The sequence below is a fragment of the Heptranchias perlo genome, unplaced genomic scaffold, assembly GCF_035084215.1.
Source record: "Heptranchias perlo isolate sHepPer1 unplaced genomic scaffold, sHepPer1.hap1 HAP1_SCAFFOLD_53, whole genome shotgun sequence".
NCBI classification, from domain to species: domain Eukaryota; kingdom Metazoa; phylum Chordata; class Chondrichthyes; order Hexanchiformes; family Hexanchidae; genus Heptranchias; species Heptranchias perlo.
The window spans coordinates 5,156,807-5,228,895 of record NW_027139548.1 but is presented as its reverse complement, the minus strand read 5'-3'; the positions used below and the strand labels follow the sequence as shown (position 1 = coordinate 5,228,895).

General features: G+C 43.5%; 2 protein-coding genes across 2 annotated transcripts; both read left to right on the top strand.

The window, feature by feature from the left end:
• Positions 1–35,874: 35,874 nt before the first annotated feature.
• On the top strand, positions 35,875–53,417 carry LOC137315040 (beta-1,3-galactosyl-O-glycosyl-glycoprotein beta-1,6-N-acetylglucosaminyltransferase 3-like). Its single transcript, XM_067979996.1, has 5 exons — positions 35,875–35,934; positions 47,560–47,614; positions 49,933–49,984; positions 51,327–52,071; positions 52,890–53,417. The coding sequence occupies exons 1-5, from the start codon at positions 35,875–35,877 to the stop codon at positions 53,415–53,417; spliced, it is 1,440 nt and encodes a 479-aa protein (XP_067836097.1).
• A 12,737-nt stretch (positions 53,418–66,154) lies between these two features.
• LOC137315039 (probable G-protein coupled receptor 139) lies at positions 66,155–68,238 on the top strand. The gene is made up of 2 exons (XM_067979995.1): positions 66,155–66,224; positions 67,295–68,238. The coding sequence occupies exons 1-2, from the start codon at positions 66,155–66,157 to the stop codon at positions 68,236–68,238; spliced, it is 1,014 nt and encodes a 337-aa protein (XP_067836096.1).
• Positions 68,239–72,089: the final 3,851 nt, after the last annotated feature.

Here is a 72,089-nt window from a genome sequence, read left to right as displayed (position 1 = left end):
AATCGTGTATGCAAAACTATTGTAGTTTATTGAGGTTGTAACTGGTAGAATAGAGAAGGAAGAACCAGTGGATGTGGTTTATTTGGATCTTCAGAATGCCTTTGATAAATTCCCACATAAGAGGTTAGTGTGCAAAATTGAAGCACATGTGATTGGTGGTAATGTACAGGCATGGATTGAAAATTGGTTAACAGACAGGAAACAGAGAGTAGGGATAAATGGGTATTTTCGGTGTGGCAGGCAGTGACTCGTGGGATACCACGGGGATCAGTGCTTGAGCCCCAGCTATTCACAATATATATCAATAATTTGGATGAGGGAACCAAATGTATTGTTTCCAAGTTTGCTGACGACACAAAACTACGTGGGATCGTGAATTGTGAGGAGGATACAAAGATCCTTCCAAACGATTTAGACAAGTTGAGTGAGTGGACAAATTCATGGCAGATGCATTATAATGTGGATAAATGTAAAGTTATCCATTTCGGAAGGAAAAACGGAAAGGGAGAGCATTATTTAAATGATGATAGATTGGGGAATGTTGATTTACAAAGGGGCTTAGGTATCCTTGCACACCAGTCACTGAAAGCAAACATGCAGGTGTAGCAAGCAGTTCGTAAGGCAAATGGTATGTTGGCCTTGGTTGCAAGAGGGTTTGAGTACAGGAGCAAGGATGTCTTCCTGCAGTTACACAGGGCCTTGGTGAGACCGCACCTGGTGTATTGTGTGAAGTTTTGGTCTCCTTACCGAGGAAAGGATAAACTTGCCATAGAGTGAGTGCAGCGAAGGTTCACCAGACTGATTCTTGGGATGGCAGGAATGTCTTATGGGGAAAAATTGGGTCGATTCGGCCTGTATTCACTCGAGGTTAGAAGAATGAAAGGGGATCTCATTGAAGTATATTAAATTCTGATAGGTCTAGACCGACTTGATTGAGAAAGGATGTTTCCCCTGGCTGGGGGTGGGGGTCCAGAACCATGGATCACAGTCTCCTGGTACGGGTTAACTCATTTAGGACTGAGATTAGGAGAAATGTCTTCACTCACAGGGCGGTGAAGCTGTGGAATTATCTAACATCGAAGGCTGTGGAGGCCAAGTCACTGAATAAACTTAAGAAGGAGCTAGTAATTTTTCTGGACACAAAATGCATCAAGGGGTATGGGGAAAGAGCGGGAGTATGGCATTGAGATAGAGAGTCACCCACGATCATATTGAATGGCGGAGCAGGTTCGAAGGGCCAAATGGCCTGCTCCTGTTCCAATTTTCTATGTTTCTATGTTTCTCATTCAAGAGGAGAGATGAAAGCAGGAGGCAAGCGCGTCCGTTTATGCCTTAAATTGGGCACACCCGGTGTGAGAACATTAAGTTGGACAGAGAGCTAATAACAGACACGCTGATGTGGAAGGGGAGACAGAGTTTAGGAAGACACCTCAGAGCTACAGAGTTCCCAGCGAGAGATGGCGGACCAGCTACACCAGAGCATGAGCTGCACGATAAGGTTTTACAATAAGGAGAAGGGGTTAGGCTGTCGGAAGAGAAAGCTCTCATTTGACACTTCATGTGAATCAAAGATTGTGCGAACCGGAAGGGATAGAGCTGTTGAGAAATGCTGACATTCTCATACCCATCAGGGAAGTGATCATCGAATCAATGAACCTTAGAGCACAGAAGGAGGCCGTTCAGCAAGTCGTTCCTGTGCTGGCTCTTAGAAAGAGCTGTCCAATTCAATCCCACGCCCCAGCTTTTTCCCATAACGCTGCAAATTAGTCCCCTTCAAGTACATGTCCAATTCCCTCTTGAAGTTCCTGTAGAATCTGTTTCCACCACTATTTCAGGGAGTGCCTTCCAGATCTCAACAACCCTCCGTCTGAAAAAATGTTCACTCACTTACGCTCTAGTTCTGTGGCCAATTATTTTAAATCTGTGACCTTTGTTTACCGACCCACTTGTCAGAGGAAAGTTTCTCCCCATTTGCTCTACCAAAACCCCTCATTATTTTGAATACGTCCACGAGGGCTCCTTGGATTCTCAGGTACAAATAAATCTGTTTTTTATCGACTGAGCTATTCGGGCTCTTCCGTTGGCTGTGCACACAGCGACCTTCACTGCAAGGTTACATGCCCAGCCCGCCATATTTTGCATTTCCGACTGCAGTGATCCCGCCTGTGCAGCGCATTTCTCTCGCATACCCAGACTGACTGCCTCCCACAGGGTGCACTTCACAAATACTCACCATCCCACATACGACACGCTCTTTAACAGTGGCGTCAGATGTGATAAGTGATGATCCCCATTGATCTGTAGTGGAGCCTTAATTTTTCACTGTAACAATTAATAATTTGGATCAAGCAATAGAGAGTTGTATATCCAAGTTTCAAGGTGACACACATTTGGGAAGGACAGTAAGTAGTGCAAATAGGAGCAGAAAGTTAAAAGGGGACGTAAGCAGATTAAGTGAATGGGCAAAACTATGACAAATGGAGTGAATTGTGGGCAGTGTGAAGCCATCCACTTTGGAACCAAGAAAGGTAAATCGGCGTATTTTCGAAATGTTGTGAAAGTGGGAGCATTGGAACAGGAGGAGGCCTTCCTGCCACACGAGCCTGCTCTGCCATTTAATTAGATCATTGGCTGACCTGAATCTCACATCCATCTACGAGCTTTAAGTAACCCTTAATATAATTACCGAACAAAAATCTATCAATGGCAGTTTTGAAATTTTCAATTGACCCCGAACCTGAACAACTTTTTAGGGGACAGAGTTCCAGATTTCCGCTATCCATTATGTGCAGAAGTGCTTCCTGATATCACCCCTGAACAGTCTAGCTTAAATTCAAGGTTATGCCCCCTTGTTCTGGACTATCTAATCAGAGGAAAGATTTTTTTTTGTCCCTATCAAATGCTCTAATCATCTTAAACACCTCAACCAAATCTGTCCTTAATCTTCTATTCCCGGGGAAATACAAGCCTAGTCTATGCAACATATCCTCATAATTTAACCCTGGTATCATTCTAATTAATCTGTTCTGCACCTCCTCCAAGGCCTATATATCCTTTGTGAGGTGCGTAGACCAGAACTGAAAATAGTACTACAGATACGAGAAGCTAAGAATTGTGGGCGAGTAAAGCGATTCATTGGTACCAATCTCATGAGCACTGCATGACATGGGTTGTATTAATGGATTTCACAGTATCCTAAGAGCATAACTTTCTTGCTTTCGTACTCTATGCCTCTATTTATAAAGCCAAGGATCCCATATCCTTTTTAACATCCTTCTCAACTTGCTCTGCCACCTTCAAAAATGTGCTTATGTGTACCCAGAGGTCTCCCTGCTCATGCACCCCTTTAAAATTGCACCATTTAATTGATATTGCCTCTCCACATTCTTCCTACCATAATGTATCACTTCACACTTCTCTGCGATAATTTTATCTGACTTGTATCTATCCATTTCACGAGTCTCTCCATGTCAAACTGAATATGTTACTATCCTCCACATTGTTTCCTTCATTTTTGAGATTCATGTCACAGGCAAACTTTGAAATTATAACCTCTATACCCAAGTCCAGGTTATTAACAGATATCATTGAGAGCAGTGGTCCTAATACTGATCCCTTGGGAACACCAGTTTATACTTCCCTCCAGTCTGATAAACAACCGTTCACCACTCTCTACTTTCTGTCCCTCAGCCAATTTTGTATCCTTGCTGCCACTGCCCCTTTAATCCCATGTGGTTTAATTTTGCTAACCAATCTATTATGTGGTACTTTATCAAACCCATTTTGAGAGTCGAGATACATAATATCAAACACACTACCATCATCAACCTTCTCCAGTACTTCATTAAAGAACTCAATCAAGTTAGTCAAACGTGTGTTTCCTTTAACAAGTAAATGCTGACTTTCATTTATTATCCCATACTTTTCCAGGGGTATGGGGAATAGCGCGGGGCGGGGTAGGAGGTGGGCTTGCTGGAGGGTGGCACTAATTTGACAGCTCTTTCAAAGAGCTGGCACGGGCACGATAGACTGAGTGGTCTCGTTCTGTGCAGTATCATTCTATGTTTCCATCTTCCCCGTCCTCTCCAATCTGAACCGTTTTGGTGAATCTGACTCCTTCTTCTCAACCTGACCTCTTCTGGACAATTTGATCCCTTCTCCTCAATGTGATTCCTTCTCTTAAATGTGACCCTTCTTCTCAAGCTGACCACTTCTCCTCAATCTGCCCCATCTTCTCAATTTGACCACTTCTCGCCAACCTGACCCCTTCTCCCCAATCTTATCCCTTCTCCTTAATCTGACTCCTTCTCCCCAATCTTATCTCTTCTCCCCAATCTACTCTCTTCTCCTCAATCTGAACCCTTCTCCTCAATCTGACCCTTCTCGCCAATCTTATCTCTTCTCCCAAACTGACCTCTTCTCCCCAATCATGGTATCATAGTATGTACAGCACAGGAAGATGCCATTAAGCCTATCGTGCCTGCATCTTTGAAAGAGCTATCCAATTCGTCCCATTCTTCTGATCTTTCCCCAAAGCCCTGTATTTTTCCCTTCACGTATTTATCTAATACACTTTTGAAAATTTCTGTTGAATCTGCTTCCACTACCCTTTCAAACAGTGCATTCCTGACCATTGCAACTCGCTGTGTAATAAAATATTTGTTCAAGTCGCCTCTGGCTCTTTTTCCGATCACTTTAAATTGGTGATCTTTGGTTACTGACCCTTCTGCCACTGGAAACAGTTTCTCCTTATTCACTCTATCAAAACCGTTCATGATTTTGAACACCTCTATCAAATCTCCCCATAACCTTCTCTGTTCTAAACACAACAATCACAACTTCTCCAATCTTCACACGTAACTGAAGTCCCTCATCCCTGGTGCTATTCTAGTGAATCTCTTCTGCACCCTCAATAAGGCCTTAACATCCTTCCTGACGTATGGTGCCCAGAATTAAACGCAATACTCCAGCTGAGAACGAACCAGTGTTTCTTAAATGTTTAACACAACTTCCTTGCTTTTGGACTCTATGCCACGATTAATAAAGCCCAGGATTCCACTTGCTTTTGTAACAGCCTTCTCAACTTGTCCTGCCACCTTAAAATATGTGAATGTGTACCCCCAGGTCCCCGATATTCCTGACACCCTTTCAAATTGTACAAATGTAAGGAGTCGCACAACACCAGGTTATAGTCCAACAGCTTTATTTGAAATCACAATTTTTCGGAGCTTTGCTCCTTCGTCAGGTGAGCGTAGGGTTGCATAAAGGCACAGCATATATAGTCAGAGAATAATACCTGGTGATTACAGATAATCTTTCTAACTGCCCTTTATCACACCTCGGCAGAGAGATAATCACAGCAATCAAAGGAGTGAATGGTGTTCAGACAGGTTAGTGAGGGAAACAGTACATCCAAGAATACTGAATAAACAAGGGGTCAAATCACAAAGACAGAGAGAGAGAGAGAGTGTGAGAGAGAGAGAGAGAGAGAGAGAGAGCAGAAAGACTGACAGAGAGAGAGAGAATGACCAGTTGTATTGAAAACAGATATCTTTTTTTGCACCCATGAGGACGGCCTCAACTGGGATCTTGAGTTCATGTCACGCTACATGTAACCCCACCAGGGAAAAAAAGTTATCTGTTTTCAATACAACTGGTCATTCTCTCTCACTGCCTTTCGGGTCTCTCTCTCTCTCTCTCTCTCTCTCTGACCCCTTGTGTATTCAGTTTCTTGGATGTAATGTTTCCCTGACTAACCTGTCTGAACACCATCCACTCCTTTGATTGCTGTGAATATCTATCTGCCGAGGTGTGATAAGGGGCAGTTAGAAAGATTATCTGTAATCACCAGGCATTGTTCTCTGACTATATAGGCTGTGCCTTTATGCAACCCTTCACTCACCTGACGAAGGAGCAAAGCTCCGAAAAATTGTGATTTCAAATAAAGCTGTTGTTGTGCGACTCCTTCCATTAGCCTACCCCATTCCATCACCGGCATCTCCACTTCAAATTGTACGATGTAGTTGATATTGCCTTTTCTCATTATTCCTCCAAAAATGAATCACTTCATCATTCTCTGCATTAAATTTCATCTGCTGTATGTCTGCCCATTTCACCAGTCTGTCAATGCCCTCCTGAAGTCTTTTACTATTCTCCACATTGTTTACTACATTTCGAGTATTGTGTCATCAGCAAACTTAGAAATTATAACTTCCATACCCAAGGTCATTAAAATATATCAAAAAGAGCAGTGGTCCTAATACGGACCCCTGGGAAACACCACTGTGTACAACTCTGAAGTCTGAAAAACAACAGTTCATCTTTTGCTCTGCTTTCTGTCCCTTAGCTAATTTTGAATCCATGCTGCCACTGTCCCCTTATTCGAATGGGCTTTAATTTTATTAACAAGCCTATTATGTGATACTTTATTAAAATACTTTCAGACATTCCATATACAGAACAGCAACTGCAGTATCCTCATCAACCCTTTCCATCACTTCATTAAATAAGTGAATCAAGTTAGTCAAACACGGTTTTCTTTCTCCCCAATCTGCCCCTTTCCCCCAGTCTGACCCTTTTCCACATGTACACTGTTTACTTGTGGATGGATTAGGAGGAGGTGCTGGGCTGAAGTGCAGGCGCTGAAGGAGTTCCTATTCGGCCTTCTCCTTATATTGAACACACATCTTACCAGTTACCTCATCTTATCCGTACTACCTGATGCTGAATCATATTAAATAATTCCTTTCCAATAATAATATCTGTCTATTAATACATTGATAATCTTATAGGCACGTGCACTTACTGTGTACAAAACCTGAATTCCCGCTTTCAAGATTCTTTCACAAATTTATGACGATTATTACTTGCATTTTAAATTACTTGCCCACATTTATATCTGAGACTGCCTGTGTAAAACTATCACGCTGTAATTACACTCTCTCGCAAGCGATGGCGCTGTGTTTATGGATAACTTGGATGAAGCAATGGAGAGTTGAATATCCAAGTTTGAAGAAGACACTAAGTGAAGAGGGACAGTAAGTATTGCAAATAGGAGCGGAAAGTTACAAAGAGACAGAGACAGATTAAGTGAGGGCACAAAACTATGGCAAATCGAGGTCACTGTGGGCAAGTATGACTTAGGAACCAACAAAGATAATTCGGAGCATTTTCCAAATGGTGAGAAGCCAAGAGATAGAGAGGAGCACAGAGATGTGGGAATCCAAGTTCACAATCATTAAAACTAATAGATCGGTGCAAATATCAATCAAAATGTCTGTTGAAATGTTGCACGTTATCTCAAGGGAGTTGGAATACAAAGGGGCGGACGTTGTGCTTCAGTTTTACAGAGCCTTGGTCAAACACATCGGGAGTACTGCGTTCCGTTCTGGGCAACGAATCTCAGGAAGTATTTACTGGCCTTGGAAGGGGTGCAGCACAGATTCACCAGAATGATACTTGGATTTAGAAGGTTAAATTATGATGAAAGGTTGTGTAAACATGGCTTTTGTTCCCTTGAGTGCAAAAGATTGAGTGGTGAACTGATCGTTGTGTTTTAAATATTGAAATGATTTTATAGGGCAGGTAGCGAAAGAATGTTTCCTCTGATGGGTGAATCAAGAACAAGGGGCAATGATCTACAAATTGCTTCTCAGCCGTTCAGTATCGATCTCAGAAAGCACATTTTCACACAAAGGGTAGTCGAAATCTGGAACCCGATCCCTCAAGAGACTTTGAATGCTGGGGGACAATTGGAGCTTTCAAGATGGAGAAAAATAAATCAGGCGTCCTTGCAAAGTTTCGAAACGTATTGATCCATTTTTTTGATGCAAAAGGAAGGATCAGTGAGAAATGTTCCCATTTATGGTGCTGAATGGAGAGCGGGAATTGTGTATCTTGATTTAAAAGTAACGCCTGATCAGGAACTTAAACCCTCGGCTCTTCAGGTTAAAAGTCCGATGTTTTACCAACAGAGCCATCCGTTTACCAAATGAACCACCCGGGCTCTTAAATTGGTTGTTCACAAAGCGCCCTTCACTGGCTGACTTGGAACATTCCACTGCCACATTTTGTATTTCCTCCTGCAGCAATTCCGCCCGTGCAGCGCATTTCTCTCGCACACCCAGACTGACTGCCACCCACTGGCTTCACTTCATAAATAATCTCCCTGCCATTAATTACACAATCTTTTAACACTGGTGTCAGTTGTGACAAGTGATGTTCCCCAGGGATCTGTGGCGGAGCCTCCACTTTTCACCATATTTATGAATGATTTGTATGAAGAAATAGAGAGTTGTATATCGAACTTTGAAGAAGACACTAAGAGGCATAGTAAGTAGTGCAAATGGGAGCAGAAAGTTACAAAGGGCCATAGATAGATTAAGTCAGGTCTCAAAATGATGGCAAGTGGAGGCGATTGTGGGCAAGTGCGAAGTCATCCACTTAGGAACAAAGAAAGATAAATCGGAACATATTCTAAATGGTACGAAGCTCGGAGCTGAAGAGAAGCAAAATGAATTGAGAGTCCAAGTTCACAAGCATTAAAATTTGGTGAGAGTAAAAAAAAACAATCAAAACGGCTAAGGGCATGTTGCACTTTATCTCAAGGCGTTTGTGATACAAAGCGGAATAATATTTTTGCAAAGTTGATAAATGCATTGATCAATTTTTATGAGGCAGAAGGAAAGATCAGTGAAAAACGCTTCAATTTTATGCTGTTAATGAAGATTGGGAATTGTGAACCTTGAATGAAAAGCAACTCCCGAAAAAGGCACTTGACCCCTCGACTCTCAAATTAAAAGGCTGATGCTTTACCAACTGAACGATCAGGGGTCTTGCTAATTTTGTTCACAAAGCGACCTTCACTGGCTGGCATAGAACATTACAATCTCCACATTTTGCATTTGATTCTGTATTAATCCCACAAGTACAGATCATTTCTCTCGCACATCCAGACTGACTGACTCCCACAGGCTTCACTTCACAAATACTCTCCCTCTCACTATCAAGACGCTCTTGAACAATGGATTCAAATGTGACAAGTGATATTCACCACGGATCTGTAATGGGGCTTCAACTCTTCACCATATTTAATATTGATTTGGATGAAGCAATAGATCGTGTATATGCAAGTTTGAACATTACGCTAAGGTCGGACGGGCAGTGTTTAGTGCAAATGGGAGTGGGAAGCTACATCGGCACATAGGTAGATTAAAGAGTGGGCAAAACAATGGCAAATAGCGTTCGTTATGCGGTGGACGCAAAGAGGCTTCAATGGGATACAGAACATCGGAACATGGGAACAGGAGTAGGCCATTCAGCCCCTCGTGCTGCTCCACCATTTGATAAGATCATGGATGATCTGTGATCTAACTCCATAAACCCGCCTTTGGCCCATATCTCTTAATACCTTAATAAGCTAACTATCTCAGATTTAAATTTAGCAATTGAGCTTGTATCAATTGCCGTTTGCGGAAGAGATTTCCAAACTTCCACCACCCTTTGTGTGTAGAAATGTTTTCCAATCTCGCTCCTGAAAGGTCTGGCTCTAATTTTTAGACTGTGCCCCCTACTCCGAGAATCCCCAACCAGCGGAAATAATTTATCTTTATACACCCTATCCGTCCCCCTTAATATCTTATAAATTTCGATCAGATCACCCCTTAACCTGCGAAACTCTGGAGAATACAACCCCAATTTGTGTAATCTCTCCTCGGAACTTAACCCTTGAAGTCCGGGTATTATTCTAGTAAACCTACGCTGCACTACCTCCAAGGCCAATATATCCTTCCGAAGGCACGGTGCACATATAGACAGGCTAAATGAGTGGGCAAGAACATGGTAGATTAAATATAATGTTGATGAATGTGAAGTTATCCACTTTGGTCGGAAAAACAGATAAGCTAAGCTTTTTTTTCAATGCTGAGAGATTGGGAAATGTTCATTTTCAAAGGGACCTGGATGTCTTTGTGCATGAGTCACTGAAAGCTAACATGCAGATGCAGCAAGCAATTAGGAAGGCAAATGGTACGTTGAGCTTTATTACAAGAGGATTTGAGTGCAGGTGTAAAGATGTCTTACTGCAATTACATTGGGCCTTGGTGTAACTGCAGTTGGAGTATTGTGTACAATTTTGCTCTCCTTACCTAATAAAGCATATACTTGCCATAGAGGGAGTGCAACGCAGGTTCACCAGTCTGATTCCTGGGATGGCGGGATTGTCGTATGAGTAGACGAGGCCACTATTCTCTTGAGTTCAGAAGGATGAGAGGTGATCTATTTGAAACATATCAAATTCTTGCAGGACTCGACAGGGTAGATGCAGGGACGATGTATCCCCTGGTTGTGGAGTCTAGAAAAAGGGGTCACAGTCTCAGAAAAAGGAGTCGGCCAATTAGGACTGAGATGAGGAGACATTTCTTAATTCAGAGGGTGGTGAATCTTTGGAATTCTCTACCCCAAAGGACTGTGGATGTTCCGTCATTGAGTACATTCAAGACAGATATCGGTCGATTTCTAGATATTAAATGGATCAAGGGATATGGGGATAGTGAAGGAAAATGGCGTTGAGTTAGAAGATCAGCCATGATCTTGTTGAATAGCGGAGCAGGCTCGAGGGGCCGGAAGGCCTACTTCTGCTCTTATTTCTTATGTTCTTATGTTGTGGATAAATGTGAACCAAGACAGATGAATCCGAGTATTTTCTAAATTGTGAGAAGTTTGGAACTGTAGAGGAGCAAAGAGATTGAAGAGCCCAAGTTCACAACTCATCAAAATCTCATCGATAGGAACAAATAGCCATCAAACAGTCCAATGGAATATCGCCCTTTATCTGAAGGGGACTGGAATACAAAGGGGCGGAAGTTATGCTTCAGTCGTATTGAGCCTTGGTCAGACCCATCGGGAGTACTGCGTTCAGTTCGGGCGCCCTATCTCCGGAAGGATATACTGGCTTTGATGGGGGTGCCGCGCAGATTCACCAGAATGATACCGGGGCTTAGCGGGTTAAATTATGAGGACTGTTTGCATAATCCAAACGAGTATTCCCGTGAGTAGAGAAGATTGAGGAGTGACCTGATCGAGGTGTTTAAAATGTAAAAATGATTTGATGGGGCAGATACTGAGAAACACTGGTGAGGGAATCAAGAACTGGGGAAGTAATCTTATAAATTACAAGGCCATTCATTAACGAAATAATGGAATCATAGATTCAGAGAATGAAACCGCACATCAGGAGGCCATTGTCTCTCGCCATCTCAGTTGTAATATCAATCTCCCACTGAACTTTAAATATTTAACAATTCTGCTCGAGCCGTTTACTCGAGAATAGCGATTCTTGGGCTCAGTGTTCATTACACTTTTCCTTTTACTTTTTTCTTTTGCACAGAAAGCGACTGACAGAGAAAGTGATGTGATCGATATCTTCGATTTTATGAAAATAAGTATTTTTCTCAAACTTGTCCGACCTCATCGTGGTCTCCAAACAATTGATGTTTCCGAATCCATCGATGACTCCCAATCTATTGATAATTCACCAAACCATTATCTTTGCAACACAATTGAGAGTTTGTAATCGATTGATGTTTCTCGATTTATTAACCATTCCCAATCCTTTCCCTGCTCCCAATCCTTTGATGTGTTCTATTCATTGATGTTTCATTTAAAGTGAGAGATCCCGAGCCCATGTCCAATGATTTTACTGCAGCCCCTGTGCCTGGGGCTGCTCACGGTCACTTGATGAGCGGTTGGATATTTCGGTGCTTTAAGCTCAATGCCGGAGTAATTCACGCGTTGGGTTCTCGTCTGTATTCAGTGTCTGTACTACCGGCCTCGCTGTACGACAGGAGTGAATATCTGAAAAAGACGGGCTCGGCCTGATTTGTGCTTGCATCCACACCGGAAACTGGGACTGGAAATGGCTGGGGTTCCGGTTATTTATAATTTTAAATTTATTGATTGGGAAAGTCTCCTGACCATCTGTAATAAATGTAAACAAGGGAATGTTGGATTGAGACTGAAACAGACAGATAAAATGTGGCACATTCTGTTCTTTCGATTTTAAATCTCTGAATATTTTGATGCAGATTCAGTATATATTCGACCAGTAGATGTGAAAGTAATTATGAAACTCATTGTTGGTCAAAGTTACCACGAATGAGGTTGGAACCCACGTGTATTGGATTTTAACCCAACGCCTTAACCACTCGTTGATTCAGGTCGAGGAAAATCTGCTTTGGAAGTGACCCATGGGGCTCAGTATCATTTCCACTGTTCTTCTTTCTATTGCAGAGAGTGGGAAAGAGACAGAGAGACAGGGGAAGAGGGACACACTCATACAGATTAAGAAACAGCCATAAAGAGAAAGAGCAGCAGAGAGAGAGTGAAAGATATAGGCTGAGAAGGAGGCATAAAAGGTACTGAGAGAGACCGATAGCCAGAGATAGAAAGATAAAGAAAAAGAGAGAGACAGAAAATAGAAGAAAATAACAGAATTGGAAAAAAAACGAAGCAGGAACTAATTGTGTGTACCTTTCTCCATCTCTCGGTGGAAATGTAGTTTATAGTATTTTAAACATATTCACCAGGACACGGCAAACACTATTTTAAGGAAACAATTGTTGAACTTCGATTTCAAACGAATAAATATTTCCCCACCAGTAAGTTCCTGAGCAGACAAGCGAGCTGCTTCTCTGGGTGATAAATTGAATGGTCAATTTGCTCTGACAGGCCAGCTGTGTTCTGCACTGTCAGGTTCGGTTGGGAATGACCCAGTTGCAGTGAAATAGATAACAGCCGCCACCAGTAATGTTCGAGTGTGGTCACCACCAGTAACGTTAGAATAGAAACAACATCATTAATGTTAGTGTAGGATCACCATCACTATGTTAGAGTAGGATTTACCATCAATAATGTGAGAGTAGGGTCACCAACAGTAATGTTAGAGTCGGGTCACCACCTGTAATGTTAGAGTAGGGTCTCCGCCAGTAATATTAGAGTAGGATCTCAACCATTAATGTTACTGTAGGATCACCACCATGAGGGTAGGGTCACCATCATCGCGGAGAGGAAGTATAAAGGTGTTCAGCATCTTCAAAAGCAGGTAAATCGCCAGGCCCAGATGAAATGTATCCCATGTTGTTAAGAGAAGCAACGGAGGAAGTAGCGGAGGCTCCAACCATCCCCTCTGGCTGCAAATGTGTTGCTGGAGGACTGTAGGACTGCTAAAGTTATACTGTTGTTTAAAAGGGGGGAAAGTGCCAGTCCGAGAAATTACAGGACAGTCAGCCTAACCTCGGTGGTGGGAAAATTATTGGAAACAATTCTGAGGAGAGTATTAATCGTCATTTAGAATTTATCAAGCAGAGTCAGCGTGGATTTGTTAAGGGAAGGTCGTGTCTGACTAATACAATTGAACTTGAGGCGGTAACAAGGAGCGTCGATCAGGGTAGTGCATTCGATGTAGCCTACGTGGATTTTAGCAATGCTTTTGAAAAGGTCCCAAATGGCAGACTGGTCAGCAAAGTAAAAGCCCATGGAATCCAAGGGAAAGTGGCAGATAAGAACACAACATAAGAACATAAGAAATAGGAGCAGGAGTAGGACAATCGGCCCCTTGAGCCTGCTCCGCCATTCAATAAGATCATGGCTGATCTGATCCTAACCTCAAATCTAAATTCATGTCCAATTTCCTGCCCGTTCCCCGTGACCCCTAATTCCCTTTACTGCCAGGAAACTGTCTATTTCTGTTTAAAATGTATTTAATGATGTAGCTTCCACAGCTTCCTGGGGCAGCAAATTCCACAGACCTACTACCCTCTGAGTGAAGAAATTTCTCCTCATCTCAGTTTTGAAAGAGCAGCCCCTTATTCTAAGATTATGCCCCCTCGTTCCAGTTTCACCCATCCTTGGGAACATCCTTACCGCATCCACCCGATCAAGCCCCGTCACAATCTTATACGTTTCAATAAGATCGCCTCTCATTCTTCTGAACTCCAATGAGTAGAGTCCCAATCCACTCAACCTCCCCACATATGTCCACCCCCTCATCCCCGGGATTAACCGAGTGAACCTTCTTTGTACTGCCTCGAGAGCAAGTATGTCTTTTCTTAAGTATGGACACCAAAACTGTATGCCGTATTCCAGGTGCGGCCTCACCAATACCTTATATAACTGCAGCAATACCTCCCTGTTTTTATATTCTATCCCCCGAGCAATAAAAGCCAACATTCCGTTGGCCTTCTTGATCACCTGCTGCACCTGCACACGAACTGTTTGATTTTCTTGCATTCGGACCCCCAGATCCCTTTGTATTGCAGTACTTTCCAGTTTCTCTCCATTAAGATAATAACTTGCTCTCTGATTTTTCCTGCCAAATTGCATAACCTCACATTTTCCAATATTGTATTTCATCTGACAAATCTCCGCCCACTCACCCAGCCTGTCTATATCCCCTTTTAGGTTTTTTATGTCCTCCTCACTCTCGACTTTCCCTCCCATCTTTGTATCATCTGCAAACTTTGATATGTTACATTCGGTCCCCTCCTCCAAATCGTTAATATAGATTGTAAAGAGTTGGGGACCCAGCACCGACCCCTGCGGAACACCACTGGCTATTGGTTGCCAGTCCGAGAAGGAACCATTTATCCCAACTCTCTGCTTCCTGTTCGATAACCAATCCTCCACCCACGCCAGAATATTACCCCCAATCCAGTGATTCTTTATCTTGAGCAATAATCTTTTATGTGGCACCTTGTCGAATGCCTTCTGGAAGTCTAAATACACTACGTCCACTGGTTCCCCTTTATCCACCCTGTACGTTATGTCCTCAAAGAACTCAAGCAAATTTGTCACGCATGACTTCCCCTTCATAAAGCCATGCTGACTTTGTCCTATTAAATTATGTTTATCCAAATATTCCGCTACTGTCTCCTTAATAATAGACTCCAAAATTTTACCCACCACAGATGTTAGCCTAACTGGTCTATAATTTCCAGCCTTCTGCCTACCACCCTTTTTAAATAAGGGTGTTACCTCAGCAGTTTTCCAATCTACCGGGACCTTTGCCAAGTCCAGAGAATTTTGGAAAATTATTACCAAGCATCCACAATCCCCACTGCCACTTCCCTCAAGACCCTAAGGTGTGAGCCATCAGGTCCAGGGGATTTATCGCCTTGAGTCCCATTAATTTACTGAGTACAAATTCCTTTGTGATTTTATTCGTATTTAGCCCCTCCCCCCTCGAGCCCCCTGTTTGTTCAGTATTGGGATATTCTTAGTGTCCTCTACCATAAAGACTGAAACAAAATATTTGTTCAGCATTTTTGCCATCTCCATGTTTCCCACCATTCATTTCCCGGTCTCATCCTCTAAGCGACCTATGTTTTCCTCAGACACCCTTTTTCTTTTTACATAACTTTTGAAACTCTTGCTATCTGTTTTTATATTTTTTGCTAATTTATTTTCATAATCTATCATCCCTTTTTTAATCAATCCATTCGTTACTTATTGGATTCAGAATTGGTTCAGTGTCAGGAAGCGAAGTGTAATAGTCAACGGGTGCTTTTGTGACTGGAAATATGTTTCCAGTGGCGTTCCACAGGAAGATATCAATGACTTAGATTTAAATGTAGGTGGCATGATTAAGAAATTTGCAGATTATACAAAAATTGGTCGTGCGGATGATAGTGAGGAAGAAAGCTGCAGACTGCAGGAGGAGATCAATCGACTTGTCAGGTTGGCAGAAATGTGGTCAATGGAATTCAATACTAATAAGTGTGAGGTAATGTATTTGGGGATGGCAAACAAGGCAAGGGAATTCGCAGTAAATGGTGGGATACTGAGAAGTGCAGAGGAACAGATGGACCTTGGAGTGAATCTCCACTGATCCCTGAAGATAGCAGGACAGCTAGATAAGAAGGTTAAGAAGGCATACGGGATGCTTTGCTTTATTAGCCGAGGCATGGAATATAAGTGCAGGGAAGTTCTGCTAGAACTTTATAAAACACTGGTCAGACCACAGCTAAAGCACTGCGTACAGCCCTGGTCCCAACATTGCAGGAAATATGTGATTGCACTGGAAAGGGTGCAGATGAGATTTACAAGGATGTTGCCAAGACTGGAGAATTTTAGCTATGGGAGAAGATTGAATAGGCTTGCGTCGTTTACTTTGGAGTTGAGGGGGTTGAGAGGAGATTTAAGATATAATTGAGGATTTGGACAGCGAGGGGCCCAGATAGAGTGAACAGGCAGGACCTGTTTTCTTTACAGAGTTCAAAAACTCGGGCTCACAGCTTTGAAGTAATTGGTGGAAAGATTAGAATGGAGTTGTGGAGAAATATTTTCACCCAGAGGGTGGTGGGGGTCTGGAACCCACTGCCTGAAAGGGTGGAAGAGGCAGAAAATCTCATCACTTTAAAAAAGTAACTGAATGTGCACTTGAAGTGCTGTAATCTGCAAGGCTACAGACCATGAGCTGAAAAGTCGGAATAGGCTGGGTGGCTCTTTTTCGGTCGGCACGGGCACGATGGGACGAATGGCCGACATCTGTGCAATAAATTTCTCAGGATCCTTCATCTCTGTGTATTGAATGATTTCATATTACAGCCTGGGATTCAGAACCCTGCAATATTAAACCAGGAGTGTGGAATCGTGTAATACTACTGGCTGGAGTATTGAATAGTTTAACATTACAGCCTGGAATATTGAAACGTGTAATATTACAGCCTACAGTATTGAATGATGATTTTTTTTATTCGTTCATGGGGTGTGGGCGTCGCTGGCAAGGCCAGCATTTATTGCCCATCCCTAATTGCCCTTGAGAAGGTGGTGGTGAGTTGCCTTCTTGAACCGCTGCAGTCCGTGTGGTGAAGGTTCTCCCACAGTGCGGTTAGGTAGGGAGTTCCAGGATTTTGACCCAGCGACGATGAAGGAACGGCGATATATTTCCAAGTCGGGATGGTGCGTGACTTGGAGGGGAACGTGCAGGTGGTGTTGTTCCCAAGTACCTGCTGCTCTTGTCCTTCTAGGTGGTTGAGGTCGCGGGTTTGGGAGGTGCTGTCGAAGAAGCCTTGGCGAGTTGCTGCAGTGCATCCTCTGGATGGTACACACTGCAGCCACTCTGCGCCGGTGTTGAAGGGAGTTAATGTTTAGGGTTCTGGATGGTGTGGAGCTTCTTGAGTGTTGTTGGAGCTGCACACATCCAGGCAAGTGGAGAGAATTCCATCACACTCCTGACTTGTGCTTTGTAGATGGTGGAAAGGCTTTGGAGAATCAAGAGTTGCGTCACTCGCCGCAGAATACCCAGCCTCTGACCTGCTCCTGCAGTCACAGTATTTGTATGGCTGGTCCAGTTAAGTTTCTGGTCAATGGTGACCCCCAGGATGTTGATGGTGGTGGATTCGGCGATGGTAATGCCGTTGAATGTCAAGGGGATGTGGTTGGACTCTGTCTTTTTGGAGATGGTCATTGCCTGACAGTTGTCTGACGCGAATGTTACTTGCCACTTATGAGCCCAAGCCTGGATGTTGTCCAGGTCTTGCTGCATGCGGGCTCGGACTGTTTCATTAACTGAGGGGTTGCGAATGGAACTGAACACTGCAATCATCAATGAACATCCCCATTTATGACCTTATGATGGAACGAATGTCATTAATGAAGCAGCTGACGATGGTTGGGCCTAGGACACTGTCTTCAGGAATTCCTGCAGCAATGTCCTGGGGCTGAAGTGATTGGCTTCCAACAACCACTACCGTCTTCCTTTGTGCTCGGTATGACTCCAGCCACTGGAGAGTTTTCCCCTGATTATCATTGACTTCAATTTTACTTGGGCTCCTTGGTGCCACACTTGGTCAAATGCTGAGCTTGACTCTCACCTCACCTCTGGAATTCAGCTCTTTTGTCCATGTTTGGACCAAGGCTGTAATGAGGTCTGGAGCCGAGTGGTCCTGGCGGAACCCAAACTGAGCATCGGTGAGCAGGTTATTGGTGAGTAAGTGCCGCTTGATAGCACTGTCGACGACACCTTCCATCACTTTGCTGATGATTGAGAGTAGCTCAATCCATATGGCCTCGATTGATGATGCATTTAGCTTATCGTCCCTTCTCACAACTGTAATTGATTCTTTAACCAATAATACTACCCACCCTTCTTTTTTTATCACCCACTTTACCCTGCCTGCAAACTCTATATCCAGGGATATTGAGCTTCCAATTATCCACCTCTTTAAGCCAGGTTTCCGTTATAGCAATTATATCATGCTGCCATATGTCCAACTGTGCCCATTTGCTCATCTTCTTTGTTTGTAATACTTCTTGCATTGATGTATATACCCTTTATCCCCGTCAGATTCCTGTGCTGAACACGATTTAACCTTAGCTTTGTTTGCCTTTCTGCGTCGCTTACTGCATCACTAACTGCTTTTCAATTCCCGTTTCCGGGTCTGAATTTGTCCTATCTGTACCTGTACTTTGGTTTCCATCCCCCTGCCATGCCACTGTAAACCCTCCCCAACAGAACTAGGAAATGCCACGCGAGGATATTGTTCCCGGATCTGCTTGGGTGCAACCCGTCCAACTTGTACAGGTCCCGCCTTTCCCAGAATCGGTCCAAATGCCCATGGAATTGAAACCCCTCCCTCCTGCACCATCTCTCAAGCCACACATTCATCTGGTCTATTCTCCTATTTCTGCTCTCGCTCCCACGAGGCATTGAGAGTAATCCTGAGATTACTGCGTAAGAGGTCCCGCTTTTAATTTATTTCCTAACTCCCCATATTCTGCTTGCAGGACCTCATCCCTTTATTTACCGTTGTCGTTGGTACCAAAATGGACCACGACCTCTGGCTGTTCACCCTCTCCCTTTAGAATGTCCTGCAGCCTCTCCGTGACGTCCTTCACCGTCGCACCAGGGAGGCAATATCCAAAGCGGAATATGTGTTTGAGAGGGAGATGTTCCAAGGGGACCCCTGCTCTACCTGCCTATTCCTTTTATTCTGTTTGGCGTTCACCCATTTTATTGCTGCCTGTATAATCATTACCTGCGGTATGACCACCTCACTGAACGTGCTATCCCCCACGATAATCTCAACATCGCGGATGCTCCACAGTGAATCAACTCTCAGCTCCAGCTCCGAAACGCGGTGGCCAGTACTTGCATCTGTTCACACTTCCTGCACACATGGTCGCCAGGGACACCGGTAGTGTCCATGACTTCCAACATAGCGCAGGAGGAGCATCTCACGGGTGCGAGCTCTGCTGCCATGACCTGCCTTAAATTAAGCTCGTTAGTTACTCCCTTTAAGGAGTTTACTCCTTTAAATTACTCTTAATTTACAGAATGTTAGCTCCACTAGGAACATTGATTCACTTAAAAACGTTACTTGCCATAAGACCTGCAGACCTTACCTTTCTTTTTACTTTCGTTGCTGCACTGTAGAATAGTAGAAATACTCACCTGAACCTACTAACCACACTGTGTCAGTGATACATAGTATCATAGTATGATAGTAAGATACAGTACAGGAGGAGGCCATTCGGCCCATCGTACCTACGTCGGCTCTTTGAAAGAGCTACCCAATTAGTCTTTTTTGCACTGCTCTTTCGACACAGCCCTGTAATTATTTCATTCAAATAGAATCATAGAATCATAGAATGCTTACAGCACGGAAGGGTGCCATTTGGCCCATCGAGTCCATGCTGTCTGTCTGCAAGAACAAACCGGCTAGTCCCACTCCGCCGCCCTATTCCTGTAGCACAGACATTTGTTTCCCTTTAAAGACTTATCCAGATCCTCACTACTCGCTGTGTAAAAAACGTTTTTTTTTTCTCATGACACCTTTGGATCTTTTGGCAATCACCTTACATCTATGTCCTCTCGTTCTTTCCCCTTCCGCCAATGGGAACAGTTTCTCCCTATCTGCTATTTCTAGACCCGTCTTAATTTTGAACACCTCCATCAAATCTCCTGACAACCTTCTCCGCTCCAAGGAGAACAATCCCAACTTCTCCAATCTATCCACGTAACTCAAGTCCCTCATCCCTGGAATCATTCTCGTAAATCTCTTGTGCACCCTCTCCAACACCTTCACATTCTTCCGAAAGTGCAGTGCTCAGAACTGGACACAATAATCCATCGTTTTATAAAGGCTCATCATTACCGCCTTGCTTTGTATTCCGTGCATCTGTTAATAAAGCCCAGGATGCCGTATGCTTTCTTAACAGTTTTCTCATACTGACCTGACACCTTCAACGATTTGTGCCGATATACCCCCAGATCTCTCTGCTCCTCTCCCCCTTTTAGAGATGTGCCCATTAGTTTATATTGCCTCTTCCCGTTCTTCCCACCGAAATGTCGCACTTCGTATTTTTCTGCGTTTATTTTCATTTGCCACGTGTCCACCCATTCCACCAGCCTGTCTATATCGTCCTGAAGTCTATCACTATCCTCCCCATTGTTGACTACACTTCCGAGTCTTTTGTCATCTGCAAATTTCGAAATTGTGCCCTGCACATGCAAGTCCAAGTCACTAATATATGTCAAGAAAAGCAGTGGTCCTCGTACCGGCCCCTGGGGAACACCAATGTATACTTCCTTCTAGTCCGAAAAGTAAACGTTCACCACTACTCTCCGTTTCCTGTTGTTTAGCTAATTTCGTATCCTTGCTGCCACGGCCCCTTTTATTCCATGGGCTTCAAATTTGCTGACAAGCCTATAATGTGGCACTTTATCAAACGCCTGTTGAAAGCACATACACACCACATCAACTGCTTTCCCCATGTCGACCATCTCTGTTGCCTCATCAACAAACTCAATCAAGTTAGTTAAACATGATTTGCTTTGAACAAATCTGTGCTGCCTCTCCTTGAGTAACCCATAATTGTCCAAGTGAGTGTTAATTTTGTCTCGGATTAATGTTTCTGAAAGTGTCCCCTCGAGCGAGGTTGAACTGACTGTCTTGTAGTCGCTGGGTTTATCCTTACAGCCTTTTTTGAACAAGGGTGTAACATTTGCAATTCTCCAGTCCTCCAGCACCACCCTCGTATCTGAGGATGATTGATAGATTATGGCCAGTAGGTCCGCAATTTCCACACTTACTTCCCTCGGAAACCTAGAAGGCATCCATCTGGACCGGGTGACTGATCTACTTTAAGTACAGCCAGCCTTTCTAGTACGTCCTCTTCAACAATTTTTACCCCATCCAGGATCTGAACTGCCTGCTCTTTTTCTGTTACTGCGGCAGCATCTTCTTCTCAAGACAGATGGAAAGTATTCATTTCGTACCTCAGCCATGCCCTCTGCCTCCAAGCGGAGATTTCCTTTTCGGTTCCAAATCAGTCGCAATCCGTGTCCTACTACCCGTTTACTTTTTACATGCCTGTCGAAGAATTTGGATTGATTTTTGTATTAGCCGCCAGTCTATTCTCATACTCTCTCTTTGCCTCTCTTATTTCCTTTTTCACTGGGTTGTGAACCTTTGGAATTCTCTACCCCAGAGGGCTGTGGATGCTTAGTCATTGATTATATTCAAGGCTGAGATCGATAGATTTTTGGACTCGAGGGGAATCAAGGGATATGGGGATCGGGCGGGAAAGTGGAGTCGAGGTCGAAGGTCAGCCATGATCTGATTGAATGACGGAGTCGGTTTGAGGGGCCGAGTGGCCTACTCCTGCTCCGATTTCTTATGTTCTGATCAGGTCTAAACTAAGCTTTAAAAGCACGTTTAGTATTAATCACTGGTGATAAATATGAAACATTTGGTGATGAATATGGAACAATTGGTGATAAACATGGATCGTTTGGTGATAATTATTTTTGGCATTTGGTGATAAATATGGAGCATTTGCTGATAAATATGTAATATCTTTCGATAAATATGTACCATTTGCTGATAAATATGGACCATTTGCTGATAAATATGGACCATTTGCTGATAAATATGGAGTATTTGCTGATAAATATGGACCATTTGCTGATAAATATGGACCATTTGCTGATAAATATGGACCATTTGCTGATAAATATGGACCATTTGCTGATAAATATGGACCATTTGCTGATAAATATGGACCATTTGCTGATAAATATGGAGCATTTGCTGATAAATATGTACCATTTGTTGATAAATATGGAGCATTTGGTAATAAATATGTAACATTTGCTGATAAATATGGACCATTTGATGATAAATATTTAACATTTGCTGATAAATATGGACCATTTGCTGATAAATATGGACCATTTGGTGATAAATATGGACCATTTGCTGATAAATATGGACCATTTGCTGATAAATATGGACCATTTGCTGATAAATATGTAACATTTGATGATAAATATGGACCATTTGCTGATAAATATGGACCATTTGCTGATAAATATGGACCATTTGGTGATAAATATGGACCATTTGCTGATAAATATGGAATATTTGGTGATAAATATGGACCATTTGCTGATAAATATGTAACATTTTTCGATAAATATGGACCATTTGCTGATAAATATGTAACATTTGATGATAAATATGGAACATTTGCTGATAAATATGTAACATTTTTCGACAAATATGTAACATTTTTCGATAAATATGGACCATTTGCTGAGAAATATGGACGATTTGCTGATAAATATGGACCATTTGCTGATAAATATGGAGCATTTGCTGATAAATATGTACCATTTGTTGATAAATATGGACCATTTGGTGATAAATATGTAACATTTGCTGATAAATATGGACCATTTGATGATAAATATTTAACATTTGCTGATAAATATGGACCATTTGCTGATAAATATGGACCATTTGCTGATAAATATGGACCATTTGCTGATAAATATGGACCATTTGCTGATAAATATGGAGCATTTGCTGATAAATATGTACCATTTGTTGATAAATATGGAGCATTTGGTAATAAATATGTAACATTTGCTGATAAATATGGACCATTTGATGATAAATATTTAACATTTGCTGATAAATATGGACCATTTGCTGATAAATATGGACCATTTGGTGATAAATATGGACCATTTGCTGATAAATATGGACCATTTGCTGATAAATATGGACCATTTGCTGATAAATATGTAACATTTGATGATAAATATGGACCATTTGCTGATAAATATGGACCATTTGCTGATAAATATGGACCATTTGGTGATAAATATGGACCATTTGCTGATAAATATGGAATATTTGGTGATAAATATGGACCATTTGCTGATAAATATGTAACATTTTTCGATAAATATGGACCATTTGCTGATAAATATGTAACATTTGATGATAAATATGGACCATTTGGTGATAAATATGTAACATTTTTCGATAAATATGGACCATTTGCTGATAAATATTCTGCTGCATTTCCTGCCACGTAATTTAAATATCTGATGAATTGAACCGATCCACAAACAAAGATGGTTTAACATAACTACATTTGTATTAGGAGTGGGATTCCATCCCACGCGGGTAGACATAGTTGGATTTTCAGGCCTAGAAGCACGCAAATAACCCGATGTCGGGAACTGGACCCCTCAACATCAAATTCCACACGATTCTGGTGCCAGTGTCAGACACTGAACACACAGTCCAGGCTGACGCTCCCAGTGCTGGACTGTCAGAGTTGCCTTCTTTTGCTGTTTGTCGGACAAAACTGTGAGTAAATTGGCTGCCGCGTTTCCAACATTACAACAATGACCAAACTTCACAAATGCTTCATGGGCTGTAAATTGCTTTGGGCGTTCACATCTTGAGGTTGTGAAAAGCGTTATATAAATGCAAAGACTTTCTTTACGTCCCTTTGTCTGCCCAGTATCTAGTTAAGGGATCCCATGACACGGTGATCGGAACAGGTCCATCTCGCTCCACGCACTGGCTCTTGGAATAAAGCACATGTTCGCGGAGGGAAAGTGAGAGAGAGAGAGAGAAATTGTGTGCGCGCCTGATTCTATCCATTTCCCTGTCTGTTTCCTTTCACATCTGTTTTTTTTAAATAACTCTATGAATCAGGACAAGTTCCAATGTATTTCAGCGGGAAATATAAAACTAATTGTAAAATGGCCGAATTTTAGCAAATAAATGCCATTTTTCCACCAGTGACCCGCGAGTTGCTGTTCTGGGTGATAAAGTGGAAGAGAGGCGGGCAGTCGGAGCGACCCACGCCCCTCTCGGATCCCACGTATACTGCACCTGTCGATGGCGGTTTTAACCCACGAGTTGGTCCTCCGACCTGCTTCATGTACCGGGTGGCCCACGATGAGGAGCGTTCGGCTGAAGTGTAGTCAAGAATGTAGGAACAGTCGCTTTAAATAACAGAACAGGGGCGGCAAAACTCTCACACTCCAGATATCTGTGATACACGGTTTCCTCCAGGCCGCAGAACTGACCGACGGGCCTGTGTATCAGTGAACTCGCGCCAACAGCCACTGCTCTGGGCACCGCTCTCCACCCCAGGTCCCCACTGGCGCATGGGAAGATTCCAGGATACAAAGCATGTCCTGTCCACAAAAAGCAGGACAAATCCAATCCGGCCAATTAACACCCCATCAGTCGACCCTAAATCATCATCTAAGTGAGGGAACGTTTCGTCGACAGTGTAAACTAGCGGCACTTACTCACCAATAACCTGCTCACCGATGCGCAGTTTGGGTTCCGCCAGGACCACTCGGCTCCAGACCTCATTACAGCCTTGGTCCGAACATGGACAAAAGAGCTGAATTCCAGAGGTGAGGTTAGAGTGACTGCCCTTGAAATCAAGGCAGCATTTGACCGAGTGTGGCACCACGGAGCCCAAGTAAATTTGAAGTCAATGGGAAACAGAGGGAAAACTCTCCAGTGGCTGGAGTCATACCTAGCACAAAGGAAGATGGTGGTGGTTGTTTGGAGGCCAATCAACACAGCCCCAGGGCATTGATGCAGACGTTCCTCAGGGAAGTGTCCGAGGCTCAACCATCTTCAGCTGCTTTAACAATGACCTTCCCTCCATCACAAGGTCGGAAATGGGGAAGTTCGCTGATGATTGCACAGTGTTCAGTTCCATTCACAACCCCGCAAATAATGAAGCAGTCCGAGCCCGCATGCAGCAGGACCTGGACAACATCCGGGCTTGGGCTGATAAGTGGCAAGTCATATTGGCTCCAGACAACTGCCAGGCAATGACCATCTCCAACAAGAGAGAGTCTAACCATTCCCCTTGAAATTCAACGTCATTACCATCGCCGAATCCCCCACCATCAACATTCTGGGGGCTCACCAGCGATATAAATACTGTGGCTACAAGAGCAGGTCAGAGGCTGGGTATTCTGCAGCGACTGACTCACCTCCTGACTCCCCAAAGCCTTTTCACCATCTACAAGGCACAAGTCAGGAGTGTGATGGAACACTCTCCACTTGCCTGGATGAGAGCAGCTCCGACAACACTCAAGAAGCTCAACACCATCCAGGACGAAGCAGCCCTCTTGAATGGCACCCCATCCACCACCCGAAACATTCACTCCCTTCACCACCGGCTCAGAGTGGCTGCAGTGTGAACTGCAGCAACTCGCCAAGGCTTCTTCGACAGCACCTCCCAAATCCTCGACATCTACCACCTAGCAGGACAAGAGCAGCAGGTACATGTGAACAACAGCACCTGCACGTTCCCCTCCAAGGCAAACACCATCCCGACTTGGAAATATATCGCCGTTCCTTCATCGTCGCTGGGTCAAATCCTGGAACTCCCTTCGCAACAGCAATGTGGGAGAACCTTCACCACACGGACTGCAGCGGTTCAAGAAGGCGGCTCACCACCACCTTCTCAAGGGCAAATAGGGATGGGCAATAAATACTGGCCTCGTCAGCGACGCCCACATCCCATGAACGAATTTAAAAAAGACAAGGAGGCGGATATTCTGCAACCCCCTGTTCAATATCGATTCTAAGGGTCAATGTACGAGGAGCAGAAGAGTGATAGATGTTTAGCCTGACAGGGGACTTTTGAAAAAGTGCAGAGCCAGGGTGGTTGTACAAGGTTTCTGGAATCGAGGGCAATGGAACATTTTTCGCCTTGGAGGTGATTTCTGTGGTGGAATTCCCTCCCCTCTGAGTTCGAAGGTCGCGATTTTATGCCCCAATCCAGGGACGGAACAAAAATCCAGGCTGACTCTCTCAATGCTGCGCTCTCAGAGATGCTGTTTATCGGATGTAAAGTTGTACCTAGCCCAATGGCACTATTGCAAATATAGTAGGGGAGTTGTGGTGAGGTGCGGTGTCCAAGAGGTAGGCCGTCGATCTTGTCTATCGGAAGAGGGCGGGTTTGACCCCTGCGCCTGCTTTAAGCTTCCAATCTTTAATGAAACGATTTCACGAAGCAGCTTAACGGCCACGTTTCTTTATTTCTCGCCGTCTCAGCTGGAATGTCAAACTCCCCCTGTAAACTTAGAGCCTTTAACAATTCTACGTGAGGCGTTTTCCCAGAGATTACAATTCCTTCATTTTGTGGTTTTGAAACAGGACAGAGGCAAATGTTTCCTTCTTTGGCACAAATCTATTTCGATCTGTTTCCTTCTCTGACCCTGTGATCCTCAAAATGTGATAGTGGTATTAGAGAGAAAGGGAGAGAGTGTGTAAAGCTCACTCGGGATCCCGTGTCTCTTGGCACCCAACCGATAGAAAGACCTCCTGCATCAAAGCAACAGAAAATGGGGACAAAGGAACCCGGACATTAAAACAGACAAAGCGACTGAGACAGGTGGAGATAGATGACGGCAGAGATAGTGACGGACAGAATGAGAGAGGAAGAGTCAGAAATAAAAGCAGCGATCGGTTTACCGTACTATTGACAATTCGCCCATCAATTGACATTCGCAATCCATTGACATATCCCAGTCCATTGACTTTCCCATTCCATTGATATGTCCCAATCCAACGACTTTCCTATTGCACTGAACTTTCATACAGACTTTCATAAGTTACCACATAGAAGACTCGTGACTAAAATCAGAGCATGTGGAGTCAGGGTACAATAGCAGAATGAATGGCAAACTGGGTACAAAACAGAAAACAGAGTGTGGGTATTACTTAAACTGGCGGAAGGTGGAAAGTGGTGTTACACAAGGATCCGTGCTGGGAACACAATTACTACCCATTTACACAAATTATTTGGACATGATAATCGGAAGCACATTATTAACATTTGGGGCTGAAACCAAGTTGGAGGATAGTTTGGGGGATAGTTAATGCTCAGGAAGACTGCAACAAAATACAAGAAGACTTTAACAAACTTACAGAATGGAAATGTAAATGGCCAATGAATTTAGACAGTAATAAGCGTGAGGTGTTGTGTTTTGGGAGGATGACTGAGGAGACCACCTACTCCTACAGAGTAGTTAGTTAAACTTGAACAGATCCTTAGTTAGACCACACTTAGTGTAATGTACACAATTGTGGTCTCCATATTGCAAAAAGGATAGAGAGACGCTGGATATGGTGCAAAAATTATTTACGAGGAAGATACCAGGGCTGAGAGGTTATAACCAGCAGGAACGGCTAAAGAGGCTGGGGCTCTTTTCTCTAGAAAAGAAACGTTTGAGGGGGGGACCTAATAGAGGGCATTAGAATTAAGAAGGGGTTTGAGCGGGTAGACAAAGAGAAAATGTTTCTGATTGTGGGGGTATTCAAAACTTGGTGCCATTAATATAAGATAGTCACCAATAAATCCACTAGGGATTTGAGGAGAAACTTCTTTGGAAGTTCGAATGTGGAACTTGCTGCCGCATGGAGTAATTGAGGCGAATAGCATGGATACATTTAAGGAGACGTTAGATAAGTACCTACTATCAGACAGAGCCACGTTCCTTGTAGTGAAGATGAATTCAGATATAAATATTGAAAGATGTTTGACCTCTGGGGTAATGTCCGGGGTCACCAAAGGTTCGTGAAGACACTGCAGTGGCCAAGCGGTACGTCCTCAGCATTGTGTAATTTAGAGCGTGGGTTCGACATCTCAATGCGCCTCTGTTAGCTTTGAATATTTAAGGCGATGTTTACAGTGCACCCCTCCAAGGTACTTCTTGAGATGTAGTTCCCAAACAGAATGAGGTGTTCCTGATGGGATCTGACCAAAGCTCTATACAACTGAAGCATAACTTGTTCCCCATTGTATTCCAGACCGTTTGAGATAAAGGCCAACATTGCATTCGCATTTTTTATTGGGCCACGAGCAAATTACTCAACAAACATTAAATCGAATGTGATCCTACAGGCCACTCACGACGTTTGTTTGTAACGACGTGTAGTGACGTAGAGTGTGTCAGTCAGTGAGATTTCCATGGTGAGATTTCACCAACAGGCCAAGTCTGCTTTTAATTATATACAGGGTTATGATCGCAACTGAGAGATTCTGAATTAAATTATCAACTAAAGCACTGAAACTGTTGAATTGTAGCTGACCTTAGCACCAACAGTTCAATTAACCTTATCGTGTTAACAATCCTCTGACAAACATACAGAGGCCCCAAGAATATCCAGGACCAGAGTGTGTGCGAAACAGTACGGTGACTGCATTAGGTAACGTAATAAATGACAAGTTGTCTCACGTTGCCGAGAACAGTAGAACCAGAGGACATAGGCTGCACTTGAAGGGGTTAAATTCTAAACTAATCTGCGGAAACATTATTTGAGTGAACGAGTTGTCGATCGATGGAACCGGCTCCTTTCCCAATCTATAAAATTAAAATTAGAGGATATGGAAATTTAGAGGAGCACAGTAACTGCTTAATTAGAAATAGAGGCGGAGTAATTTAGGGCAACACGAGCTGCTTAATTGGAAATACAATAAATGGGAATTCAGGGGGATAGAGTAACGGCTCAGTTAGAAATAGAGAACAGGGGGATTTAGGGGAATTAGAAATGGACAACAAGTGAATTCAAAGGAACACAGCAACGATTTAATTGGTAATAGATATCAGAGGAATATAAGTGACTAGGGCAAATGTTTAATTTGAAATCGAGTAAAGAGGAATAAGGGGGAACACAGTAAATGTTCAATTAGAAATAGAATAAAGTGGAATATAGGGGGAACACAGGAACTGTTCAATTAGAAATAGAGAAACTCAAGGGAAAAGAACAACAGTTTGATCAGAAACAGGGGGCGGGGAATCACCACATTTTGTGATTGAATTTGACACGGTAATGCAATGGTTTACTTGATCATGACTTTGCTTTCTATTTTACCTGTTGATTTTGGATGATGTGTTTGAATGCACATCGACTTCTCATGATTGTGATTGAGTGCAGATACGTCGCTGACTGATGGAATTAAATCCTCTGCCTGCTGCTGGACTCGTGCCTTAAATGCTGTTTCCGGTAAAATGGAAATGTGCCTATTATACGGAACTGCCCATAACCCACCACCATTTCCCCACGAGATCGATTCCAGTCGGATAGGCACAGCCTCGGATCCACGGGGACCTGCAACCATGTGGAGTTTGGACTTTGGAGAATCTCAGGATCAACTGGAATGTTAAAGATTGACTGGTAAAAGGGGCACTGAATCATAATGATTAAATGAAGGCCATTCACAATTAAAGTACTAAGGCTATTGTTAACGAAAGGTTCACAGTAATGTTCTTGAACATTGAAGTGAGGTGTCATAAGTTTATTAAGCACACAGTGCATACAATAGTCCTTAAACATACACTTAAAAGGTTGTACTTACAACCACACCTGATGCAGGTTATTTGGGATTCAACCTTTTTACAGTTCTGAGCTCAGTATCTTAGACTTTTACCAATCCGAAAACTCATTACAAACAGACAGTTTTTATACATTTTCTCACTCCCGGTACCTGGAAAAATACACAATTATAGATCACATAATTATATGGAAGTTAAAATGCAACTCCACATAAGGAGAATGGAATTGACTTATCCTTTATCAATAACGATAGTTTTCTTTACAAACCGAGCTCTTTTTCTATTGGGCTAACAAGTATAATTCCCTTACTTCGTTATATCATCGATAGTTTCTCCCTTGGTCCATACACATGCAATTCTACCGCTATTAATAAGTCCATTCTTGTTTCTGTATCACTCGCTCCAATTCAATTGGTTATGTGTGCCCAGATGTTTTCGTTTGAAGAACTAACCGGTTTCCGACACTGTTATCAAATTATTAAAGTTCTCTGAAATTATGAATCAATATGTAATGATCCCTCTTCAATGAAGTTTCTTATTATTTCATCCTGAAACTGACCATTGCTGCAGGGTCAGCCCTGGCCCAACAGCCCAGTGAGACTTTAAATTGACGTATGCTTCCCTGCTTCAAATGCAAAGGCGAAAAATTAACATTACTATAATATAAGGAGAAACCAATACAGTATCACATTGGCACACTTCAGGACAGTGTGAATTTCAATTTCCTTGCAGTGCTCCCTGGGTTGGAGTTACCGTATTTAAGGCCAACACTGAACAATATCTCATCATCATTATGTATCTGTCTCGAACTATTCTATTGCACAGATCTCTACCCATTGGTTTCACATACTGTCCAGTGCCACATTAACCATTTCATGTAGTGGTGGTGTCAGCGTGATTGACCATGTCTTGGACCCGTTCTTCAGTGCAGCTTCATCACTGAATTACATAGAATTATATGGAATATAAAGCACAAAACAGGTCATTGAGCTCAACTGGCAAACACCGGTCTTTATGCCTCACACGGTCCTCCTTCTAGCCCTCTTCATCTAACCCTATCAGCATAACCATATATTCTTTCCTCCCTCATGTGTTTATCTAGCTTCTCCTTCCATGCATCTCTATATATCTGATGCTGGTTGCTTCACAAGCAACACGTCACTTCAGTAAACACAGCGATATCCCAAGATCAGGCAGCACGAGATATCCGATAGAAGCCATTCCTGCCCTTTCAGGCTCTCTCTCAACAGATCGGGGCGTCTGGAGGGGTTTGATTAGAATCCCTCACTGCACGGACCCAATGTTTTGGGCAGTGGCCAAGCTATCAAATACATTCTTCCCATTTTTCAATATAAGCAAGAACACCGCCATCTCCAAGAGAAACATATCAATTAAACATCTTAACAACACGTTCCTGACTTTCACTAGATTGTTTATTGATACCAGATTGATATCTTGTGGCGAGTCGTATCCAGGTGATTTAAGATAAGAATGGACGAGACAGGATAGATAGAAGCAGAAAGCTTCCATTAGTTGAGGGATCAAGAACCAACGGCCATAGATTATCGAATAAATGTAAGAGATTTAGAACTGAGGGTGGGAGAAACCTCTTTACATGGAGAGTTGTGAAGATGCGGAAATTACAGAGGCAGAAATCATGCCCATATTCAAGATGAAATTGTTCGGGTGTGTGAATAAAAATAGACTGAAGGGATTTTGAGATTGAGCGGATCAAGTGATTGGAACTATTTTCTAGAGTGGAGGGAAAACGCCGGCAATGACTGAGTTGGGTCAAATGGTCTGTTACATTATTCCAACATTTTGATGATCAACTGATATTTTAATAAATATCTGTTAACAGAGATGCCTAACGTCACATTGACGAGTCAATTTCATGCTGTCTCCATGATTTGTCACTTGTCAGGAGACAGGGGTCCCGTTCTATTGGGCCAGGAGACAATGGGGAGCGGTGTCTGAAGGGGAGAACAGGGCCTGTAACATTCACACCAAGATTACAGAATAATTACAAATAACTATGGTTGTAACACCTTTCATTGCTTCAGTACTAAAGAAAACATTAATTATTAATTAAACTGGCGTGTCCTATTCCAGCACCAAGAGTGTAAGACAGTTAACGCTGCCGCCCACATGTTCAACCCAACTGCTGAAGCTCAATCATGACTGTTCTCTTTGAATTTTGAGCTGTTTTATCAGGAAACTATTGTGTTCACCCTAGGAAAGCAGCATGCATCAAACTCAGGGTATAAAATAGAAGAAGTGTTTTCTGATACTGGTTCATTTCACAACAAAGAAAGACGGCCAATCTAAAATGGAACACGGACTGTAATTGAGCTCAAGTTCGGACAGGAAGCTTTGGTTTGACTTTTCATTTATTTCATCAACATCAGAATAAATGTCCAAGGAGATTTCACCACCTTCTTTAGCTCTTCCCTGAATTTCGTTTGGGTAGCTGCATAAATACACGTGTTTGTGCAGGAACTCAAATACATGAGCATATATCCGGTTTCAGTGGCGATATAAGCAGGAGCTACATAATCCGGTCGGTGATACACGACCAGACGGATAGCTAAAGAATTCACGGCAGCTGTCAGCCACAACAGTATAAAACTACCAGATACAGTGAACAGTAAAATAATAGATTTCCTTCGATTCGCCGCCTCTGGGTCGCTCTTATTCTCACTGCTGTGACTCCGGAGGCCCCTGCGGGCTCTGCTGGCCACTAAAATGCGTCTGACTGTCAAACAATTAAACAGAAATATTAAAGCAAAAGGAATCCACAGAATTAAAATACTTTCTAACCATGTGTACATTACACCTGCAGGCGATGAAAAAAAGTCCAATACGGGGCGGAAACCCCACTGAACATTGTTAATTATTTGTGTATGTTCAAATGCAAACCAATGGGGGATGTTTTCTAAACAGATCAGGACAGAGAGCGTTGTTATAACCGCAGCCGCAGTTCTCACTGTGCAATACTTTGTTTTAAACTTCTGACAACATATAGATACAAATCGGTCAAATGTGAACGAGACTGTGAACCACACCGACATATCCAGGTTGGTACAATTAATGCAGATCATGAACTTACGAATGACAGTGTAGGACAGGAATTGAAGTGGAAAGATTTGGTTGAATATTTGATGCTCTATTACATTGAAGATGATGACCAGTAGATCTGCTGTAGCCATGGCCACCATATAGATAGAGATGCATTTGGAAAGACCGCAATTTCCTCTGGAAAGAATCAGGATTGTCATTAGGTTCGCTGTAAGAAAGAGGGACAAGAGGTAAGTAACGGGGATACTCAGATAAATCACACAGCATATTGTGGGGAAATGTTCTGATGATTTCCTACTTAGGGTAATGCACACGGGTTCTTTTTTAAATATAGGCGAGCGATGACGACACTTTATTTAAAAGAAAGAAAACACTAAACACTCAATATCGAGGGACTGACAATCCGCCGTCTTTTCAGCTTACTTCAGTCAGACGTTGTCAAGGCAGCGGGGGGAGGGTCACTCGGAGTCAGTCTGGGGAATGGTGACGGAGAGCGTCCCCACTGCAACCGACACCCAGGCACTGAAGAATCAACAGGGAGATTTGGACATTTGGCGATAGTGTAAAACAGGCGACATCGGATCATCCGTCCGTCATACATCTGTCCCGAATTACATTTCCATCGCTGTCGCCACTAACACTAGATTGAGGTTCCACTCACACTATAACTGTACGGTCCAGGCTAAACTGGAGCACCTCGCAGGGACGGTACAGGTGCAAAGAAAAGTGCCTAAAGGGAAACATTGGATGGTATTGGAAGTTGTAAATTTTCGGCAGTCAATCAGTAAACGGATTTCCTGACATACGTCCAAACACATATTTCAATACAGTGTTGAGCGCTAAAACCATCCCGCCATGAGGCTGATACCCATGTGATGAACCGACCCGATTTCATAATTTACTGCTGCGGCCCCATGGAACAAAATATCGAAATTTAAATTTATTTCCTTCAGTTTTTCTGTCGAGCGGGGTCTCGGGAGCTTCATCAGATGTCAGCAGTTTTAAATATAATTTCACAGCAATTACTGGAAAGTTTCGAATTCAAGAAAAACATTCATCCGAGACAAAAGCTTCAATTTAGGTCGGAACTCTTGGATTTTTCTATTTATAATCGCCCCGAGGGATGTGGGCATTGCTGCCGAGACCAGCATTTATTGCCCATCCCTAGTTCCACTAGAAAAGGTGATCGAGAGGCGCCTTCTTGAACCGCTGCATTCCGTGTGGTTAAGGTTCTCCCACAATGCTGTGAGGAAGGGAGTTCCAAGATTTTGACCCAGCGACTATGAAGGAACGGCCGATATATTTCCAAGTCGGGATGGTGTGTGACTTGTAGAGGAACATGCAGGTGGTGTTGTTCCCATGTGCCTGCTGCCTTTGTCCTTCCAGGTGGTAGAGGTCACGGGTTTGGGAGGTGCTGTCGAAGAAGCCTTGGCGAGTTGCTGCAGTGCATCCTGTGGATGGTACACACTGCAGCCACTGTGCGCTGGTGGTGAAGGGAGTGATATTTCGGGTGGTGGATGGAGTACCAATCAAGCGGGCTGCTTTGTCCAGGATGGTGTCGAGCTTCCCGAGTGTTGTTGGAGCTGCACTCATCCAGGCAAGTGGAGAGTATTCGACAAAACTCATGACTTGTGCCTTGTAGATGTTGCAAAGGCTTTAGGGAGTCATGGAGTGAATCACAGACCACAGAATACCCAGCCTCTGACTTGCCCTTAAAGCGACAGTATTTATATGGCTTGTTCCTGTTAAGTTTCTGGACAATGGTGACCCCCAGGATGTTGATGGTGGGGGATTTGGCGATGGTAATGCCGTAATGCAGTCAAGGGGAGGTGGTTAGACTCTCCCTTGTTGGAGATGGTGATTGCCTCGCACTTGTCTGGGGCGAATGCTACTTACCACTTATCAGCCCAAACCTGGATGTTATCCAGGTCTGGCTGCATACGGGCACGGACTGATATTTTACCTGAGGGATTGAGAATGGAACTGAACACTGTGCAATCATCAGCGAACATCCCAATTTCTGACTTATGATGGAGAGAAGTTCATTGATGAACCAGCTGAAGATAGTTGGGCCAAGGACACTGCCCCGAGGAACTCCTACAGCAATGTCCTGAGGCTGACATGATTGGCCTCCAATAACCACTACCATCTACAATTGTGCTTGGTATGACTCCAGCCACTAGAGAGTTTTCCCCCTGATTCCCATTGACTTCAATTTTACTCGGGCTCCTTGGTGCCTTGATGTCAATGGCAGTCTCTCTCACCTCACCTCTGGAATTCAGCGCTTTCGTCCATGATTGGACCAAGGCTGTTATGATGTCTGGAGCCGAGTTGCCATGGCAGAACACAAACTGAATGTCGGTGAGCAGGTTATTGGTGAGTAAGTGCCGATTGAAAGCACTGTCGATGAGACCTTATATCACTTTGCTGATGATTGAGACTAGACTGATGGGGCGTTAATTGGCTGTACTGGATTTGTCTCCTGTTGGGTGGAGGTGGCTGCAGACCGAGGAGTTATCAACTGAAAGGAGACAAGGAACAACGGTACAAATAAAATGATGACCCGGGGCAATAGGTAGCACATCCTTTAGTGATCCATTTCTGTTGGAGGGACCGGGGAATCAGCCTCGCGCTACCTCGTATCGGGAAGAATGTTGATCGCCCGGTCCCCACGATTTACCGATCAGAGCAGCGCCTCACAGGCAGCGCGGACTGCGAGGATTCCCGCTGATATTCACTCATTTATCCCGGTGGATAAGCGACTCTGAAATCAGGACATCCTCGGAATTTCTTACATAATCATTTCCAGTGAGATAGTGAACAGTTGTGAAACAACAGGTTATATTGACTTACCGGGAAAACCAAAGGCTGCGAGAACAGGGAAGTAAATCTCCTTTATGTGAAGAATTGTTGGCTTTTCCATTTTTTAGAAGAATGTGTGAATTCGCTCACACTTTACGGTCCCGACTGGAGTGTATCTGAGATCTGTAAAGACTCCCCTTTTATAGAACAATCGGTGTCCCGGTGAAAAAATCAGGTTACACAATAAGTAGCGTTAGTTACAGTCACTTAACAAACAAGGCGCGATTTTCCTCTTCAGTGGGCAGGGGGCGCCAATGGGGAAATTGCACAGCTCAGTCCACGAAACTCCGTCCATTCACATCAATGAACGGAAAGTAATCCCTGAGGGAATATGCTCTGTGCACGCCCCGTGAACCGGGTTGGGAACATCCATCCTGGACACTGCTTCAGGTTCTTGATGCCTCATGAATTCAGTAAATACTTCACACATCCATTCCAGAATTAAAAAGTGTTTTGTACTGCGATGATCACTGGTGATGACTCAGCTCTAACATTAGGTGACCCGAATCTCGCATTACTATTTGAGACCCTGCTCTAACATTACTGGTCGAGACCCTGCTCTAACAATACTGGTGGTGATCCGACTCGAACATGAATGGTGATGTCCCTACTCTAACATTATTGGCGGTGACCCTGCTCTCACATGACTGGTGGTGAACCTCGTATAACATTACAGGTATTGACTCTACTCTAACATTACTGGTGGTGACCCTACTCCAATATTACAGATGGTGATCCGACTCTAATATTACAGGTGGTTACCCTGTACGAACATTACTGTTGGAGGCCCGACTATAACATTGCTGTTGGAGACCTTAATGTAACGTTACTGGTGGTGATCCTATTCTAATATTGCTGGCGGTGACCCTATTATTACGTTACAGGGCTGACCCAACTCTAACATTACTGGTGGAGACCCAACTCTAACATTCTGGTGGTTAACCTGCTCTAACATTGTTGGTGGTGATCCTACTCTAACAATACTGGTGGTGACTGTAGTCTAACATTATTGGTGGAGACCCTACTCTAATATTACTGGTGGAGAGCCTACTCTAGCATCCATTCACTCTCCCAATCCATTAATGGTGTCCATCGATTCACTTTTCCAATCCATTTATGGTTCCCGTCCACTCAATTCCTAATCTATTGATGGTATCCGTCCATTCATTCTCCCAATCCATTAACGGTATGCGTCCATTCACTTTCCCAATCCATTAATTGTTCCTGTCCATTCTTGTGTTCAAGTGGCCCATACACGGCAACAGACGCACAGAATCTCCTGTGCTGTGAATTCATGTATTTTCCAACGTCGTGGATGTCCTGTTCGAGAAAAGCTGGATTTGATATACTGACAAATAAATGCCCAGGAATCAGGCGAATCCTTGGTTTCCACCTTTAACCCCTCACTAAGGAATTGTCTGTGCTTTTCCCTCCGAGTTATCTGGAGGGGTGAATGTTACCTGATTCGGTTCCGGAACTGTCTTACATTTAACACAGTTCGGATCAAAACGAATTTAATTTACTCACCCTCGATTAGGTTATCCTAAAACTCATTCTTGCAAACAGTCAAGGAAGAAGCCAAGTCAAAGTCATGCACTTAATATTGTTAAACAGTTATAACCTGGTGAAGCTCCAGCTCTGGATTACAGGCATGTTGAACAGCGGAAGCAAAATGCGAAAGACAGTGTTAAGCGATTCCACAACCTGCGGATCAGATCAAAGCTCTGCAGTCCTGCCACATCTGGTCGTGAATGGTGGTGGACAGTTAAACAACTATGGGAAGAGGAGGCACTGTAAACATCCCCACCCTCAATGATGGCGGAGTCCAGCACGCGAGTACAAAAGACAAGGCTGAAGTGTTTGCAACCATCTTCAGCCAGAAGTGCCGAGTGGATGATCCATCTCGGCCTCCTCCTGATATCCACACCATCACAGAAGCCAGTCTTCAGCCAATTCGATCCACTTCACGTGATATCAAGAAACGGCTGAGTGCACTGGACACAGCAAAGGCTTTGGGACCCGACAACATACCTGCTGCAGTGCTGTAGCCTTGTGGTCCAGAACAAGCCTCGCCTCCAGCCAAACTGTTCCAGTACAGCTGCAATACTGGCATCTGTCCGACAAGGTGGAAAATTGCCCAGGTATGTCCTGTCCACAAAAGGCAGGACAAATCCAATCCGGCCATTTACCGCCCCATCAGTCTACTCTCAATCATCAGCAAAGTAACATTCGCGTCAGGCAAGTGCCAGGCAATAACCATCTCCAACAAGAGAGAGTCTAACCACCTCCCCTTGACATTCAACTTCATTACCATCGTAGAATATCCAGTGTCTGATCTGCTCTTGTAGCCAAAGTATTTATGTGGCTGGTCCAGTTCAGCTTCTGGCCAATGGTGACCCCCAGGATGATGATGGTGCGGGATTAGGCGATGCTAATGCCATTGGATGTCAACGGGAGGTGGTTGGACTCTCTCTTATTGGATACGGTCATCTTCTAGCACTTGTTTGACGCGAATGTTACTTGCCACTTATCAGCCCAAGCCTGGATCTTTTCCAGGTCTTGCTGCATATGGGCTCGGACTGCTTCATTAACTGAAGTGTTGCGAATGGAACTGTACACTGTGCAATCATCAGCGAACATCCCCATTTCTGACGTTATGATGGAGGGAAGGTCATCCATGAAGCAGCTGAAGACGGTTGGGCCGAGGACACTGCCTTGAGAAACTACTGCAGCGATGTTCTGGGGCTGAGATGATTGATCCCCAACAAGCTCGACGATCTTCCTTTGTGCTAGGTATGACTCCAGCCAATGGATAGTTTTCCCACTGTTTCCTTTTAACTTCAATTTTACTCGGGCCCCTTGATGCCACACTGGGTCAAATGTTGCCTTGATGTGAAGGGCAGTCACTCTCACCTCACCTCTGGAATTCATCTCTTTAATTCAGTTTTGGGCCAAGGCTGCAATGAGGCCTGGAGCCGAGTGGGCCTGGCGGAACCCAAACTGAACGTCAGTGAGCAGGTTATTGGTGATTCAGTGCCGCTTGATGGCACTGTCGACGACCCCTTCCATCACTTTGCACATGATTGAGAGTAGACTGATGGGGCGGTAATTGGCTGGATTGGAATTTTTCCTTCTTTATGTCTGTGCCGGCCGAGAAAGAGCTTTCGAGCCTAATCCCAATTTCCAGCACTTGGTCCATAACCATGTCGGTTATGGCACTTCAAGTGCATATCCAAGTACGTTTTAAATGAGTTCAGGTTTTCTACCTCGACCACCATTTTAGGCAGTGAGTTCCACATCCCGACCTCCCACTGGATGATAAAAATTCTCTGTAGCTCCCATCTAATCCTTCTACCAATTATGTTAAATCTATGTCCTCTCATCCCTGGCAACCCTGCTAAAGGAAATAGCTCCTCCTTATCCACTCGATCTAGGCCCCTCATAATTTTACACACCTCACTTAAATCTCCCATCAGCCTCCATTGTTCCAAGGAGAACAAACCCAGCCTATCCAATCATTCCTCAGAGCTAAATTTCTTCAGTCCTTGCAACATCCTATTATATCTCCTCTGTACCGTCTCGAGTACATCTTTCCTGTTATGTGGTGACCAGAACTGCATGCAATACTGAAGCTGTGGCCTAACCACTGCTTGATACACTTCCAGCATAACCTCCCTGCTATTGTATTCTATGCCTCGGCTAATAAAGTAACGTTTCCTAAAGTGCGGTGCCCAGAACTGGACACAATAGTCCAGTTGTGGCCGACCCAGTGTTTCAGAAAGGTTCATCATGACATCCATACTTTTGCACTCTATGCCTCTATTTATAAAGCCCAAGATTCCGTACGCTTTTTAACCTCTTTCTCAACCTGCCCTGCCACCTTCAACGATTTTTCTATATCTACCCCCAGATCTCTCTGTTCCTATAACCCTTTTAGAGTTGTGCCCTCTAGTTTATATTGACTCTCCTCGTTCTTCCTGCTTAAATGCATCAGTTCGCATTTTTCTGCATTAAATTTCATCAACCACGTGTCTGTCCATGCCAGCAGCCTGGCTATTTCCTCTGAAATGTCTATCACTATCCTCCTCACTGTTTATACCCTTCCAAGTTTTAAGTCATCTGCACATTTTGAGTTTATGCCATGTACTCGCAAAGTCCAAGTCATTTATCTATATCAAGAAAAGCAGTGGTCCCAGCACAGTCCCCTGGTGAACACCGCAGTACACTTCCCTCCAGTCCGAAAAACAGCCGTTCACCACTACTCTCTGTTTCTTGTCACTTAGCCAATACGGTATCCATGTTGCTACTGCCCCCTTTATTCGATGGGCCGCAATCTTGATGCTAAGCTTACCATGCAACACTTTATCAAAAGCCTTTTGGAAGTCCATATATACTACATCAGCTGCATTGCCCTCATCTCCCCTCTCTTGGAACTCATCAAAAAACTTTGTCAGGTTAGTTAAACACGATTTGTCTTTTACAATCCGTGCTGGCTTTCCCTAATCAATCCACCTCGCACAAGTGACTGTTAATTCTGCCCCGGATTATCGTTTCTAAAAGTTTCCCCGCCACTGAGATTAAACTGATTGGCCTACATTTGCTGGGTTCATCCTGACACACTTTTTTGAATTAGGGCGTAGCTTTTGCAATTCTACGATCCTCTGACACCACCCCCGTATCTATGGATGTTTGGAAGATTATGGCCAACAGCTCCGCAATTTCCACCCTTACTTCCATCAGCAAGCTAGGATGCATCCCATCCGGACCGGGTGAATTATCCACTTTAAGTACAATCAGCCTTTTAAGTACCACTTCTTTATCATTTTCAGCCATCCTGTATCTCAACTCTATCTTCCTTTACTGAGAGTCTGGCACGATCAACCACATGGGCAATTTTTGTATCATCTGCAAACTTTTTAATCATAGCCCTTACATTTAAGTCTAAATCTTGAATATATTCCACAAAAAGCAAGGGTCCTCGTACTGAGCCCCGTGGAACCCCACTGGAAACAGCCTTCCGGTCACAAAAACACCCGTCGACCATTAGCTTTTGCTTCCTGCCACTGATTCAATTTTGGATCCAACTAGCCACTTTCCCTTGCATCCCATGGGCTTGTACTTTTTTTGACCATTCTGCCTTGGGCCTCAGGGATGAGCTGCTGCAAGGTGAATTAAAGGAGTTAAGAGATAAATTAAAAAGCAGAAGCTCAAAGGAAGTGATCTCAGGATTACTACCAGTGTCACGTGCGAGTGAACATCGGAACAGGAGAATAGATCGGATGAATGCGTGGCTTCAGGGATGGTGTAGGAGGGAGGGATTTAGATTCCTGCGACATTGGGACTGGTTCTGGGGAAGGTGGGACCTATATAAGCGGGACCGGGACCATTGTCCTCGCGGGGGTATTTGCTCGTGTTGTTGGTGAAGGTTCAAACTCGAGTGGCAGGGGGTTGGGCAACTGAGCGGGGTGTCAGAAGGGAGTCAAGTTGAGAGGAGCAAGAGTGGGGAAGGCCCAGGGAAAATTTACAATAAAATTATAGAAACAGTTGTTCAAGAACAAGTGAAAGGGAAAAGCGTACAGCAGCTTAAAGAAAGTATACTTTAGACACTACAGATAATGTGAAAATTATTAGGTGTAAAGATATTAATCCAGCATCAAAGCTGAAGGTCAGGCTATGGTGTGTGGTTCAACTACGAGTTCTATACACAAATGCACGGAGTATAAGGAATAAATTTAATGAACTCCAGGTTCAAATTCAAATTGGAGGGTATGACATGATCGATTTTACTGAGACATGGCTACAGGATGGTCAGGATTGGTAACAATATATACCGGGTTATAAAGTCTACAGGAGAGATAGGGAAAATTGAAGAGGGGGAGGAGTAGCCTTCGTGATAAAGGAGGACATACCGAGAGGTAAGCAGCCAACAGAGACATTATGGGTTGAATTGAGAAATAGGCAAGGATCTCAGACTACAGTGGGTGTTGTGCATAGGGCCTCTGGCAGCAGCTCTGAAGTGCTAGATTGTATAAATGCAGAGATTAGGCAAGCGTGTAACAAAGGCAGAGTGGTGTTAATGGGGGACTTTAACCTTCACATAGATTGGGAAAAGCAGACTCGCAACTGTCAGAAAGGTAGTGATTTTCTTGAGTGTGTTTGGGATAGTTTTCCACAGCAGTATGTCCTACAAGCAACAAGGGGGCAAGCCATACTAGATTTAGTAATGAGTAATGAGTAATGAACCAGATTTAGTTAACAGCTTAACTGTGCGCGAACATCAATCCAATAGCGATCATCACATGATCGAGTTCAAGGCAGTGTTTGAAAGTGAATCAGCTGCTAAGATCCGAGACTTGGGTAAGGCCGACTTCAAAGAGACTGTCCACAATAAACTGGGCAAATCTGTTAATGGGTAAAACGACTGACGATCAGTGGGGAATGTTTAAAGAAACATTTGACGAGATACAGAACTGGTTTATGCCCCTGAGGGGCAAGAACTCGACTTGTCAAAAAAAACAGCCATTGACAACTAAAGAGGTAAGGACATTATAAGACATAAGGAAAGGGCATTAAAAAATGCAAAAAATGGCACAGATCCTGGCGAATGGGCAAGATACAAAGATCAACAAAGGGTCACAAAACAGATGGTAAGGGCTACAAAAAGAGAGTATGAAAATAAACTTCCAAGGGATATCAAAACAATTACGAAGAACTTTTATAGTTATATTCGGAAAAAGCGGGTGGTCGGGAGCAGTGTTGGCCCCTTAAAAACTGAAATGGTGAAATGGTGGACATGTTGAATAATTACTTTGCGTCAGCATTTACAGTCGAAAAAGAGGATAGCATACCGGAAATCCCAAGAAAACTAATATTGAATCGGGGAAAGGGACTCAATAAAATTAGCATGAGTAAAACAAGATAAATGAAGAAAATAATAGCACTAAACAGTAACAAATACCTGGATGTTTTCCATCCCAGGGTTTTAAAGAAAGTAGGTGAGTACATTGCAGATGCCCTAACTATAATCCTTTAAAGTTATCTAGATTTAGGATACGTCCCTCCAGATTGGAAAACTGCACATGTCACTCCGCTTTTTAAGAAAGGAGAGAGAGGGAAACCCGGGAATAATACATCAGTTAGCCTGACATCTGTTGTGGGGAAAATGCTGGAGTCTATAATTAAGGATAGGGTGACTGAACACCTTGAGAATTTTCAGTTAATCAGAGAGAGCCAGGTCGTGGCTCACAAATCTGATTGAATTTCTTGAAGAGGTTGCTAAAGTAGTGGACAAGGGAATGTCAATGGATATTATTTATATGGACTTCCAGAAGGCATTTGATAAAGTCTCACATAAGAGACTGTTAGCTTTGCTGGAAGACTATGGAATCGAGAGAATAGCACGGACTTGGTTAGGACGTTGGCTGAGCGAAAAGCGACAGAAAGTTGCGATAATAGTTAGGTACTCACATTGGCAGGATTTCACAAGTGGTGTTCGGCAGGGATCTGTCCAGGGGCCTCAATTATTCAAAATATTTATTAACGACTTAGATGAAGGCATAGAAAGTCTCATAACTAAGTTTGCCGATGACACAATGGTTGGTGGTATTGTAAGCTGTGTAGATGAAAACATAAAAATACAAAGCGATATTGATAGATTAGGTGAATGGGCAAAACTGTGGCAAATATAATTCAATGTACACAAATGTGAGGTCATCCACTTTGGACCAAAAAAGGATAGAACAGGGTACTTTGAAAATGGTAAAAGGTTAAAAACAGTGTATATCCAAAGGGACTTAGGGGTTCAGGTGCATAGATCATTGAAGTGTCATGAACAGGTGCAGAAATTAATCAATAAGGCTAATGGAATGTTGGCCTTTATATCCAGAGGACAAGAGTCCAAGGGGGCAGAAGTTATGCTGCAGCTATACAAAACCCTGGTTAGACCGCACCTGGAGTACTGTGAGCAGTTCTGAACACCGCACCTTCGGAAGGACATATTGGCCTTTGAGAGAATGCGGCGTAGGTTTACTAGAATGACACCCGGACTTCAAGGGTTAAGTTACGAGGAGAGATTATGCAAATTGGGGTTCTATTCTCTGGAGTTTGGAAGGTTAAACGGTGATCTGATCGAAGTTTATAAGACTTTAAGGGGAATAGATAGGATGGATAGAGAGAAACTATTTCCGCTGGTTGGGGATTCTCGGACTCGGGGGCACTGTCTAAAAATTGATGCGAGCTCAATTGCTGATTTTAAATCTAACAGATAGCTTTTTCCCAACCAAAGTTATAATGGGACATGGGCCAAAGGCAGGTATATGGAGTTAGATCACAGATCAGCCATGATCTTCTGAAATGGCGGAGCGGCTCGAGGAGCTGAATGGCCCACTCCTGTTCCGATGTTCCTCTGTTCCTATAATTCGAGTCTGTCCTTTCGTATAACGATTCGTGACTTCCCTCCTACCAGATTAAAATTCGAGCAGTTATTTTTAAAATAAACATCAATGATGGGCCCTCCGACCTGTTGGTAATTCGAGTCGTTACTTTTTATAGAACGATTAACAATGGACCCTCGGACCTGTTTATAATTTAAGTAGTAACTTTTTATGTATGGATTAGAGATGTGCAATCCAAACTTGATATTTTGTGCAGTTTCTTATATATAGATTAGTGATGGACCCTCCTACCTGTTGGTTATTCGAATAGATACTTTTAATATATAGATTAGTGATGGGCCCTCCTACCTGTTGGTTATTCGAATAGATACTTTTTTTATATAAAGATTAGTGATGGGCCCTCCTACCTGTTGGTTATTCGAATAGATACTTTTTTATATAAAGATTAGTGATGGGCCCTCCGACCTGTTGGTTATTCGAATAGATACTTTTTATATATAGATTAGCGATGGACCCTCCTACCTGTTGGTTATTCGAATAGATACTTTTAATATATAGATTAGTGATGGGCCCTCCTACCTGTTGGTTATTCGAATAGATACTTTTAATATATAGATTAGTGATGTGCCCTCCTACCTGTTGGTTATTCGAATAGATACTTTTATATATAGATTAGTGATGGGCCCTCCTACCTGTTGGTTATTCGAATAGATACTTTTAATATAAAGATTAGTGATGGGCCCTCCTACCTGTTGGTTATTCCAATAGATACTTTTAATATATAGATTAGTGATGGGCCCTCCTACCTGTTGGTTATTCGAATAGATACTTTTATACATAGATTCGTGATGGGCCCTCCTACCTGTTGGTTATTCGAATAGATACTTTTAATATAAAGATTAGTGATGGGCCCTCATACCTGTATGTTATTCGAATAGATACTTTTAATATAAAGATTAGTGATGGACCCTCCTACCTGTTGGTTATTCGAATAGATACTTTTAATATAAAGATTAGTGATGGACCCTCCTACCTGTTGGTTATTCGAATAGATACTTTTTATATAAAGATTAGTGATGGGCCCTCCTACCTGCTGGTAATTGGAGTACTTCCTTTTTTATTTCAAGAATGTTTTCCTTTCTTTCCCATTTTTCTCATCGGAGTAAATATTTTTTTTTATAATGAATGGTGATGGGCCCTCCTACCTGTAGGTAAGTAAAATAGTTACTGTTTATATATAGATTAGTGATGGACCCTCTTACCTGTAATTCATTAAAACACTTACATTTTATATGAAGATTAGTGATGGACCCTCCGACGTGGATGTAATTCGAACACTTGCATTTTGTATAAATATTAGTGATGGGCCCTCCTAACCGTAGGTAACTCGAATGCTTAATTTTATATAAATATTAGTGATGGACTCTCCCACCTGTTTGTAATTTGAATAGATACTTTATAAATAAAGATTAATGATGGAGCCTCCCAACAATTTGGAATTACATAAATTTAAAACAGAAATAGACAGTTTCCTACAATTAAAGGGAATTCGGGATGACGGGGAGCGGGCAGGAAATTGGACATGAGTTTAGATTTGAGGTTAGGATCAGATCAGCCGTGATCTTATTGAATGGCGGAGCAGGCTCGATTGGCCTATTCCTGCTCCTATTCCTTATGTTCTTATGTTCTTATAATTCGAGTACTTACTTTTTATTTAAAGCTTAGTAATGGACCCTCCGACCTGTTGGTTATTTCAGAGGTTACTTTTTATATAAAGGTCAGTGATAGGCCCTCCTACCTTTTGCTAATATAATAATTACTTTTTTATATAAAGATTAATGATGGGCCCTTCTACCTGTTAGAAATTTAAATAGTTAATTACACAAGACCAGTGACCAGGATCCTTTTATCTGTGAAGGAGATCGCTTCAATCCTGTGGTCGGTTTGAAACTAACACATTTCTGAGGTCAATTTATCTCAAATGGCAACAACCCCTCCTTGTTTTATTCGTTGAGTGAGTTTGATAGATAAACGCCTCATTAACATGAACTTATTTCACCAAAAACAGAAGCTCCTGCTCTATTCTCCCAGCTAATTCACATCCTTTTCCAACTGACCGAAACTGACATTGTGGTGTGAATCAGTAATTAATTATTTTAATTAATCGGTGTAAACATTTTTGTCGATCTTTCTCCGATCCTGTGACTGGATCGCGCTCGGGCGGGCCTCATGTCACCAGAGGCTGATTGTCCAGGTGCTCGGCAGAGAGCGATGATCCACCAGTGCGAATGTATTAACCCTTTACTAAGCTGAGCTACGTGTTCAGTGTGAATTGCTGGTCCCGCCTTTGATTAGTTCAATAAGAAAAACACTGGGCAAAGAAAGGTTGATTGAGTGTTACAGTAAAAATCCGCAAGAAAGTACAAGGACAGGTTCCAATCCCTGTCTGTCTGAACTGCAATTTTTAAAGAAGGAAGGAGGCGCAACTTGGGCAGGATGGGGTAAATCCCCAAAGTCCGTGTTACTGCTTTCTGTCCGACAGCCGCTCTTAAATTGTGCCCGTGTGGAGACTGGTGGGGACCAGGAGTGGGTTTAGCCCTGAAATGTCCGGTGTAAAATTGACTCCCCCCTGAGATCGCACACTCACTGAATAATCGCATCCTCGGCGCTGGAGAACACATCAGACCGCTGGAAATAGGCTTCAGAGAGAAAGGTGAACGGGAGGAATGAAAGAATAAAACATGGAACAGAAGCTGAGAATCTACATGAACTTACCTTAAACCTGCAATGATTTTCTGCCTCTTTATTTCCGTGCAGATTTTGAAGGTTATATCCTTGTTATTTCATCACAACTAATCAGATAAACTTTCCTTTTTTTCAATTTGGCAAGTCACAAATTGGGAATTTGATCTGATCCTTGTTGTGAGATTCAGAGCGATATTTGATCTGATCCTTGTTGTGAGATTCAGAGCGATATTTGATCTGACCCTTGTTGTGAGATTCAGAGCGATATTTGATCTGATCCTTGTTGTGAGATTCAGAGCGATATTTGATCTGACCATTGTTATTTGAGATTCAGAGCGATATTTGATCTAACCCTTGTTATATGAGATTCAGAGCGATATTTGATCTGATCCTTGTTGTGAGATTCAGAGCGATATTTGATCTGACCCTTGTTATTTGAGATTCAGAGCGATATTTAATCTAACCCTTGTTATATGAGATTCAGAGCGATATTCCCTTTTTCTCTCTAATTTCCCCTTTGTTTTTTGACCAGAATTAGGGATTTGCTCGGGCCGGAGACAGATCCTCATGCGACGGCCCCAAACTTCACCAATATTTATTTTGAAGTGAACTCTCCTGCCACAGACCTTCCCTTTTGTTCTTTACTCTTCTCCCCAATCTTTCCCTGGCACTGGACTTGCTGAAAATCTTGAACTCTTTTCATATCTTCTAGTTCTGACGAAATATCTTCGACCTGAAACGTTAACCACAGACGATGACTGACTTGCTGAGCTTCTCCAGTATTTTCTGGTTTTATTTCAGATTTCCATCATCCACAGTATTTTGCTTTTGAGCACGTGTACAGATAACCCTTCAGGTAAGTCTTTGTTTGTACGGATGGGGGGCATGGGGAGCACGGTGACATAGGTTGGCATGGGTTGGCACGGGGCATAGTTTGGCATGTGTTGGTACGGGGCATAGGTTGGTACGAGGGTCGTCAGTAATGGGTGGACCGATCTGGCGTCAGATCGGCGAGGGGTGTGGGTGTCTGGATCGGGGAATATCGCGGGTGTCCGCGATCGTTGATGGGGTTGGGGGGGGGGGGGGGCGGAATCTTGGGTCAGTGCCGGGTTCCGTGATTGGGGTCGGGGGTCCGCGATCGTTGCAGGCGGATGGACATTGGGTTTGGGGGTCCGCGATCGGCGATCGGCGCTCGGCTTGTTCGGTTGAATAGAAAACTCTCAGCTTAAATCAGCGATGGATGGAAACAAGCAAGAAGGAGAAGGTCTGTGGCGGGAGAGTTCTAGTCGGAAAGAGGAGATCAGTGGCGGGAGAGTTTTGGTCGGAAAGAGAAGGTCTGTGGCGGTAGAGTTCAAGCAGGAAAGAGAAGAACAGGGCACTTTCTAAATGGCAAAAAGTTAAGAACAGTGGACGTTCAAAGGGATTTAGGGGTTCAGGTGCACAGAACATTGATTGTCATGAACATGTGCAGAAAATAGTTAACAAGGCTAATGGAATGCTGACCTTTATATCTAGAGGACTGGAGTACAAGGGGGCAGAAATTATGGTGCAGCTATACAAAACCCTGGTGAGACCGCATCTGGAGTACTGTGAGCAGTTCTGGGCACCGAACCTTCGAAAGGACATATTGGCCTTGGAGGGAGTGCTGTGCAGGTTTACTGGAATGATACCCGGACTTCAAGGGTTAAGATACGAGGAGAGATTACACAAATTGGAGTTGTATTCTCCAGAGTTTCGAAGGTTAAGGGATGATCGGATCGAAGTTTATAAGATATTGAGGGGAACAGATCGGCTGGATAGTGAGAAACCATTTCTGCTGGTTAGGGATTCGAGGGGGCGCAGTCCAAAAATTAGAGCCACACCTTTCTGGAGTGAGATTAGAAAACACTTCTACACACAAAGGGTGGTAAAAGTTAGGGACTCTCTTCCGCAAACGGCAATTGATACCAGCTCAATTACTAATTTTAAATCTGAGATAGATAGCTTTTTGGCAACCAAAGATATAAAGGGATATGGGCCAAAGGCAGGTATATGGAGTGAGATCAGGGAACAGCCATGATCTTATCAAATGGCGGAGTGGGCTCGAGGGGCTGAATGGCTTCGTCCTGTTCCAATGTTCCTATGTATGAGGCGGGTGAGTTCCAGCAGGAAAGAGAAGGTCTGTGGCGGGAGAGTTCACTCGAAGACAAATATTGGGGAAGTTTGGGGCCGACGCTTGAACCTCTGTCTCCGGCCCGAGTAAATACTTAATCTGGGTCAAAAAACAAAGGAGAAATGAGAGAGTGAAATGAAATATCGCAATACATCCCTCGGAATTACCATCACAATCTGTCCTCAAACATTGTCTCTTTTCGGACACTCCCATCCCGTGATTACTCTGTGATAGCCAAGCTGAAAAAGAGGAAAATTCAATCTTTATACCGACTCTAGTGCAGGAATGAGCTTTTCTGCATTTAACAATGTGACGGGTGTATCTAATGAAGATTTACAGTGATAAATGTAACTTTGGAATGTCAGTGATCTTTCCCCCAGTGGCTGAGGCGATTGATGCTCAGGGATAGTTTAATTCACCGGTTAAATGGTTAATGTCCTCACCGACAGAAACAGCTCAGCTCACTGACAAGACACCGGCACTTGGGCCCTGTGTTGAAAGTGCAAACATCAGGAAATCGCTTGGACTTTTAGCGAACAATGTCCCAGATGGAAATGTAACAATTTATTTCGAACCATGTGTCTGTTTTACTGAACTTCCCTGGAACAAGAAGAGAGAAAGTAAAATTGAGAATAAACTTTGTTCACAGTAGAAGCAGCAGCGAATTGTCAAATCGGTTCGATATGATTTCGTCAGAGAGGCCGCTCCCTGTCCTGAAACAACTGAGGAATGTTTTAGTTGAAATCCATCCTGAGGTGCGGCAGCTGCTTTCACACAGAGAGTGAGCTCTGAATCTCATAAAACAAGGCTCAGGTCAAATTCCAAACTTGGGACTTGCCAAAATAAACAAGGAAATTCTGCCTGACTGGTTGTAAGGAAATAAAATGAAATAACCTGCAAAATCCACAGGGTAATAAAGAAACTGACAATCATTGCCGAACCGAGACAAGGTTCATGCAATTTCTAAGCTTCAGTTCCGTGTTTTATTCTTTCATTCCTCGCGTTCTCCTTTCTCTCTAAAGCCTATTTCCCGCGGTCTGATGTGTTCTCCAGCGCCGAGGATGCGACAATTCTGTAAGTGTGCGATCTCAGGGGGGAGCCCATTTTACACCGGACATTTCAGGGATGAACCCACTCCTGATCCCCACCAGTCTCCCCACGGACACATTTTAAGAGCGGCTCCAGCACAGAAAGCAGGAACACGGACTTTGGGGATTTAGCCAGTCCTGATCCAGTGACGCCTCCTCCCGACTTCAGAATTTGCAGTTCAGACAGACAGGGATTGGAACCCTGTCCTGTAACTCCGTACGCTACTGATGTCGCCCTGGACTCTCGGAGGGGCAGTACTGAGGGAGCGCTGTCCGATGCGTGATGCCGTGTTTCAAATGAGAGTCTACCCTCTCAGGTCGAAGTTTGTTATTCCACTGCCCCGGTGTACCGGCCAATATTTGTGCCTCAATCAACATCACTGAAACAGGTTATCCGGTCATTATCACATTGGTGTTCGTGGGATCTTGCTGTACACAAAAGCAACTGCCGCGTTTCCAACATTACAACTGTGACGACACTGGCCGTAAAGCCTCTTGGGACATCCTGAGGTTATGAAAGGCGCTGTGTGAATGTTCGTCTTTCTTTTTTTCTCTCGTCCATGTTTGACGCTATGCTCTCTTGTTCTGGACTCTGTTATCGCTTTCCTCGTCCTTTCCGTTTAAGGTCTTGAATCTTTCATGAGACCCGCCCGAGCCTTCTCCCTTCTTTCAGTAAAAGTTTACGGAAAAGCCTAAGTTACGAAAAAGGCAATAGAGAATGTGGAAATTGTACACCGACTGACAGCGGTTACACGAGGGAGAAACCGATTACAGGGACTTTTGTGAAGTGAAAATTGAATCTCTGCGACAAGAAATTGAGACGCTAAATGCCTCCAAACGGTACACCGACTGACAGCGGTTACACGAGGGAGAAACCTATTACAGGGACTTTTGTGAAGCGAAGATTGAATCTCTGCGACAAGAAATTGAGACGCTAAGTGCCACAAAGCGCAAAGAGCGGAGAGAGTGAGCGAGTGACTGATTGAGAGAGTGAGGGAAGGTGCAAGGTCTGACCGATCACAAAGGCACACTGGAAGTGGGACAAGACACCAGGAGCAGGTGCGACCTGTCCAACAGAGCTGACAGCTGAAACCCAATGAAGCCACAATAGCTGTTGTCATCCCCGAGCATCCGATTTGAATTCATTGGTGCCTGAAAATTCGGTACCAAATTTATCCAAATTCCGGGAACAAAGTGCCGACTTGTCAAGAGCACAATTCCTCAAAGTTTATATTTGCATAAGAAATATATCTGGAAATCGGATCACAGATTTACATTTTAAATACTCGTGAAAGGGCAATGATGATATTAGCATGGGGTTCTTACAGGCGGGCGGTACTGATGTCAACCCTGTGCGGACTCGCTGTGACTTTTCTTGGTGGATATTTTTCCCGGAGAGGAAATCTGTTGGTAAACTATTGGAAACCAGTTAAACTAAAACCAGGTTATGTTGAGCGAAATGCATCTCTCAATAAGTCAGAAATGAACTCGAGTTGCTGGAAGATAATTAGCGGTGACCCGGAATCCGTTGAAAAAGCTCTAATCAATTCGATTACAATCGCAAACAAACACAAAGTCTTCACTGAAATCGATTACTTAACAATGACCCGAGACTGCGATTCTTTTGTTAAAAACCGCAAATACATCAGTTTCTCCTCAAGCACCGAGGAACGCGATTTCCCTCTGGCCTATTCTATGGTGATCTATGAAAAGATCGAGATGTTTGAGAGGCTCTTAAGAAGCATTTACGCTCCTCAGAATGTGTACTGCGTCCACGTGGACAGGAAGTCTCCAAAACAGTTTCACTCGGCCGTCCAGGCCATCGCCTCTTGTTTCAGTAATGTCTTCGTTGCCAGTAAATTAGAGACGGTGACGTACGCGTCATGGTCCAGGGTTCAGGCTGATCTGAATTGCATGGAAGAGCTGCTGAGGAGCTCAGTCCCGTGGAGATATCTCATCAATGTGTGTGGACAAGACTTTCCAACGAAAACCAACCGAGAGATGGTCAACAGTCTCATTGCCATGAACGGCTCAAATGTGATAGATTCGGACCGTCCACCGGGATACAAACAGGTAAATGCGCCAGCTTCATGTCTGCTCAGCCGCCAAAGGGGGCAGTGGAAGCGGTTATATGTAATCAAAAGGAACTGAATGGATATTTGAAGGAGTGGATGATTGGAACTTGCTCATCATCAAATTGCAGTTACACCACACGTCACCTGAATCACAAGGGGTGTGACATTACCTCCTGCCGGTGGTCTCACATCTCCCGCTTCACTTCATTGGAGAGTCAAGCGCTGACTTGAACCTCGAGTTAGGCTGCCTCATGCCCCACGTCTTATGTTTGAAATCACTCGGTTTGGGCACGAGAATAGAAGGATAACTTCAGAGGAACATAGCAACATAGGAACATGTAGAATAATAGAAGGATAACTTCCTATTTACCGTATTGGGCCCTCTTCCCAGGGAACTGGCAGATGATCATTTGCTGTTAAATACATTGTTTTCAAAGCCTTGACACACTTTTCTTTCAGATGCGATTGTTGATTGGCTTATTTTATTTCACGTGTCTAAATTCCATACTTGTGGGTGACCAGAGCAATTCTAAATAACCAATCTGACCTAATCTGCTGACATTTCCCGTATCATTTCCCTTCAATCGGCCATTAGTCGCTGTGCAGTGAGCCTCCACCTTATCATTTCTGCTAGATTTCCTCTTTTGAGCTGCTCTATGTATCAGAATTTTATATGCAAAATTTATACAAGCAAAAAAACATTATCTAAAGTCTAAATTTATCATTATTCGATACCGCTGTTAGTTATGTTACGGTAGAAATAAAATAGGATGACGTTGGAAAATGAGAAATGATTGCTCTTTTCTTGACTTTCAGAGACGATGGAAGTTTCATTATGATATCCGTGGAACTGTGGTTTTAACAGATCGAGAGAAGAGCCCCCCTCCCATACGGAGCCCCATGTTTGTGGGGGCCGCATACATTATGGTCACCAGAGAATTTGTGAGTAATTTATTTGTGAACTCGGAAATCCAGGCGTTTTTCAAGTGGTCGGAGGACACCTACAGCCCCGATGAACACATCTGGGCGACCCTGCAGAGAATGCCCGAGGTACCCGGCTCCATTCCAGACACTCCCAGGCACCGTAGGGGTGACCCACCAATCCTTACTCGAGCAGTGAAGTGGTCTTTTGAGGCTGGTGATGTTGAGAAAGGTGCCTTATATCCGCCTTGTACAGGAAGGTACCGCCATCAAGTCTGTGTTTATGCTTCTGCAGATCTGCACTGGATCGTCCAACAGAAACCCTTGTTCGCCAACAAGTTTGACCCTGAAGTGGACAACACAGCTGTACAATGTATGGAGGAATATGTCCGACATCGACCGATTCACAGAACAGGAAGTTAACAGTGAATGGGGAGATATAGGTCCCAGGCAGAAGACAGGGCTGTAACAGCGAATCGATAAGTATTTCTGATGAAGCAATGTGCTGAATAATAATGGGGGGATCTGTTACACATAAACAAAAATAAATAACAGGGGATCTATCGTTAGCTCAAAGAGAATCATTGTAATCAATATAACCATGACAGCGGATGTATCATTAATTCCAACGAGAGCATAGTAACTAATTGGACTGTAATAGTGGTTGCATCAATCGTTCAAACTGGAACATTGTAAATAATGGGATTTTTCTCGTGGTTGCATCAATGGCTCAAATTGAAAAATTTTAACAAATGGTACTGTAATCGTGGCTGCAACCATCGTTCAAACTGGAACATTGTAACTAATAGGACGACAATAGTGACTGCATCAATCGTTCAAACTGGAACATTGAAACCAAAAGGACTACAACAGTGACTGCATCAATCGTTCAAACTGGAACTTTGTAACTAATAGGACTACAATAGTGACTGCATCAATCGTTCAAACTGGAACATTGTAACGAATAGGACAAAAAACAGTGACTGCATCAATCGTTCAAACTGGAACATTGTAACCAATAGGACTACAATAGTGACTGCATCAATCGTTCAAACTGGAACATTGTAACTAATGGGACTGTCATCGTGTCTGCATCAATCGTTCAAACTGGAACTTTGCCATGAATCGGACTGCGTGGATGTCGCTTTGCCTGTGTGTAAATGAGGATCAGGCAGAGTTGTTGTGGATTGAAGCAGCTGTGGAGGTGAATCACGTGTTACAGTGAAAGTCTGCAGCCGACAGGTTAATTATTTGCAACATCACAGACTTTTACTGCCCAGAAGGAAGACATTCGGCCCATCGTACCTCTGAAGGATATTTGCCCGTTCAAGGAAATAATTTCTGTCCACCCACCCTATCCACTCCCTTTAACCTGTTGAAATACAAGACAAATTATGAAACCTACATCCCTAACAATTTCTAATCCAAGTGCAAAGGCTGCCTCCAATTCCATGCGCTCTAATTGTTGCCAATTATTTTTGTGAGGAACCTTATCAAATGTTTTCTGCAACTCCACATCGATAAATTCCATAGATACCATTTTGTCTACTTTATAAGTGAGCTCCTCAAACAATTCAATTAGATCAGTCAGACCTGTGTTACCTTTAAAAAAAGCCATGCTAGTTCTCTCTGTTCAGTTCATATTTGCTCAAATGCTCTCTCACTCTATCCTTAATGACAGATTATATTAACTCCCCCTCAACCGATGTTAAACTGACAGGCATATAATTACCTGGTTTCACTATCTCACCCATCTTAATTTTCCCGTCTGATGGCACAATTCCCAAATGAAGAGAGCTTTGAAAGATTACAACTAACGTAGCTGCAATTCCCACCCCTACTTCTTCTAAATCCCCTTTGTGGAAACCATCAGCTTCTGGAGATTTATCTATCCTGAGTCCCATCATTTTCTCCATTTATCATTATGAATAAAGTAGTTTCCTCCCTTTGATTTATTTTTAGTTTCCCTCATATCACTGGTATTTTGTCCTCTTCCTCTACTGCGAAAATGGATGCAATGTGTTTGTTGAATAAATCCGCTATTCCCTTGTAAGCTTTTACCGAATCACATCAGTCTGCCTTTAATGGACCCATCTCTTTTTCAGCTACTTTCTTGCTCCTAATATATTTTTACTACTAGCCGTTAGATTACTTGCATGTTTTGTTTCGTATTCCCTTTCTGCAGCTCTTAATATTTTCTTTGTGCCCCTTGGTTGTTTTCTATATTTTCCCAGTCCCCTGAATTACCGCTTTTTTTGCATTTGTGTGAGTCACTTCCTTTAGCTTTATATTGAGTCTTACCTCACGTGTTGACTATGGTTGCTTGACAGTCCAAGTGGAATTTTTGCTCTTTAGATAAATGTTTTTGTTATGTTCAGCTATGTCCCAGCCACAAAATTATGGACGGACTGAATCCAACAAATTACCTCCCCACCAGCCACCTCACAATCATTAGCAAAGTGATGGATGGACTCATAATTAGCGCCATCAAGCAACATTCACTCAGCAATAACCTCCTCACGCACACTCAGTTCGGGTGGTGTTTCAATCCTCGTCCGACTTTACACAATTACAAGAGTTCATTGCCAAAGTGATAGCGGTTACCCCTCTTGGCAACACGGAGGCATTTGCCTCGGTTTGGCACCAAGTCGTCCTCGCATCCTGAGGTCACTGCGGGTCAAAGCGTAAACCTCCCGGAGCTGGAAACATTGGATTTCGGTGATGATGACGGATTCTGTATTTTGTTGAAAAGTCTCGACCTCTAACTTTTTGATCATAACCGTGTCACAAACAAGAAATACATTTGAATACGACGTACAACAGTAGAATTTTAGCGTTTGACTTTGCATTTGGAAGTTTTATTCTGTGAAATGGCGCTGCTTCCAGGAAGTTATTTTGTTTTAAAAAAACAATCCTTTCTTACCTGATCCAACTTGGACACAACAACTTTTCAATAACCTCGAATTACTGCACAAATAAACGGCGATGAGTCCATTCCGGTAAAACGAAAGATAATAATAGAGCTTACTATATTCCAGGTCCTTACCTTGTGCTGTGGATCTTGATACCAGTTCAAGTTCCAGGGTACGTTAGTGTTGTGAGTTCTGCACATCAATGAACACATCTTGGGTAAACATCATTTCCTCATCACAGGCATAAACACGATTGATGAGTACAATCCCTCACTGTCCTGTTCTCCAGAGCAGAGCTCGATCTGAATCAAACACAGCCGCATTTATTCTGAATTGTTCTGATGAATTATTGATCTTTTAACAAAGGTCATTAATTCGCTGTGTGGGAACAGTCATTACATTTCCCCCAGCTCTTCCATCTCTGGTTCAGAAGACCACGGAGAGAACCTGCGTTCTGTTGACGATATCAGTTCCGTGTACTCATTTTGATTTTATTGATCACCATAATATTTCTTTATTATCGGAACGTAAAGATAGCAAGGGGCATAGATAGCTGTATGTTTATTGGGTTCTAAAAGCAAAGGGAAGGGCACAGTGAACTCTCACCGCATGCTGTGAGTTTATTGGGACCAAACAGCAGCGGGAAGGACACAGTGAACTCTCACAGATTGATGAGAGTTTATTTGCATCAAACAGCAGAGGGAAGGACACAGTGAACGCTCATAGATTGTTGTGAGTTTATTGGGATCAAACAGGAGAGGGAAGGACACAGTGAACTCTCAGTGGTTAATGTTAGTTCATTTGGATCAAACTGCAAAGGGAAGGTGACAGTGAACACTCATAGATTGCTGTGAGTTTATTGGGATCAAAGAGCAGACGGAAAGACACAGTGAACTTATTGAGTTGAAACTTTAAATGTTTGGAATTATTTTCCCTTTCGAACATTGGCTGTTTGTTTATCCCGATTCTAACTCCGTATAAATTAACTGTATTCTGATCCCGGCTCTATTAACCTCAGTATCAGGTCTTTTGTGACGCCAATCTATTCCTTATTGCCCTGAATTTATACAATTGCAACAGGGCAATGATTGTAGTATCCGTCAGACAGTCTCCAGTTAATGAGTCACAGTTTCGGCCTTTTGATCAGGATGTTCACACAAATTGGTATCTGGCTCCAGGATTCACTTCCAAGAAATGAAACAACAAATGTTTGTGGCAAACAAGTGACATTTCTGCTTCATTGGCCTTTTTGAATTTGAGTTGTTGTGCTGTAAACTCACCTTTTCATTTAATCTTTAGATTCTAGTAGTTGTCCTGTAAATTCACCTTTTCATTCAATCTTTAGATTCTATCCGTTGTCCTGCAAATTCACCTTTTCATTTAATCTTTAGATTCTATCTGTTGTCCTGCAAATTCACCTTTTCATTTAATCTTTAGATTCTAATTGTTGTCCTGCTAATTCAGCTTTTCATTTAATCTTTAGATTCAAGTTCTACTGCAAATTCATCTTTGAATCTAAACTTTAAATTCTGGTTGTTGTGCTGTGAATTCACCTTTTCAGTTAATCTTTCAATTGTCCTGTAAATTCACTTGTTCAATTATTCCTTAAATTCTTGATGTTGTCCTGTAAATATACCATTTCATTGGACCTTTCAATTCTAACTGTTGTTCTGTATATTCAACTTTTCATTCAATCTTTAAATACTATTTGTTCGCCTGTCATTCAAATTTTCATTTACTTTTTAAACTCTAGATGTTATCCTGTAAATTCACCTTTTCATTTAATCATTAATCGTTAGATGTTATCCTGTAAATTCTCCTTTTCATTTAATCATTAATCTTTAGATGTTATCCTGTAAATTCACCTTTTCATTTAATCATTAATCTTTAGATTGTTGTCCTGTAAATTCTGCTTTTCATTTAATCATTAATCTTTAGATGTTGTCCTGTAAATTCACCTTTTCACTTAGTCTTTAAATTCTAGATGTTATCCTGTAAATTCACATTTTCATTTCATCATTAATCTTCAGATGTTGTCCTGGAAAATTACCTTTTCGTTTAATCTTTAAATTCTAGTTGTTGTCCTGTAAATTCACCTTTTTGCTGGCCAGTTTTAACATCATCTGTTTAATCTCCAGCAGAAATAATAATGAATCGCTGATGGAATGAGAAATGCAGAGAATGAAAGCCGAATAAACATGGGTTAGGTTTCGGGTTAGGGTGATATTTCCAGCATTTTGAAACTGATAAAGAAGCTTTGTTTGGGCCAATGTGTTTCTTTTGACTCATCCCTGACTTCCTTAAGCAGCTGCTGTTCAATGAATGATTATGCAGCTGAGTGATATTTATATTTTTAGGCGGTAGACTTTAGCTGCCTGGCGTTTAATGATGCTTTAATGTGTAAATTGAGTGGCAGTTTAATCATATAATCATAGAAAGTGACTGCAGAGAAGGAATCCATTCTGCCCATCGTGTCTGTGCCGGCCGCAAAAGAGCGATCTTGCTTCATCCCACTCTCCAGAACTTGCTCTGTCCCCCCATCAAGTGCACATCCAAGGACTTTTTTAATGCGTTGAGGGTTTCTGCCTCTCCCATCCTTTCAGGCAGTGAGTTCCAGACCCTCACCACGCTCTGGGTGAAAAGATTCTTCTCAACTCCCGTCTAATCCTTCTACCATTTATTTTAAATCGTTGCCCTCTGGTCACTGACCCGTCTACTATGGGAAATAGGTCCTTCCGATCCACTCTATCCAGACCCATCATTATTTTACATACCTCAATTAAATATTCCATCAGCCTCATTTGTTCCAACGAAAACAACCCAGCCTATCCAATCTTTTCCCATAGCTAAAATTCTCCTGCCCTGGCAACATCCTCGTCAATCTCCTCTGTACCCTCTCTATTGCAAACACATATTTCCTGTATTGTGGTGACCAGAACTGTACGCAGGACTCATTGGTTTAAGCATTATTTTATACAGTTCTAGCATAACCTCCCTCATCTGATATTCTCCGCCTCGGCTAATAAAGGAAAGTTTCCCGTATGCCTTTTAAATCACTTTCTCTGCGTATCCTGCTACCTTCAGGGATCTGTGGACATGCACTCCAAGCTCCCTTTGTTCCTCCACACCTCATCAGTATATCCTCCCATTTATTGTGTTCTCCCTTGCCTTGTTTACCCTCCCCAATTACATTCACTCACACTTCTCTGGGCTGAATTCCATTTGCCACTTTTCTACCCACCTGACCAGTCCATTGATATCTTCCTGCAGTCCACAGCTTTCCTCCTCACTATCACCCACACGGCCAATTTTTGAAGCTAAAGCGTCACAGCGACCCTGACTTGCTTTGATAGGGAATTACATTCCGTTCACTTAAACATACGACACTCCAACCGCAAACAACCTGCAACGAGCCTCCTCCAACCTCAATCTGTCCCTTCTCCTCAATCTGTCCCCGACTCCTCAATCCAGTCCCTTCTCCCCAATCTGACACATTCTCCCCAATCTGACACCTTCTCCTCACTCTGATCACTTCTCCGCAATCTGATCTATTTCCCTCAACCTGACCCGTTCGTCCCAATCTGTCCACTTCTCCTCAGTCTGATACCTTCAACTCAATCTGACCACTTCTCCACAATCTGACCCCTTCTCCACAATCTGACCCATTCTCCTCTATCTGGCCCCTTCTCCCCAATCTGACCACTTCTCCGCAATCTGATCTCTTTTCCTCAATCTGACCCGTTCTTCCCAATCTGTCCCCTTCTTCACTATCTGACCCCTTCACCTCAATCTGACCTCTACCCGACACAGATCAGGATGCTCAGCACTTCTCTTATTGTTACTGGCTGAGAGCCGTTTGCCTCTTCAGGCTGACGGTAGGTCTGAGTGGGGGTTGTTGTCAGGTTTGGCAGGCTGGCGAGGTTAATCGCCTTCTTCCATCTTTGAACATCCAAGGCGGCGTTTCTGAGGTCCAGACCTGACAAATACTGAGGAAGTAGCAGGGCATATCAAAGAGTAGCCAGTGTGTCTATTCACACCATCGTTTCAGCCAATGAGTTGGAGGCATGCGGGATTTCCGGCTGGACTCACAGCAAAGTGTGTATTTAAGAGCAAACAATATCTATTTACTGAGCAAACAGAGCCTGTTTAAACAGTGGACTACAGCAAACAGTCTACAGTGTCTATTTTTTAAAAAATCACTAAAAACTACAGCAATCAGAACTCATGACCGAAAGTAGAATCCCCCGATAAAAGCAAGGTCATTTCTCCAGCAAATTAGCAGTGAGTGGAGGATCGTTACATAATACAAATGGATTATTTCTCCAGCAAAATGCATTGAGTGGGTAATAGTTACAAATTAGTGGCCGTAAATATAAGATATTCACAAATAAATGCAATAAAATAATCAGGAGAAACTACTTCACCCAGAGAGTGGTGAGAATGTGGAATTCGCCAGCATATGGGATGGTTGGGGCGATTATCAGAGATGCATTCAAGAGGAAGCTGTGTAAACACACGAGGGAGAAAGGAAGAGAACGATATGCCGAAAGGGTTTGATGAAGAGCGGTGGGAGAAGGCTGGTGTGGAGCATAAACACCAACACAGACCTGTTAGACCGAATGGCCGGTTGCTGTGCTGTATATTCTATGTTAAAATAAACTGGAGCAGGTGCTGATGGAGTTTTTTTCCGGATTTGCAACTATTAGTCATGGATTAAGATTTCAATTCTGTGCTTACAGCCATAGTAATGGGACAAGAATCGCAGACACCTCAAGAAGGGCAGAGAATGTGTGTGCTCCAATTCCGCAATGAATAGAAAGCAGGATCGGATTGGCAACGGCAATAAGGGCACTGATCATATTCATCATCAGATACACCTCCAACTTCGAAAGAATAAGCAATAGTTTATTGAGATGTCCGTAATTGGTGATACCAGGAACCATAGAGCAGTTAGCTTAACATCGGTGGTGGGAAAGATAATAGGATTTTTACTCAAGGATGAAAGAGAAAAACATCCAGAAACCGAAAATAAAAATAACGAGTAGTCAGCACGGATTTCAAAAGGGGCGGTCACGATAGAACAACGGTGTTAAATTATTTGAAAAAGTAACAGAAAGAATAGGGAAGGCTAATTCATTGGAGTTAATACACTTGGATTTTCAAAAGGTCTTCGATAAGGTACCATATCTCTCGCGATTTTTATTTCCAGTTGGCACAACGCAATGCTTCACACGAGCATCCTTCCACCTGACTTCATCTCACTCTGTCACCAAATCCTTCTGTTCCTTTTCCCCTCATTTGTTTATCCAGCTTCCTATGAAAGACAACTATTCTATTCGCCTCAACTACTTCTTGTCACTGCGAGTTCCACATTCTCACCACTCTCTGGGTAAAGTGGTTTCTCCTGAATTCCTTATTTGATTTATTGGTGACCATCTGATATTTATGGCCCCTAGTTTTGGAATGCCCCACAAGTTTGGAACGTTTTCCCTCTGTCTAATCTATCAATCCCTTTCATTATCTTAAAGACCTCTATCAGTTCACCTCTCAGCCTTCTCTTCTCGAGCGAAAAGAGCCCCGGCCCGCTCAGCCACTCTTGATAAGTTCATCCTCTCAGTTCTGGAATCATACTTCTGAATCTTATCAGGACCTTATTCAATGCCTCAATAGCCATTATATAGGATAGATACCAGAACCGAATGGAATATTCCAAATGTAGTCTAAACAAGGTTCTGCACAAGTTGAACATCACGTCTCTGCTTTTCAATTCTATCCCGCAAGAAATGAGCCCCAGTGCTTGGTCTGCCTTTTTTATGGCCTTGTTATCTTGCGTCGGTACTTTTGGTGAATTATATATCTGTACCCCGAGATCCCTTTGCTTATCCAACCCATTTAGAATCTAATTAATCAAGCCATATGCGACCTCCTTATTCTTCCTGCCAAAATGCACCACCTCACATGGAATCAGCATCAGAGAGCTGGCAACTTGAACGCCGCCGTTGTCTACCAACAGGATATCGGCGATCGAGAAGCGGCTTGAGCGCAAATTTCAGTTGTCGGTAATGTTAGAGTAAGGGAACGACCAGTAAAGATAGAGTAGGATCACGAACAATAATTTTGGAATAAGGTCACCATCTATAATGTTGGAGTAATATCACCATCAATAATGATAGAGCAGGGTGACCACCAGAAATGTGAGAGTAACGTCACCACTAGTAATGTTAGAGTAGGGTCACCACCAGTAATGTTAGACTAGCATCACCACCAGTAATGTTAGATTGGAATCACCATCGGTAATGTTAGAGTAGGGTCACCACCATTAATGCTAATGTTGGGTTACCATTGGTAATGTTAGAGATGGGTCACTACCAGTAATGTTAGGTTCAGTTCACCATCGGCGGTAGTGCTCAAGACTTGTGCTCCAGCACTGGCATCTACCGGAAAATGCAGACAATAGCCCAGGTATGTACTGTCCACAAAAAGCAGGAGAAATCCAATTCGCCCAATTACTTCCTCATCAGTCTACTCTCAATCATTGGCAAAGTAATGGAACGTGTCGTCGACAGTGCTATCAATCTGCACTTACTCACAAATAACCTGCTCATCGATACTCAGGTTGGATTCTGCCAGGACCACTCTGCTCCAGTTCTCATTACAGCCTTGGTCCAAACATGGACAAAAGAGCTGAATTCCAGAGGTGAGGTGAGAGTGACTGCCCTTGACATCAAGGCAGCTTTTGACTGAATGTGACATCAAGGAGCCCGAGTTAAATTGAAGTCAATGGGAATCAGGGGATAACTCTCCAATGGCCGGAGTTGTACTTAGCATAAAGGAAGACGGTAGTGGTTCTTAGATGCCAATCATCTCAGCCCCAGGACATTGCTGCAGGAGTTCCTCAGGGCAATGTACTCGGCGCAACCATCTTCAGCTGCTTCAGCAATCACCTTCCCTCCATCATTAGGTCAGAATTGTGGATGTTGGCTGATGATTGCACGGTGTTCAGTTCCATTCGCAACCCCTCAGATAATGAAGCCGTCCGTGCACGCATGTAGCAAGACATAGACAACATCCAGGCTTGGGCTGATAAGTGGCAAGTAATATTCGCGCCATACAAGTGCTAGACAAATGACCTTATCCAACAAGAGAGAGTCTAACCATCTCCCCTTGACATTGAACGGCATTACCATCGCCGAATCCCCCATCATCGACATCCTGGTGTCAACATTGAACAGAAAATTAACTGGACCAGCAATATAAACACATTCAGTACAAGAGCAGGTCAGAGGCTGGGTGTTCTTTGGCGAGTGACTCACCTCCTCTCCCCTCAAATCCTTTCCACCATCTACAAGGTACAAGTCAGAAGTGTGATAGAATACACTCCACTTGCCTGGATGGGCGCAGCTCCAACAACACTCAAGAAGCTCGATTCCACTCAGCCCGCTTGATTGGTACCCCATCCACCACCCTATACATTCACTCCCTTCACCACCAGCGCACTGTGGCTGCAGTGTGTCCCATCCACAGGATGCACTGCAGCAACTCATCAAGGATACTTCGATAGCACCTCCCAAACCCACGACCTCGACCACCGAGAAGGACAAAACCTCCACGTTCCCCTCCAAGTGACACACCAACACGACTTGGAAATATAACGCCGTTCCTTCATCGTCGCTGGGTCAAAATCCTTGAACTCCTTTCCTAACAGCACTGTGGGTGAACCTTCACCACACCGACTGCAGAGCTTCAAAACGGTGGCTCACCAACACCTTCTCCACGGGAATCAGAGATGGGCAAAAAATTCTGGCCTTGCCAGCGACGCCCACATCTTATAAACGAATAAAAAAAATTATATTAGAATAGGGTCACCACCAATAATGTTAGAGTTGGGTAACCACCAGTAATTTTAGAGTAGGATCACCACCATTAATGTTAGAGTAGAGTCCCCATCAATAATGTGATAGAAGATTGACCACCATTAATGTTTGAGTTGGGTCACCACCAGTAATGTCAGAGTAGGATCACCGTCAGTAATGTTAGATTAGATTCACCTTCGGTAATGTAACGGTTGGGTCACCACAATAATGTTAGAATAGGATCACCATCATTAATATTAGAGTAGAATCAACACAAGTAATGTTGGATAGGGTCATCAGCAGTAATGGTACAGAAGGGTCACCACCAGTAATGTTGGAGTAGAATCACCAGAAATAAAGTAAGTTGTTGACCCTCCTCTAATATAACTTATGGTGACTGTACTCTAACATTACTCGTGGTGACTCTACTCTAAGATTACTGGCAGTGGTCCCACTCTCACATTAATGGTGGTGACCCAACGGTACCATGACTGGTTGTAACCCGACTCCAACATTACTCATGGTGACTGCACTCCAACATTACTGGTGGTAACTCGACTGGAACATTACTGGCGGTGATCCAACTCTATTAGAGAAGGGTCAACACGAGTAATGTTCGGGTAGGTTCACCACCAGTAATGTTAGAATAGAGTCACGACCAGTGAGGTTAGAGTCGAGTCACCACCAGTAATGTCAAAGAAGGGTCACCGGCAGTAATGTTAGAGCAGGGTCACCACCTGGAACGTTAGAGTCGAGTCACCACCAGTAATGTTAGAGCAGGGTCACCGCCTGGAATGTTAGAGTAGGGTCACCACCAGTAATGACAGAGCAGAATCACAACCAGAAACGTTTGGTAGATTCACCACCACTATTGTTACAGTAGTGTCACCACCATTAATGTTAGAGTGGAGTCATCACCAGTAATGTTAGAGTAAGGTCTCCAACTGTAATGTTCGAGAAGGGTTATTATCAGTAATGTTAGAGTAGGATCACCCATCAGTAATGTTAGAGATGCGTCACCACCAGTAATGTTAGAGTAGTGTCACCACCAGTAATGTGAGAGTAAGATCACCATCAGTAATGTTAGATTAGGGTCACCTTCAGTAATGTTAGAATAGAGTCACCATCAGTAATGTTAGAGTAGAGTCACCACAAATAATATTAGATGAGGGTCAAGAACATTAATGTTAGAGAAGGTTCACCACCAGTAATGTTAGAGCAGGGTCACCGCTTGTAATGTAAGAGAAGTTTCACGATCAGTCATGTTAGAGTCGGGTCACCAACAGTAATGTTGGAGTAGGGTAACCACCAGTAACGTTAGATTAGTGTCACCACCAGTAATGTTTGAGTAGGATCACCATCAGTAATGTTAGATTAGGGTCACCATCAGTAATGTTGGAAGAGGGTCAGCATTAGTAGTGTTGGAGCAGATTCATCAAAATTAATATTAGATTGGGATCACCAGAAGTAATGTTTGAGTAGTGTCACTACCAGTAATGTTAGAGTAGGATCACCAACAGGAATTCAGTAATGTTAGAGTCGGGTCACCACCAGTAATGTTAGAGTAGGATCATCATCAGTAATGATAGATTCGTGTCAGCATCAGTAATGTTAGAGTAGGATCGCCATCATTAATGATAGATTAGGATCACAATCATTAATGTTAGAGCAGAGTCAACATTAGTAATTTTAGGGTCGGATCATTATCAGTAATGTTCGAGCAAGAGTAAAATCACCACCAGTAATGTTAGAGTAGATTCAAAACCAGCAATGTAAGAGTAAAATCACCACCAGTAATGTTAGAGTCGATTCAAAACCAGCAATGTAAGAGTAAAATCACCACCAGTAATGTTGGACTAAAATCACTACCACTCATGTTTGATAAGTGTCACCGTCAGTAATGTTCGAGTCGGGTCACCACCCGTAATATCAGAGTAGATTCTCCACCATTAATGTTAGTGTTGGGTCACCACCAGTAACGTTAGAATCGTGTCATCACCAGTAGTGTTAGATCCGAATCATCACCGGTCACCATCACATTACAAAACAATTTAAATTTTATAATAGAAGAGGGAAGATTTCGCCGAATTATTATAAGGACCCACAGGGATCTCAGAACTAGCACATTCCCTTTGGGGTTTCTTTCCCTTCATTAATTTTTTTGGAGGGAATTTCAAGGATGGAAGTACATTATTTCCCGATTGGCACTCCCGGGTGCCCTTAAACATAAGATCTCCCCTCATTTGTTAAGTGACTGTAACTAACGTCAATTTATGTAACCTGTTTTTTTCTCACCGAGGCACAGATTGATCTATAAAGGGGGAGCAGTTATGGATCTCGGATATTCGTCAGTCTCAACCAAAAAGCTGGACGGAATTCACCTGCTCTTCCAAAAATGGGACGGGCAGCAATTCTCCTGATAAAAGATATTTACGACCCTATTCTGGCATTCGTTGGTGTTCCGGGTAAGACATTTTATCCTAATGTTTAATAGCTGTTGACTATGTGACCGCTTTGGTGCCTGTTTGATCATGTTACAGATTCCCGATAATAACCTCATTGTAAAATCACAGAGTCGATAGGAAAAAGTGATAAATATCAGTTCATAGCCAACGAGTCCGGGCTGCAGGCAAGACGCAATTCTGGTCGATAAATCGGAGACAATGGGTGCACGTATTTTCTCGCTTGACTGCAGGAGGGCGGGTTACGCCATTGTATTGCACAGTAGGCAGCTCACGAAAGATTGTGTTGCCTGACTGCATTGCACCGATTGAATTACTAACAGGCACGATGGTCCGAATGGCCTTCTTATAAGCTGTATCCGTATGTGGCTCTGTGACTCTATGATCACTCTGCTTAATGTGGGTAATTACTTGGATTAAGACATCTCCATTTAACAGGTGACTTTGAAAGATAATTTGTGTAACATTTGTTCAAACCACAGCTAACGCGGTCCAGGGAATTGCATCTTGCTGCAAAGAACCTTTGCGGGTTTCTCCAGTTGCCACTCTGCTATGCTGCAGCGCCGTCTGGGATATTCCGGGGTTGATTTTTGACTTTACCATCGAAGGTTAACCATCGCCTGGGCGGAATGCGTGGGCAAATCAGTAGCACCAATTCAGGGGATAACTGATAAATTTGAGTGGGTGGAATCCGTGGTGAAACCTTCATGGCGGTGTGAGCTCAGCGCACAACGCTGCTCCGAAATATATATCTGGATGGATGACAGGGAATCTGGTTACTTATTGACTTTCAAAAATCAACAAGGTCACTCGCTTCCCTCCCCCAATCCTCATTCTCCAGGTGCTCCCCGTTTCCAGACACTTCTTGGAAATCTCGGACCAACGATTTTTATCCCTCTAATTTTTTTGTGTAATGTTTTCTTTCTTTTTAACATTCTCGCTAATGCTCTCCGTTAAAAAGGAGCCCGTGTACATCACCGTAAGGACCAACATTGCTGAACATTTCAAATATATACAGTGAGATTCCACCTGAGTGTCCTCAGTAACTTTCCTCTTCTCCCTCTTTCTTACAGCAAATGTAGTGACAATTGTGATTCTCTCCCGAGGAAATTGCGGCCTTTCCAAATGTGTCTCTGTCTACATGGTGGCCATGGCAACAGCAGATCTACTGGTCATCATCTTCAACCTAATAGTCAATCAGATATTCAATTATCACTTTACGTATTCATTCCTGTCCTACACTGTGGTTTGTAAGTTCATTCTGTACAATAATTGTGCCGTAGTTGATATGTCGGTATGGTTTACAGTTTCGTTTTCATTTGACCGATTTGTGTCGATTTGCTTTCAAGAGTTTAAAAGGAAGTATTGGACCAAGAGAACGGCAATCGTGGTTACAGTAACGATCACTGTCCTGGCATATTTAAAGGGCATTCTTATGTTGTTTTCATATGGACCTGAACGAATAATTAACAATGTGCAGTGGGGATGCTGGCCAAAGGTGGAAGTTTTTACATTACCTGCATGGGAAGCATACAGCTGGATTCAGACTCTGTCAGCCCCATTGATTCCCTTTGCTTTCATAGCACTGTTTAATTCTTTGACCGTAAGAATAATATTAGTGGCCAATAGAGTCCGCAGAGAACTCCGCGGTCACAACACGAACAATCAGAGTGACCCAGAGGTGGAGAACCGAAGGAGATCCATCATTTTACTCTTCACTATATCGGGCAGTTTTATACTGTTGTGGATAACAGCTGCCGTGAGTTTTTCTCTCACCAGGCTTTCGAGCACCGTTTATTTTCAAGGTGATTATTCAGACCCTGGATATATCGCCACTGAAAGCGGATATCTGCTCGAGTTTTTGAGTTGCTGCACAAATACGTGTATTTATGCAGTTACCCAGAGGAAATTCAGAGAAGAACTGAAAACTCTACTGAAATCTCCCTGGTCACTGATTCGCAGATTGGTTAAAAATGAGATAAATTTACATCAAACCAAAGATTCTTCTCATAACTAAATCGAAATTTCAAATCATTCTCTGTATTAGAAAGTCCTTCTCTCTGTTCATCTGAAAAATTGGAGATGTTGGGCAATGATATGATATAAAATAAAATGAAGGAAAATAAAACCTGTTGAAGGTAACTGCAATATTACTTGTCGGGTTCACCGTGGCAACAGGAGCATCAGCAGGGATCCTGTAACGGAATTAGAGCAGGTTCCTGAAAGTTCATTAACAATTCGCTGCGAGAGTGAAGTAATGCTCATTCTCAGCTCCTGTCTGTTATCATGACGTTTAACTTCCTTATGGAAGCGCACGAGAACAAAGAGCCATTATTGCAATTGAGTGTGAAAGGGGAACATTCGTGTCAAGTCGCAGGCACGGAGTGAGCAATTTGAGAGTTTGGTCAGTGTGGGAGTTCGGTGAAGTGTGGGACGGAGGTGTTGCTTTGCCTTGCTTTCCAAATTTGTTCCGCAGAGCGGCGACGGACCTGAGCGTCAGCAGACCGAGATTGGGCATAAAATCAGCAGGAGACCGAGACCCGAGATCTGGGATAAAAAAGCAGCAGCAGACCGAGACGCGAGAGCGGGGATAAAAGCAGCAGCAGACCGAGGCCCGAGAGCCGGGATAAAAGCAGCAGCAGACCGAGGCCCGAGAGCGAGGATAAAAGCAGCAGCAGACCGAGGCCCGAGAGCGGGGATAAAAGCAGCAGCAGACCGAGGCCCGAGAGCGGGGATAAAAGCAGCAGCAGACCGAGGCCCGAGAGCGGGGATAAAAGCAGCAGCAGACCGAGGCCCGAGAGCGGGGATAAAAGCAGCAGCAGACCGAGGCCCGAGAGCGGGGACAAAAGCAGCAGCAGACCGAGGCCCGAGAGCGGGGATAAAAGCAGCAGCAGACCGAGGCCCGAGAGCGGGGACAAAAGCAGCAGCAGACCGAGGCCCGAGAGCGGGGATAAAAGCAGCAGCAGACCGAGGCCCGAGAGCCGGGATAAAAGCAGCAGCAGACCGAGGCCCGAGAGCGAGGATAAAAGCAGCAGCAGACCGAGGCCCGAGAGCGAGGATAAAAGCAGCAGCAGATCGAGGCCCGAGAGCGGGGATAAAAGCAGCAGCAGACCGAGGCCCGAGAGCGGGGATAAAAGCAGCAGCAGACCGAGGCCCGAGAGCGGGGATAAAAGCAGCAGCAGACCGAGGCCCGAGAGCGAGGATAAAAGCAGCAGCAGACCGAGGCCCGAGAGCGGGGATAAAAGCAGCAACAGACCGAGGCCCGAGAGCGGGGATAAAAGCAGCAGCAGACCGAGGCCCGAGAGCGGGGATAAAAGCAGCAGCAGACCGAGGCCCGAGAGCGGGGATAAAAGCAGCAGCAGACCGAGGCCCGAGAGCGGGGATAAAAGCAGCAGCAGACCGAGGCCCGAGAGCGGGGATAAAAGCAGCAGCAGACCGAGGCCCGAGAGCGAGGATAAAAGCAGCAGCAGACCGAGGCCCGAGAGCGGGGATAAAAGCAGCAGCAGACCGAGGCCCGAGAGCGGGGACAAAAGCAGCAGCAGACCGAGGCCCGAGAGCGGGGATAAAAGCAGCAGCAGACCGAGGCCCGAGAGCGGGGATAAAAGCAGCAGCAGACCGAGGCCCGAGAGCCGGGATAAAAGCAGCAACAGACCGAGGCCCGAGAGCCGGGATAAAAGCAGCAGCAGACCGAGGCCCGAGAGCGAGGATAAAAGCAGCAGCAGACCGAGGCCCGAGAGCGGGGATAAAAGCAGCAGCAGACCGAGGCCCGAGAGCGGGGACAAAAGCAGCAGCAGACCGAGGCCCGAGAGCGGGGACAAAAGCAGCAGCAGACCGAGGCCCGAGAGCGGGGATAAAAGCAGCAGCAGACCGAGGCCCGAGAGCGGGGATAAAAGCAGCAGCAGACCGAGGCCCGAGAGCGGGGATAAAAGCAGCAGCAGACCGAGGCCCGAGAGCGGGGATAAAAGCAGCAGCAGACCGAGGCCCGAGAGCGGGGATAAAAGCAGCAGACCGAGGCCCGAGAGCGGGGATAAAAGCAGCAGCAGACCGAGGCCCGAGAGCGGGGATAAAAGCAGCAGCAGACCGAGGCCCGAGAGCGGGGATAAAAGCAGCAGACCGAGGCCCGAGAGCGGGGATAAAAGCAGCAGCAGACCTGCAACAAGAGAAAACTGCAATGTGACGTCACTGATGGTAAGTGATTGGTCGTGACTGTGGGCTCAGTTTCAAGTTAACATCTCGTATATAACTAAATTTTGAAAACTAAACTTAATTTAATTAAACTAATAAATTAAACGAGGTAAATCATTTGATTAACACGAAATTAATTAATTATATAAGTAAAACAATGGGAGAGCTGGAGATGTGTTGCTGCAGCAATATGTGGGAGCTTGTGGACAGTTTTGTCCAGGGCGACGACATCTGCGGTAAGTGTCTGTGGCTCAAGGAACTTCGGCTACGAATTGAGGAGCTGGAGTCCGAGCTGCGGACATCGCGAGATATCAGGAAGGGAGAAAGTTACCCGGACCCTTTCCTCCAGGAGGCAGCCATACCACTTAGATTGAAAACATTATAATTGACTCGTGGTCAGGGATAGGAGGGTGTGACAGCGAGTGAGGCAGGTCCGGCGATCCATGTGGTAGTAAAGCAGGAGCCTCAGTCCCTGCGCTTGTCCAATATATTTGAGGTTCTTGCAAATCTTGTGGACAAGTGCGGGGACTGTGGGGAGGATGAGCAAACTGACAACGACACATGGTAAGGAAAGCCGTTCAAGTGGGAGGAGTAAAAAGGAAGGTGGTTGTCGTAGGCGACAGTATATTTAGGGGGATAGGCACTGATCTCAGCAGCCGGGAGCATGAGTCCCGAATGCTATCTAACCTACCCGGTACAAGAGTTAAGGACATCTCCTCCAGGCTGGAGAAGAACCTGGAGTGGGAGGGGGAGGATCCAGTTGTCGTGGCCCACGTCGGTTCCAAAGACACGGAGGTATATTGGCCTCGTAATAATTGCAACTCTGTTGGAAGAAGTATTAATCAGGAAATAGTCGGGGCATGTACTAAGGGAACAGCTATAATTATGGGGGATTTTAACTGTCATATTAACTGGACAATTCAAATTGGGCAGGGCAGCTTTGAGGAAGAGTTTATTGAGTGTATTAGAGATGGATTTCTTGAGCAGTATGTAACTGATCCAACAAGTGGGCAAGCAACGTTGGACCTGGTCCTGTGTAATGAGCCAGGATTAATTAATAATGTACAAGTTAAGGATCCCCTTGCAATGAGTGACCATAACATGGTTACATTCCATGTCCAATTAGAGGGTGAGAAGGTTGGTTCTCAAACAAGCGTACTGAGCTTGAATAAAGGTGACTATGATGCTATGAAAGCGGAATTGATTAAAGTGGACTGGGAAAATCGATTAAAGGGTAAGACGGTACATGAGCAGTGGTCTTCATTTAAGGAATTTTTTAACAACTTTCAAAACCAATATATTCCACTGAGGAAAAAAGGGTGTAAAAGAAATGACAGCCATCCGTGGCGAAGTAAAGAAATTAAGGATAGTATCCGACTAAAAACAAGGACATATAAGGTAGCCAAACTTAATGGGAGGATAGAAGATTGGGAAGTCTTCAAAAGACAGCAAAAAGTAACGAAAGGATTGATTAAGAAAGGGAAGATAGATTATTAAAATAAATTGCAAAAAATATAAAAACAGATTGCAAGAGTTTCGACATTTATATAAAAAGAAAAAGGGTGGCGAAGGCAAACGTAGGTCCCTTAGAGAATGAGACGGGAAATTAATGGTGGGAAACATGGAGATGGCAAAAATGCTGAACAAATATTTTGTTTCAGACTTTATGGTAGAGGACACTAA

Bases quoted from the DNA above. Each gene is read 5' to 3' on its own strand.
- LOC137315040 (XM_067979996.1), top strand. From the start codon at position 35,875: ATGGGGAAATTGCACAGCTCAGTCCACGAAACTCCGTCCATTCACATC. The intron at 35,935-47,559 runs GTAATCCCTGAG...GTTTTATTTCAG, and splicing joins TTCACATCAATGAACGGAAA to ATTTCCATCATCCACAGTAT. The intron at 52,072-52,889 runs GTAAATGCGCCA...CTTGACTTTCAG, and splicing joins GTCCACCGGGATACAAACAG to AGACGATGGAAGTTTCATTA.
- LOC137315039 (XM_067979995.1), top strand. From the start codon at position 66,155: ATGGGACGGGCAGCAATTCTCCTGATAAAAGATATTTACGACCCTATT. The intron at 66,225-67,294 runs GTAAGACATTTT...TCTTTCTTACAG, and splicing joins GGCATTCGTTGGTGTTCCGG to CAAATGTAGTGACAATTGTG.